This window comes from Lacerta agilis, chromosome 7 (genome assembly GCF_009819535.1).
Source record: "Lacerta agilis isolate rLacAgi1 chromosome 7, rLacAgi1.pri, whole genome shotgun sequence".
NCBI lineage: Eukaryota > Metazoa > Chordata > Lepidosauria > Squamata > Lacertidae > Lacerta > Lacerta agilis.
This window is the reverse complement of record NC_046318.1, coordinates 79683125-79736348: the sequence shown is the minus strand read 5'-3', so window position 1 is coordinate 79736348 and position 53224 is coordinate 79683125. Positions and strand designations below refer to the sequence as shown.

Sequence of the window (53224 nt, the reverse complement as noted above, 5' to 3'; positions counted from 1 at the left end):
TTCACCTCGGCTCGGCTCAACGCTTTTCAGAGGAGGAGCTACCATTACACACGCTCAACTGCCTTCTGCTGAAGTGCACTTCTGAAATAAACCTCAAGGCGTCTGTATTTTTTTTTGGGGGGGGGGGGTTCATTCCATTTGAAGACCTCACAACAACAACCCTCTGAGGTAGGCTAGGCTGAGAAGAAGAGAGAGGGTGGGTTTTTGAACTGGCAGGGTCAGCTGCAATCCATATCCAACGCTTGAGCAACAGCACCATCGTTACTCTTTTGAAGCTCAGAATCACAGAATTGGAAGGGACCGTCGCAAGACATAACCCAAAAGTTTCTTCTTAAAATAATAATAATAATAATAATAATAATAATAATAATAACCATGCAATTATATAAAGAAAGAAAGAGAATCCACTATTGCCCAGCAAAAGCAAAGCTCCACTTAATGATGCCAGGTGTATGAGTTTTTAGTCTATTCTATTCTGGTTTTAACTTTCTATGTTTTAATTTACCGGGGGGGGGGTGTTGTTGGTTTTTTGTGATACTTTTATTGATTTATATTTTGGTAAAACCACTCTGAGGTGCTTATTTTTCCCCACCTACAATTTTCATATTTTTATTTTATTTCATAAAATTTATACACTGCTTTTTTAATAAAAGGGGGGGTGTTACTAAAAGGTAAAGCAGCAATAACTGAGTGTGGGGTGGGGGAAATCACAACCCTACTTTTAAATATGCAAAAGCTAAAGCACTGAAACAGATTAAGGTCACCTCCGCTTCCTAAGAACCTGGGTAAGCAAGGCTTGTCTGAAGAGGGATATTTTTAGCTGGCGCTGAAAACTTGAGTACAGTATAGTAAAAGTGCGCCTGCTTGGACCTCAATAGGCATGGAGTTCCAAAGTTGAGATTTATGAAACCAATAAATATATAATGACATATGTAATACATAATAAATAGAGGGGGAAGGAGAAGGGGGGGAAACAATCCGTAAAAATCAAGGGTGCTCCATATTAACATAAATTAGAATATGTAAAAATATGCAATTTTGCCAAGAGGGTCCTACCCCTTGCCCCGTGGTGCATCATGGGGATGAGAGGAGGGGATGGGCACGGAGAGGGGCAGGGCCGCCATGTACAAGGCCGCCACCCCCGCGCCGGCCCCACTCAGCGGCCCCATGGATCGGAGCCGTGCATGCCCGCGCCCAGCCTGTCTCGCCACCCGCTCGCCAGCAAAGGTAATAGATAGATATATAGATGGTAGAAAAATATATAGATGGTAGATAGATGGTAGATAGATGATAGATAGATAGATAGATAGAGATAGGATCTAGCTATTATTTTAGTGGTTTATTATTTTAGTGATTAGGGGATTCAAACTGAGTTGCTGGAAATCAGTGGAGTGGTGATTGCTTATGCTTATGCACAAGCAACTGTTTGGCCCTTGTGAGAACAGGATGCTGGACTAGATGGGCCTCTGACCTGATCCAGCAGGCTATTCTTATGATCTTATACAGTTGGAATATTTTTCAGCCACATCATTACAACGGAAGAGCATGAGAAGAAAACCAGAACAATTTGTTGGTCCCACCTGCCTAACATCTTTGGCCATAGGCAGCTCCATCAGGTCCTGTGGTTACAAGCCAGCACTGCTTATACCATTCCAGATCAATGGTCCATGTAGCTCTGTATAGTCTACACTGACTGGCTGTAGCTGCTCTTCATTTCAGGCATGGGGGTCTTTCCCAAACCTACCTGGAGAGCATAGGGAATGTACCTGGGAGCTTCTTTGTAAAAAGCAGATGAAGTACTACTAACCTATAACTCTTTCCCCTTTTTCATCATTAACAACATGGAGTAATGAGCATGGAATAGGGAATATGAGGTGGTCTGTTCTCTCCCCTATAGCCCCTCAAATGACTATAGCTAACTCGTTTAATTTATTAGCCATTTGCTATGTACGTTGACTGTGTATGCAGAGGCATGTACTGAAATGTTTCCTGCTTGGCAGGGGGTTGGACTGGATGGCCCTTGTGGTCTCTTCCAACTCTATGATTCTATGATTCTATGATTCTATGTTCAACGTGGCAAACTCAAGGGGTAGACTTTCTATGAAATTTCACCTCAACGGAAAATTTGAAGAAAATGTTTGGGTAATCTTACCTTTGCAAAACATCTGAGGAATTGTGTGAGTTTTATACATCATGTTTGAAGCATCTAACCCCACCCATCTGACTGGGTTGCCCCAGCAACTCTGGGCAGCTTTCAACGTATATGAAAACATGACAACACATTACACCTTTAAAAGCTTCCCTTTACAAGACTACCTTCAGATGTCTTCTAAAGCTTATATAGTTACTCATCTCCTTTGCATCTGATGAGATGGCATTCCACAGGGTGGGTACCACTACCAAGAAGGCCGTCTATCTGGTTCCTTGTACCTTCACTACTCACAGTGAGGGAACTGCTAGAGGGCCCTCGGTGCCAGATCTTCACTCTGGGCTGAATGGTTGGGATGGAGATGTCATAGAATCATAGAGTTGGAAGAGACCACAAGGGCCATCCAGTCCAACCCCCTGCCAAGCAGGAAACACCATCAAAGCATTCCTGTCAGATGGCTGTCAAGCCTCTGCTTAAAGACCTCCAAAGAAGGAGACTCCACTACACTCCTTGGTAGCAAATTCCACTGCTGAACAGCTCTCACTGTCAGGAAGTTCTTCCTAATGTTTAGGTGGAATCTTCTTTCTTGTAGTTTGAAGTGTGATCCTGTCCTCTGGGGTATTAGCCACCCCTCCTAATTTGGTGTCATCTGCAAACTTGATCAGGATGCCCTCAAGCCCTCTCTCCTTTTTCTTTTCTTAAAGTTCGGTTTCCGCGAAAAGGTTTGTGTTCCTCGAGATATGAATTTTGTGACATGTGCTCTGTTATCAGCTTTCAACCATAGGAAATACCTCACCAGTGCCTCTTCTCATTTCTGAGCATAGTTGCTCTTATCAAATCTTATCAATTCCTAGCACTGTGCTGCCCAGAACATTTGACTTTGGTCTGCATGCATTTTAGGGTGTGTATCACAGTGCAGAATCTAAAGTATGATCTACTCACGCTCCCTAATACAGTAGTAGATGGAAATCATTGTTGACACTCAACAGTGATCACTTTGATATGCTTGCAGTCCAATTCCAATCCAAAGTCTTTTTGGGATGAGCAGGTTTGGACTAGGCTGAAACTAGGCTCCCTCAACCTGGCTGAGCTCTTGAGCTCCTGGGTCTACCAGAGGTCCTCTGCAGCCTAAGCTACTCAGCCTGGCAAATCTTGCCATAGGATCAGCCACTATATGTACCAGTAACTGTCAGAAACATGGGGGGGGGCTAAAAACAGCTTGCTCTACTGAGCAAGTGGGTGCAAAGTAGAATAAAATTGAATGTTTATTTAAATTGCAACAGAGAAATCATGAAGACATACAAACTCGGAGTTATAAGAAAGAAAATAAGGTAGAAACGAAATACAAGTGAGAAATTGCAAAATGAGAAAAAGAACAATATAAGATACATGTATTGAACATATGAGATAAACTATACAGAAATACAGAAACAACTGAAGATTTAGTTTAGAGGGTAAGGCAATACAATGGCCATATAAAGATGCGAAAGGAAATCGCGCGCTGGAGGCGCGCGTGCAGTGGGAGGCCCCGTTAGTGAAAGTGCGCCTCAGATAAGAATGGTTTCAGCTTAAGAACGGACCTCCAGAACAAGTTAAGTTCGTAACCAGAGATACCACTGTAATACAGAAGTTGGCAATTCTTGTCTTAAGCCTCCAAGGGAGCCATTGTAACTGAGTTTTCAGTTCCAGACTTTGACTCTTCCAAAACTGAGTTTTCAGTTCTGGACTCTGACTCTTGCACGCAGTCCTCTTCATCCTTGAAAATCCTCTGGAGTGCAGCTTTCATGGAGACCCGGGACTGGCCCTTCTTCTGTCTCCTCCCAATTAAAAAATAGATCAGCGGGTTGACACTACTATTCAGAGAGGCACACACAAAGCCAACTTCCATTAGAATCATATTGTTCTCATTAAAATAGATAGCAGTGTAAATGGCATTTAGTGGGAAAGCAAAGATGAGGAAGAAAAGAAGTGCAAGCAAAATGGTGGTGAGCAGCTTCCCACGCTGCTTCTGCTGTGATTTGCAGCAGACTTTGAGGGCCAGTATCAGAGTGGAGGTGACCATCAGAGGAGTGCAAATGAGGGCATTTACAATAAGCTGGTACACTAGGCTAGAGTTTGGAAAGCTCTGAGTCAGAAGGAGAGTAAGGTGAATGCCTGAGAGCAGGAAAGAGAGGGTCCAAATCAGGGCACAGATAATGGTGGATAAACGTGGTGGTCGGTGGCATCGATGCCAAAGTGGGAAGAGGACAGCCACAGACCTGTCGATGCTGATGGCTGTCAGTAGAAACTGGCCCGCAGAATACGTGAAGAAAAATAGTTCATATAATACTTTTCTAATCAAAACAGCAATATGAGATTTCTCATAGAGAGTTACAACAGGTAAAATAATAGTCAGGAGAGCCGCAAGGACACCAAAGTCAGCGATGGAGAGGTTCAGGATGTAGGTGGTGAAAGGATTCCTCTTAATGTGGAAGCCCAGAAGCCGGATGACCATTCCATTCCCCAGGAAGCCAAAGATGCAGATGATGATATAGGCACTGTTGGCAATGCTTTGGGTTAACTTCAATGAAACAGTTGAGCCATCATCTGAATCTCCAGAATATCGATTTGGATACTCTATCCTGGAAGAGATAAGAGGAAATCTTTTCTGGATATGCACTAACTATGGCATTAACTATCATCAAAAGTCATTATTCAAAACTGCACAAACAATTCATTTTTAAAAAGGAAGTCACACTAACATTTTTTTTTTAAATATAACATGAAGTTATTTCTTTTTAATCCAAATTGCTGCAGAAATGTAGAGAACTCAAAATGTGAGAAACTGTGAGAACCCAAAATGGAACTCTCTGTGAGAAACTGTGAGAATCCAAAATGGAACCTATCCCTATGGAGACTATAAGATGAAGTTATGATCCTGTATTAATCACATATGCTCTGCCACATCTTCATTCTTAGGTGTGTTGAAGTTAATGTATACAGTGCTAATACTGAACATGAAATTATTTTTTTAAATGCACTTACCATAGTCGTACAGAAACATTCTTCATTTTTTTTTTGAAAAAGAGGATTTATGTAAGAGAAAATAAAATTACAATTACAATCCAGTTACAGAGGCTACTTTTGGTTTAACAGATTATTTGTTTATAGCAACTGAGCAAAGAGGTCAAGGAACAGAAAGAAAGCAAAAATAAGGTAGTTTAATTTTAATAAAATGCATTGCAAATTCACAAACTAAATATACGTACTGAATCAAGGGAGATAACATTGGTGAACATTATATAATAGCATGGTGCATGAGATACTCTTATGGTGCATTCAATATGACCTTAACAGATTGAAGAACTGGACCCAAACAAAATGAATTTCAATAGGGACCAGTTTCAGGTTCTACACTTAGGTAGGAAAAGCCAGTTGCACATATATAAGATGAGGGAAACCTGTCTTGCCACTAGTACATTTGAAAAGGATCTAGGGGTCTTAGTAGACCAAACGCTTCACACATCAGTCATGTGGTGTAGTAGGGAAAAGCGACTGCTTTCTAGGTTGCATCAACAGACATATAGTTCCTAATCAATGGAAGTAATAGTTCCATTCTGTAGTGGTTAAGAATGGTGGACTCGTAATCTGGTGAACCGGGTTCGATTCCCCGCTCCTCCACATGCAGCTGCTGGGTGACCTTGGGCTAGTCACACTTCTCTGAAGTCTCTCAGCCTCACTCACCTCACAGAGTGTTTGTTGTGGGGGAGGAAGGGAAAGGAGATTGTGAGGTGCTTTGAGACACCGTAGGGTAGGATAAATTAAGATATCAAATCCAAGCTCTTCTCTTCTTCTATTCTGCCTTGGTCAAACTGCACCTGGAATACTGTGTCCAGTTCTGGCTGCCACAATTTAAGAATTAGGTTGAAACGTACAGGGTGTGTGTGGGTGTGACCAAGATTATCAGGGGGTCTGGAAACCAAGCCTTATGAGGAACAGGTGAGGGAGTTGGGTGTGTTTAACCGGGGCAGAGGAGACTGAGAGGAGATAGACAGAAGAACAAAATTGTACAGAATATAACTATAGAGTTGGATGAGACCCCAAGGGTCATCTAGTGCAGTGCCCTTATTATGTTAAAGGGCTGTTAAATGGAAGATGGATCCAACTTTTTTTTCTCCTGCTCCAGAGACAGGACATGACCCAATGGATTCAAGTTGCAAGAAAGGAGATTTCAACTAACTATCAGGAAGAACTTTTTGACAAGAAGAGCTGTTTAACCTTGGAGGTTTTTAAGCAGAGGTTGGATGAAAATCTACACTGCAGGTGGTTGGACCAGAAGGCCCCCGGGGTCCTTCCAACTCTACAATTCTATGATTCTATGTATCTAGAATATATATATATATATAATTTCTTTACACATTATCCTCGAATACTTCCCTGCTTAACATTATTTGGTTTTAGAATGTTTGGGAGTGTAAATGGCTGAATTGGACAGACAACTTCTCCGTTTTCTCTTCTACAAGTTGCTATAAGTGTCAAGCCCCACCCTAACTCATGAAAACACGCAGAGAGAAATTGCCACGATATTAGAAAGCAAGCACCTATATCATCATCATATAAAAGCAAATGGGGAAGCAATTGAACAAGCAGATCTACAAAGAGAGCTTTTGTACAAGAGTGCTTACCTCGCTATCATTCATTATGGGAATATCCGAAAAAATGAACTGGTCCCCCAGGAAACCCAAGCTACAGTTGTAGCTAGAACAGCCTCCAATGCATAATAAGCTGGTCAGCAAAATAATTGAGCGGAAAACGAAAGAGGAAACTGAATCACCAGCTAATTTCGAAATGTATCCTGGTATTGTTCCAGCACCAACACAGGAAGTAGGTCACCCATTCCCACCACCCTTCTGAGTAATACCCCTCCCCACTCCCTCACTATATTTAAGGATCTGGTGACTTCTGTTTCAGTGTATCTGAAGAGGTGTGCATGCACACGAAAGCTCATACCAAGAACAAACTCAGTTGGTCTCTAAGGTGCTACTGGAAAGAATTTTCTATTTTGTTTTGACTATGGCAGACCAACATGGCTACCCACCTGTAACAGGAAGTAGGTGTTAGAGAAAGAAGAATGGAGCTTTTAATGTTTACTGTGCTTGATGCCAGGCTGTGCTGCTGTGGGTCGCCCCTTTCCCCCCTCACTCGGCCTCCACACCAACAAGCCAAGTGAGAAGAGCCCCGGCAGCAAGCAGGGAAGGACAGGAAGCTGGGGACAGGGCCTTCCAGAACATGCCTGGGTGGAACAGGAATTCCCATGGAAGATGGCACCTGTGTTGGGGCACCTGGTTCACACCCTCTCAAAATTGTGTTCCTGGGGCCATGCCACCTCCCCATATGGCTATAACCCTTTCCTTCCTCATGGATAACAAAGTGGCGTAAGTAACCCATGGGATAGGAGGTGGTCCATCATCTCTAATCCCCCTGGCCCCTAACATGACTATGGCTAGTTTGTTTGCTTGATTAGTCACTTGTTATGTATGATTTCTATATGTCCAGAGGCATGTAGAGGAGTGTTCATAGTGGGAAGTCCAGATGTAGGAATTTCATCAAATTTCATCTAAAATGAACATTTGAAGAAAATGTTGGGGTAGTCCTTTCATGCAAAACAGCTAAGCAATATTTTGAGTTTTAAGTCTTAAACATGGTGTGATGTTGTTGATTTTTCTTTTGCAAAGGTTCTTCCTTATTTTGCTGACAGATTTTCCCTCGAGGAAGCCCTCCTCTCCTTTTTTTTTTTTTTACTGAAGATTCAGTTTCTGCAAGAGCTTGTGTTTTTCAAGAAGTTTCCTTTATATGAAGTTTGTTACATATGCTCCGTTATCAGCTTTCAACCACAGGAAATATCTCACCAGTTAATCTGCTGATTTCTGTGCATAGTTGCCATGACCGAATCTCTTCAAAAACTAGCATTGTGTTGTCAAGAGCATTTGTCTTGTAACTGCATGCATTTTGAGGTTTGTATCAGAGTGCAGAATCAACAGTATGGTTTATTCCCCTCACCCCCAAATAGTAGATACAGTGGTACCTCTGGTTCAGAACTTAATTCATTCCGGAGGTCTGTTCTTAACCTGAAACTGTTCTTAACCTGAGGTACCACTTTAGCTAATGGGGCCTCCTGCTGCCACCGTGCTGCTGCCGCACAATTTCTGTTCTCATCCTCAGGTAAAGTTCTTAACCCGAGGTACTACTTCCAGGTTAGTGGGGTCTGTAACCAGAAGTGTTTGTAACCTGAGGTGTTTGTAAACAGAGGTACCACTGTACTGTTGTGTTCAGTCGTTCAGTCGTGTCCGACTCCTCGTGACCCCATGGACCAGAGCACGCCAAGCACGCCTATCCTTCACTGCCTCTTGCAGTTTGGCCAAACTCATGTTAGTAGCTTCGAGAACACTGTCCAACCATCTCATCCTCTGTCGTCCCCTTCTCCTTGTGCCCTCCATCTTTCCCAACATCAGGGTCTTTTCTAGGGAGTCTTCTCTTCTCATGAGGTGGCCACTGTACTACAATCTGAAATCTCTGGCTGGGTCTTTTATCTGGATAATGGCACTTGTGGTTTTTTGTGTGATGATGGTGGCCCAACCACTTGAAATTCTGCTGCACCTTGCACTGATGTCACTTAGATATAAGCTAAAAACAGATTTTTCCATAGACTTTTGGAGACAGTGGTTAACACTCAGCAACTCTGGGTTTGATATACTTACAGCATCATTCTAATCCAAGGCCTGTTGGAATTAGCAAATTTGGAATAGGTGGACTTTAGGCTACACCAACATAGCTCAACCTGACTCTGCTCCTGGTTCAGCTAGAGGTCCACTGCACTGTAAGATCTGACAAATCTTGCCATATAGGCTGTTAGTGTTAGGGAGTCATTCATCCACAAACAGGGAGAAGATTCCAGAACAGTCGTATATAAGTGGGAGAGGCACTTTGAGCATGCACAGATTCAGCTGGAAGTGCCAATAAAAGGAGAACTAGACAACTGGCACGGGTGGAGCTGTGGGTTAAACCACAGAGCCTAGGGTTTGCCGATCAGAAGGTTGGCAGTTCGAATCCCCATGACGGTGTGAGCTCCCATTGCTCGGTCCCTGCTCCTGCCAACCTAGCAGTTCAAATGCACGTCAAAGTGCAAGTAGATAAATAGGTATCACTCCAGTGGGAAGGTAAATGGTGTTTCTGTGCACTGCTTTGGTTCGCCAGAAGTGGCTATGTCATGCTGGCCACATGACCTGGAAGCTGTCTGCCGACAAATGGTGGCTCCCTCGACCAGTAATGCGAGATGAGCGCCGCAACCGCAGAGTCGTCCGTGACTGGACCTAATGGTCAGGGGTCCCTTTACCTTTACCTTTTAGACCACTGACCAAACTGCAGCTTCATGACTGCCCATAGACTGGGTCGGCCCCCATCATTGCTTGAAAGAAAGAAGGACTGAAACTTAAGTATGCTATTACAACTATTGCTATAATGATTGTAACTAGTGCTACCATGAAGTGTTTATGACCAGTCAAGCAATAAATCACTTGACTGAGTTTTACGGCGTCTGCGTTTCTTCTCAAAGTGTAGCTTCAGTTGCTGACTACTGCTTCCCAGAAACTCTGCTAAATGGAGGGAAGCTGCTAACAAGTTGCCTGCACACGAGTATACCCATGCAGCAAAAATGTGATGGACTGTGACCTTCAATAGTGAGTTGGTGTGTGCTATTCAGAAAGGACTGGAGTCAGATGCGAAGTGCAATAAAATTGAAAGATTTATTTAAATTGCAGCTGAGAAATGATTAAGATAAAACTCTTTGATATACGAATGGAAAGAATACATAAATGAAATGCAAGTGAGCAATAGAGAAATGAAAAAGAACAACAGAGAAACAAAAAAGAACAATATAAGATACATGTAATTATTATTATTATTCCATTAAATTAAATTATTCCATTAAATCTAAATTCCTTTAGATACAGGGCAGTTTACAGCCACTACAGTCAGCATGACTGTGGTCATGGAGGTGTCCATGCCAATCCATCATGTCCCACTGCTGTCTAGCTTGGAGTTGTGTGTTTTGTCCAGTCTACATGTGTACTTTCTGAAAGGCTGAAATGCCAAACAACATTATGGCATGGAGAGGTGGTGGGGAGATAAGCTTTAGCCCAACCCTTCAAAAAATATAGGGGTGAAGAAGGCTACACTCAAGCAGACTTTCTGTCCAAGCCCATCCTCACAGTCTTGCTCTACCCAAAGCAAATGTTACAATACAAAACTCCTAGTTTGAATTTCCTGTGTTGGGCAATAGATAGAAAGACATTAAAAGAAGTCATTCACACCACAGACTACTCTCTGTACATTATTGTGCTTATGATAATAAAGAATTGGCCAGTCCTGCCTTAAGGCATTAAGTTGCTATCATAACCAAGTTTTCAGTTTTGGATGCTGATTCTTCCTCATCCTTGAAAATCCTCTGGAGTGCAACTTTCATGGAGACCCTAGACTGGCCCTTCTTCTGTCTCCTCCCAACTAAAAAATAGATCAGCGGGTTGACACTACTATTCAGACAGGCACACACAAAGCCAACTTCCAATAGAATCATATTGTTCTCATTGAAATAGATGGCAGTGTAAATGGCATTTAGTGGGAAAGCAAAGATGAGGAAGAAAAGAAGTGCAAGCAAAATGGTGGTGAGCAGCTTCCCACGCTGCTTATGCTCTGATTTGCAGCAGACTTTGAGGGCCAGTATCAGAGTGGAGGTGACCATCAGAGGAGTGCAAATGAGGGCATTTACAATAAGCTGGTACACTAGGTAAGGGTTTGTATAGCTCTGAGTCAGAAGGAGAGTAAAGTGAATGCCTGAGAGCAGGAAAGAGAGGGTCCAAATCAGGGTACAGACAATGGTGGATAAACGTGGTGGTCGGTGGCATCGATGCCAAAGTGGGAAGAGGACAGCCACAGACCTGTCGATGCTGATGGCTGTCAGTAGAAACTGGCCCACAGAATATGTGAAGAAAAATAGTTCAAATAATACTTTTCTTATTAAAACAGCGACATGGGATTTCTCATAGAGAGTTACAACAGGCAAATTAATAGTCAGGAGAGTTGCAAGGACACCAAAGTCAGCGATGGAGAGGTTCAGGATGTAGGTGGTGAAAGGATTCCTCTTAATGTGGAAGCCCAGAAGCCGGATGACCATTCCATTCCCCAGGAAGCCAAACATACAAATGATGATAATTATGCTGTTGGCAATGCTTTGGATTACACCTGAATCACCTATTTTCTCAGAATATATTTCCCTGGAAGATATAAAAGGATCTCAGTACTTGATATTTATTAATATTGATGATGTCTAGGTTCACTTTCATTAACTCTAAAGTCAGCATGGCCCAATCAGTGATCAATCTCATCAGCAAAGAGATAATAATAATAATAATAATAATAATAATAATAATAATAATAATAATAATAAATTTTTATTTATATCCCGCCCTTCCCAGCCAAAAACCGGGCTCAGGGCGGCTAACACTAATTAAAATCACAGCAAAACATAAAAACAATCAATTTAAAATACAGATTAAAATACAAATTTAAAAATTCAAAATTAAAACTGCAGTCTCGTTTTCAAATAGATAAGGCTTTCTTTTCCATTTTTACAACTATTGAGTAAATATTGACACAAAGTAGGTGAAATAGCAAGTTTGGAAATAACTAATGCTATTCTAGGCTGCATCAACGGAAGTATAGTAACCAGATTGAGGGAAGTAATAGTCTATTCTGTCTTGGTCGGACCACACCTGGAATACTGTGTTCAATTCTGGGCACCCCAATTTGAGAAGGATTTTGAGAGGCTGGAACGTGTGCAGAGGAGGACATCCAAGATGATCAAGGGTTGGGAAACCAATGAGGAGCAGTTGAAGGTATGTTTAGCCCGGAAAAGAGGACACTGAGAGGAGATAGGATAGCCATCTTTATATATCTTAAGGGCTGTGACAAGGAAGAGAGTAGGACTCAAACCGATGGCTTCAGGTTGAAGGAGTCTGACTAAACATTAAAAAAAAAAAACTTTCTGACAGTTAGAGCTGTTCGACAGTGGAACAGACTTCTTCAGGAGATTATGGACTCCCCTTCATTGGAGGTTTTTAAGCAGAGGTTGGATGTCCATCTGTCATGGCTGCTTTAGCTGAGATTCCTGCATTGCTGGGGGTTGGACTAGATGACCCTTGGGGCCTCCCAACTCTAAAATTCTATGATTCTATGATTCTGAGTTAGGAAATGATTCTCAGAAAAGGGGAAGTATTTTCTCCCTGCAGTTTTCTCCTCCATTTTTAGTAACAAAGCCCCCAAACATTTTCTTTAATCCCTTTAAATAAAGGGAAGGGGGAGCTAGTCTATCAGTTGCATTTATTCCCCACCACTTTTTGTGACAAAGGGCTAAACCTTTTTCTTTAACGCAGGATTGTTGGATTAAGTTGAGATTGTTGCTATGGTGTTTTTGCTAATTGCAGAACTGGAGATGGGGGATAAATTTGAATTCCTTTGCATTTTAATTAGAAACTAATTTGAACCTTAAACCCATATGCAAAACAACAACATGTTTTTCCTTTGAAATTCACACTTATCTGCATTTTGTGATACAGTTCTCCAACCAAGAAATTCCTACAAAAATGCATGTATTGTGGGAAAGTGCTTGAAAAAGTGAACTCGTTATTAAAAAATTGCACACAAAATATATTTCTTTTAGCAAATGTAACTTTCTTCTATGTTACATCACAATATTTTAAAAATACACGAGGAAATGATTTTTTTTTTTATAAAAAAATTCTAAATTCTGCAGAAATGTGAAGAACTGGAAACATGAGAAATTGAGAGAATCCAAAATGGAAATCTCTGGCTATTGTTATGAAAATTCTATAAAATATGGTTCCGCATTAATCACTTATGCTTTGTCACACCTACATTCTCAGGTTTACAGTGAAGTGAATGGATACAGTGCTTATATTGAACATGAAATTATTTTAAAAATGCACTTACCCCATGTACGGGTGCCCACCCATGTTTCCGTTGTAACAGTGAATGATTGAAAAATTTTGTGATATCTAAATAAAATCACAATTACAACCCAGTTACAGAGGGTACATTGGGTTTAAGAGAATAGATGTTAACAACTGACCAAATGAGCAAAGAGGTCGGGAGGGGGGGGGGTTAATGCAAAAACAATGTAGTTTAATTAAAAAAAAATACTTTGCAATTTCACAAATCAAATAACATTTTTCAACAAATAACATTGTTGAACATTGCATAACAGCATGGTGTATGTATGATGCATTTAAGATGATCTTCACAGATTGGAGAACCAACAAATGAATTGGAATAGGTACCAATGTCAGGCAGAAACAACCAACTGCATAAATATAAGATGGAGAACACCTGGCTTGCCAGTAGTACATGTGAAAAGGATCTAGGGGTCTTAGTAGACCAGGCTTCCTCAACCTCGGCCCTCCAGATGTTTTTGGCCTACAACTTCCATGATCCCTAGCTAGCAGGACCAGTGGTCAGGGATGATGGGAATTGTAGTCTCAAAACATCTGGTGGGCCGAGGTTGAGGAAGCCTGGAGTAGACCAAAAGCTTCATGAGTCAACCGTGTGATTTAGCAGCAAGAAAAGAGCTACTGCTATTCTAGACTACAGAACTATAGTTTCCCAAACAAGGGAAGTAACAGAACCACAATATTCTGCCTTGGTCAGACCACACCTGGAGTCCTGTGTCCAGTTCTGGGAACCACAATTTAAGAAGGATATAGGCAAACTGGAATGTTTGTGGAGGAGGACATCCAAGATGATCAAGAGTCTGGGGGGGGGAACTTTATGAGGAACAGTTGAGGGAGTTGTGTATGTTTAGCCTGCAGCAGATAAGACTGAAAGGAGAGAAAGAGGAGAACAGATACCGGTAACCCTCAGGGTCCCTTCCAACTTTAAAACTCTTTAGTTCTATGTCTCTAGAAATCTATATTTCTATTACACATTACCTTTGTGTGCTTACCTCCTTAACCTCATTTGGTTAATGGCTAAGACAAGGTTTTCTTTTTCCTTTTTACAATGTTTGGGAGTGGAAATAGCTGGAGTGAACTGCCAATCTATCCGTTTTCTCTTTTGCAAATTGCTCTACATCTTCAATTCAATCTCAAACCTCACCCTAACTCATGAAAGCATGCAGAGAGAAATTGCCACAGTATCAGCAAGCAGGCACCTAAATCACCACCATGTAAATGCAAATGGAGAAGCAATTAAAAGGGAGCTTTTGTTTAAGAGTGCTTACCTTGTAATCATCCACCGTGGGATATTCCATATAATCATCCATCATGGGATAGTACCCCAAGAAACCCAAGCTAGAGTTGTAGCTGGAACAGCTGCTAATGAGCTAGTCAGCAACAAAATTAAGCAGAAGTCAAAAGAGGAAACTGAAGCACCAGAAGAGTTTGAAATAGATCCGGATAACAAACATCATAGGAAATAGGCGTTAGAAAAGGAAGAAAAGAGCAGACAGAATTCAAATTTATGGAATTGGTAGGTAGATTATTTTAGTGGCTAATTTGATTAGATAATTCAAATTGAGTAAGCCTATTTTTTAATTCACAAATGAATTTGAGGGATGTACAAGATGGTGCTTAGTAAACAGTATGAATGCCCATTTGAAACAGATCAATTACTTATTATTATTATTTATTAAATTTATTTACCACCTTCCATCGATGAGTGGTAATTGTAAACCTGGTCTTCTATGCGCTACTCCATTTGATATTCTGTCACACTTTCTGGAAACAAAATGTACAAGTAAATAAGTTGGGGTGAGGGGTAATATTTTTCCTGAGGGCTGAAACTTTAATGGAGACCTTGTTAACTATTCTGTGTGGCACCTTTCAAACTAACGAATTCAGGCCCCAGTCCTATCTGGGAGACATGCCCATGAAATTTAGTGGGGCTTACTACTGAGTAGTATGGTTATACTGACATCAAGCTACACTAGAAATTGCACAACAGGGACCCCTCCTAAACCAAGGTTAGATATTGGGAAGAAGAAGAAGAAGAAGAAGAAGAAGAAGAAGAAGAAGAAGAAGAAGAAGAAGAAGAATTTGTTGGCTCCCAACAAAATATTTAAAACACAATAAAACATCAAACATCAAAAACTTCCCTATACAGGGCTGTCTTCTGATGTCTTCTAAAAGTTGTGTAGTTCTTTATCTCCTTGACATCTGATGGGAGGGCATTCCACAGGGTGGGCGCCACTACCGAGAAGGCCCTCTGCTTGGTTTCCTTTAACTTCACTTCTCAAAGTGATGGATCCATCAGAAGGCCCTCGGAGCTGGATTTCAGTGTCTGGGCTGAGCTATGGGGATGGAGACGCTCCTTCAGGTATACAAGTCAGAGGCCATTTCGGGCTTTAAAAGTCAGCATCATAACTTTGAATTGTGCTTGGAGATATACTGGGAACCAATGTCGATCCTTTAGGACCAGTGTTATATGGTTTTGGAGGCCACTCTCAGTCACTAATCAATTTGCTTCATTGTGGATTGGTTGTAGTTTCCGAGTCACCTTCAAAGGTAGCCCCACATAGAGCGCATTGCAGTAGTCCAAGTGGGAGATAACCAAAGCATGCACCACTCTGACAAGACAGTCTGTGGCAGGCAGGGTCTCAGCCAGATAGGTTGCCCTGGACACAGAATTGACCTGCGACTCCATGAACAGGAGGGTGAGCAGGGGGTCCCCTGTACCCGGTGCTATTTTTTCTAGAAAAAGAGGTGCTGGAACACACCATAAACACCTCCCTCATTCTCTTATGATAGCAGTGGTGACCATTTGAAAGGATCGTGTCCTGATGTTGGTTTTCCTTAGACAAAGGTATTTCCACAGGTGACATTTTTTCCTGACATATTTCCCCTTGGGGAAGCCCCCCCCCTTTACTGCAAATAATAATAATAATAATTTATTTGTTATTTGTTTATTATTTATACCCCACCCATCTGGCTAGGTTTCCCCAGCCACTCTGGGCGGCTATTACTATACTCAGTTTCTGCAAGAGCTTGTGTTTTTCAACAACTTTCCTTGATATGACAGTTGTTGCACATGTTTCATTATCAGCTTTCAACCACAGGAAATATCTCACCAGTTACTGTGCTCATTTCTTCTCACGCAGTTGTTGTGATCAAATCTCTTCATTTTGCTGTGAAGGGCATTTTTTTTGTATCTGCATGCATTTTGGGTATGCATATCAGAGCACAGAATCAACAATATGGTTTATCCCCTCACCCACAAATAGCAGATACTACAATCTGAAACATCACTCTGGATCTTTAAATTGGATAATGACACTTATTTTTTGTGATGGTGGCAGCCACAGCTTTGTAATTTCCTGCCACTTGAAATTCTGCTGGCGCTTGACACTCAGCCGCCATAGGTTTGATATACTTACAGCATAAATCCAATCAGAGGTCTGTTGGAATTAACAAGTTTGTAATAGGTGGACTCCATATTTTCTTCTCTCCCTCTTTCTTAAAAAAAAAGTCAGTGTGCATGCATGCAGCTTTAATGGCACATGCCTATGGGAAGAGATTATAGCTCGTGTATTACAATGCATGTGTCACAGGCAGAAGGGCATAATTAAGCTGTGACATCTCTAGTTAAAAGGATAAAGGTGTGTGTGTGGACGATTTCCTCTCCACGAGATCTTGGAAGATCCTCAGGAGTTCCTCTGTCACTCTGAGGAGGCAGTGCTGAAGTAAGGGAACAGAAAATCTGACTTGGCATAACACATCTTGATCTGTTTCTAATTCCTTACATATTTTTAACAGACAAACCAACTGTTGATTAGCTGTAGAGTCTTAGCGAGGCAGACCATTAGAATTTCTAGCGCAGCATTTCCTTCTCTGGCTTGTAGTGGCTCCCAAGATGTCATGCAGAACTTTCCCCAGCTGGTGACCCAGAATCCTTCCAGCAGAACTACCCATGTACCCCTCTGCCACTCAGCTGTGGTCCTCCGCTTTCTTTTGCAAATGAACAACATCAGCTTGAGACATTCACATCCCTGTGAGAAACTGCTGATCAGCCATCTTTAGACATACAGTATGTGGGGGAGACAGCAAGAAGACACCTGCAAGAAGTTTAGGGCTGCATCCATTCCTCTTCATTTGTGTTAAACAGTTTCCCAACATTATGTGAGAGGAAGGATTTTTTTCATTGGTACTCAAGATAGCTAATTTAGGGTGAGATTCTTGACAAAGGCATTATTGAGAACCATGAGTCATCAAGTCTCAGAGGAGGAACCAGACAACTACTCTGCAATGTTAACTAGGAGAAATCTATTTATTGATTACAGTTATGCTTTGTTTAAATGTTGACATGCTTAGGCTGGTCAATGGGGTCAGAGATACACAAGAAACCTAAAGATATACATGCAATATTACATAAATTGTAAGAAGCAACATAAAGGAAAAATGTCTCAATGCAAGCCAGTAAGTTGGATGGAGGTCCCTTCTTTCCTAAAGTGTTCAAGGTGAGGTCCTAAGGCAGCAACACCAGTGGGTACTAGAGGAAAGGAGGATGGGCTCTGTCTTTGTTTTGGATTCTTCTCTGCCCTTTGATATTGATATTTAGTCAGTCATATTCCTTTTCCTTGCACAGTAAGGCAAAAAACATTCCATTCTTTTTCAGTTACAATTCCGTTTACAATCTCTCTGCTCATTGCCTACAGGGTATATGGTGATCTTCTACTTTATGAATTTCCTTGGTGCGCCAGTCTATTCATTCTGTTATTCCTTGATGCGCCAGCTGTCATTCACATATATGGATCCCCGACTCCCTCAATTCTATTCACAGGATTTCCATGCTTTGCCATCAACCAGCAGAAATGTCTCATGCTTAACTGTAAGGTCCCCCCATCCTCACTCACTCACTCCTTGTTTCTCGGTATGTTCCTGGAAATTACCCTTTCCCTTCCATCTCTAAAAACCTCAGCTGACCACAGTTCTCCTGCTTCAAAAAACAACTCTGCTCATTCTCCCTTGATACCCGCTAAATGTGGCACACACTATCTCAGTATCTTTTGTGGTGGAAAGCTTTTGGAAGCTGCATTCCAGTAGCAGGCATCCACATCCACGCACACACATATACAAAAACAAAACAACAACAAAAAACACACCAGATCTCTATCACTTACTTTAAGTAAATTGGGCAATCACAAAAAGTAGATTGAAAGCACATTATCCTCCCGCACCCCTGATAATTCTGGGAACTATAGTTTATTAAGGGCACTGGAAACTGTAGCTCTGTGAGTGGTAAATTAAGTTTCCAGAATACTTGGAGGGGTATAATGTGCTTTCAATGTGCTTTCAGTGTATGGTGTGTACCGAGCCACACAGACATCGCTATTGGACCTAGAAATGGAGATCTAAATATCCCTGGGTTCATAGACTCATAGAACTGTAAAGTTGGAAGGGACCCCAAGGGTCATCTAGTCGAGCCCCCTGCAATGCAGGAATCTCAACTAAAGCATCCATGACAGATGACCTTCCAACCTCTGCTTAAAAGCCTCCAATGAAGCGGAATCCATAATCCCTTGAGAGAGTCTGTTCCACTATCGTACAGTTCTTAGTGTCAGAAAGTTATTTCTGATGTTGAGTCATAATCTCTTTTCTTCCAACTTGGTTTTTCCAGATGTGGAATTGAAAAGTAGATTAATGACTCTCTTAGACCTAGTTTTGGGAGGAGTCAAATTAATTTTGACAAAACTGGTGAATTCTTTTTAGAATTCTTTTTGGGATGGTTTTCGCATTCATTGAGTATGCCTCTGAATAGCTGTTTCTGGGAACCTCAAGTGAGGAGAGTGCTATTAATCTCTTTAATCACAGAGAGCCAAAACTTTTGTACTTTTCCACAATCCCACCAGAGATGTCTGTAAGTACCCATGAGTTGCTATCCACTCCATGACGGTTGATACTGCTGTTTATAGAGAAACCCTTGAAACCAAGGAGCATTAGATTGGGAAAGTGGGAATAATATTAATTGATTATATAAACTTCATGCACTGGAGAAGCAAAGGTACAGAGAAGAGGAGTGCAAGTAAGATGGCTATGCTGGTTCACAACGAGAAGCTTTTTTTTTTTTTACCATCCCCAGGGATAGAAGTGAGGCCTGCCTATAAAAATCCACCGGGAAATCTAAGATTTCACACAGTAGGAATCCTGCTAAGACGCCACTCGTAGGCAGTCAAATCATAACTTTGCTCTCTGTTCTGGATTTCTTGTCTTCTGTACAGTCTCCCACATCCTTAAACACCCTTGAGATTGCAGCTCTCATGGATACCCTGGAAGGACCCTTCTGCCCTCTCCTCCCAACTAAAAAATAAATGATTGGGTTGATGCTGCTGTTTACAGAAGAACACCCAAAGCCGATGAGCATGAGACTGTGAAGGTGGGGGAAATAATAGCAATAGATTACATAGACTGCATTCAGTGGGAAAGCAAAGATGAGAAAGAAGAGGAGGGCAAGCAAGATAGCCATGATGAGTTTTCCTTGCTGGCATTGTTGTGCTTTACAGCAGACTTTGATGAGCAGGATCAGAGAAGAGATGAACATCAGAGGCGTACAAAGCAGAGCATTTACAAGCAGCTGGTAGTGTAAAAGGGATGCCCCAAATCTGCCAGTCATGCGGAGAGCGAAATGGATTGCAGAAAGCAGGAAGGAGAGGATCCATATTACAGCACATATGATGGCGGATGAGTTTGGTCCCCGGTCGAGTCGATGCCAAAGTGGGAAGAGGACAACTACACACCTGTCAATGCTGATAGCTGCCAGTAGATACTGACTGGTAGAATATGTGAAGCAAAAGAGTTCAAAAAAGAATAGAAAAACGCTGTTGAGAATGTGAGATTCACTCGTCACATGAAGGGCAGAAGCAAATGCAGCAGTACTGATTAGAGATAAAAGGACAGCAAAGTCAGCAATGGAAAGGTTCAGAACATAGGTGGTGAAAAGATTCCTCTTAAATTGGAATCCAAGAAGCCAGATGACATACCCATTGCCCAAAAGCCCCAAAATGCAAATAATGGCAACGAAGCTGTTGATTAAATACTTTGCTAATTTGGAGAAGACCAGATCCTTCGATGCTACAAACTCGGCAAAAACAATGCTGGAGGCAGCAGTTGTGCTATTATTGAAATTTCTAAACAGGATACTCTCGTTTGAGTTAAGATAATCAGGTATGTCTCCAGAACCACTGTAAGCTTCTGTTATTGCTTGGCCATCTGGTTGGTTGATATCATTTATGTAACTTTCAACTTGGATAATCCTTTCATGCCAATACCTGCAAAAAGAAAGCGAACAAGAGTAATCGTTATTCTGCAATCAATCAAATGATCTACACAATGGGTACACAAGCCATACTACCTACAACCCTGACCCCTCATTTGTCAAAAGTCATATTGATTGGGGTGCGACTGGGACTGGGAGCAACTTCCACTGAGTGCGTCTCTCACCTGATTCCCAACATTTCTTTCAAAAACTCCCAAGCCAATGGTGGCCATATCCACACCATGCCTTTACATTATTATGATAAACATTGATGGCCGCCCAAAGAATCCTGGGAGTTGTAGTTTGTTAAAGGCACTGAGAGTGCTTGGGAGATCCCTATTCCCACGACAGAGCTGCAATTCTGAGAGTTGCATGTGCAAAGAGATTGACCGTTAATGCACCCTAAGATTAAAGGAGGACTGGGAGAACCATGCATGGCACCATGAGCTAAATAACAACAACAACAAACAAACAAACAAACAAACAAACAAACAAACAACAACAACAACAACAACAACAACAACAACAACAACAACAACAACAACAACCCTCTCCCATCTTTGGATGAACTATAGCTCCCGTTGTCTTAAAAAAAAGCAAACAATATTTTACAGGATTCATCTTATCTTGGATATAGTCTTGTTTGCACAGTTGCCTTCGGGCAAGAGATACAGAACAATTAAATCAAGAGCAAATAAACTAAAAAACAGTTTTTATCCAGGAGCTTTAACTATTTTAAATGCTATAACCAAATGATTTGATCTTTTTGGGGGGTTGCGATGGATGGAGTGTATGTGTATGTGTGGTTGTATCTATCTATCTATCTATCTATCTATCTATCTATCTATCTATCTATCTATCTATCTATCTATCTATCTATCTATTTATCTATCTATTAATAATAATTTATTGAATTTATGTACCGCCCTATACCCGGGGGTCTCAGGGCAGTTCACAGAATAAAATCAAGATATAAAACCACAAAATACACAATAAAAATAAAAACAACAACCCAATAGCCCCCCCCCCAAAAAAAACACATTTTAAAAGGGCATAGGATGTAAATCGGATCAAACAAAGGCCTGGTTAAAAAGGAACGTCTTTGCCTGGCGCCTAAAGGTGTATAGTGAAGGCGCCAGGCAAACTTCCCTGGGGAGAGCATTGCACAGATGGGGAGCCACTGCAGAGAAGGCCCCGTTCTTGTGTTGCCTATTCTCTTTAGAGAAAAAGGTGTGAGATAAATGTGATAAATAAACAAAAACTATAAAATATATCTGGAGGGTGGAAATCTGAAGGTCACACCCTCTTTTTAGTAACCTGACAGAGGCCGCATTCTCTGCCTTATTATTACTATTATTATTGTAAATACTTACCAGATGTCCGTCACATACTCTACCGATATGTTGTTCAAAAGAGGTATAGCATTTCCTTCCATGGTGTGATACCTAAATAAAATAACTGCTATAAACTATGAGAATTATTTCAAGTGCTATAAATCAAAGTTATGACTTTATTAAAAAGTAGAAGAGATTGGAAGACGTTCACTAGAGCTGTGCGCAACCATCCACCCCATGACATTGATCCAGGGGTTCCTGAATCAGGGCAGACCATGCTGGTTCAACCTGAAGATCAACTGCCCCACCCTGGACCCAGATTCTGAAGTTTGGAGAAGGAGTTGGACACCACACTGGATGCAGAGAGGGATACCAGAAAAGCCAAGCTGGATCAGGCAAGTGGCCCATCTAGTGCAGCCTCTGGAATACCCAGAAGGAGAAGCTGAGCCCAACAGCACCTTCTCAAATTTTGACTGCACCACACAAGACACAAAGGATTGGGATTAAAATGACAACAGCCTTATTAAAGTCTATTTGAAGGGTCTGCAAAGGACTAGAATTATGAAAACTTCAAAGCAGTGCAGGCTCCTATAAATTGGAAACGGTATAATCTATAGCTTAATCCTTGGATTTGTGGGTGAGCTCCCTTGGTTCATGGCCTCAGAGTAGTTAACTCTCTAGCCAGGTTGTTGCTGTCTAGGGAGAAATCTACTATCTAACATTTAGCAGGTAGAAAATTTGTCCTCTCAACTTTATTTATTACATTTTTATCTGGTGATTATATATTTTGTTAACTTTGGGGGGAAATTACCTCATTTGTGCTATTATTTTGATTTCCAATGACAAAACTATTGTTTAAATCTGGATAACCATATAAGTCTCTAGAACCATCATAACAGTGCTGGTTATAAGAGCCAGTGTGGTGTTTTTCAGACCACACTGAGAGCCAGTGTGGTGTAGTGGTTAAGAGCGGTAGAGTCGTAATCTGGGGAACTGGGTTCGTTTCTCTGCTCCTCCACATGCAGCTGCTGGGTGACCTTGGGCTAGTCACACTTCTCTGAAGTCTCTCAGCCTCACTCACCTCACAGAGTGTTTGTTGTGGGGGAGGAAGGGAAAGGAGAATGTTAGCCGCTTTGAGACTCCTTCGGGTAGTGAAAAGCAGGATATCAAATCCAAACTCTTCTTCTTCTTCTTCTAACAGCTGATGTTCTGAAACAATTTTGTGGGTCTAAATGAAGTCAAAGAGATTAATCTTCAGAGTAGTGTTTCCATAGAGAAAGAGAGCAAGAAGAATGGCTTCCATTTATGGTGCCTGGAATCTCATGCATCAAAATATTCATAATGCTTCTTATGAAACTTCTACAGCCAAACCTAAGTAGTCGTCTCTCTCTTTCTCCCTCTCTCCTTCTCTCTCTTTGCACCCCTTTTCTCTTTTTCTTGATATATCATCACACCCCTTTTTTCTCCTCGTTAGGGCAACAAGAAGTCCTTCCAAAGTCTTCAATCTAGGCGTATTTAGGGCCATTCAAGTGTTCGGGTTGTATTCAGCTAATGTTCACCCAGACTAAGCCTACTGAAATCAATGGCCATTATTAATTTAGATCCATTAATTTCAATGGGTTTCAATAGAATTTCATTTTAGGAAACTTAGAGAACATTTTTTTATTTCATTTATTACAAAATAATTTGAGGGGTTTTTTTTGTTTTTGTTTTTACAACAAAGCAGTACATATATTTTATGAAATAAGTATATAATTTTAGGAGACTTTAAGATTTTGATACAGAATAAAACTTCCCTGTCACCAGTCCTTAGAGCTTATTATTGCAAGTAATATGTGGTTTTCATCTAAGCAAGTTTTACTGTTATTTAAAGATACATGCACACAGCTGTACACATGTATTACAAGAATAAAATTAAAACAAAATAAAAAAACAAGAAATTCCTTCAAGTAGCACCTTAGAGACCTTAGAGACTTCTTCAGATACTGAAGAAGTGTGCATGCACACGAAAGCTCATACCAAGGACAAACTTAGTTGGTCTCTAAGGTGCTACTTGAAGGAATTTCTTATTTTTATTTTTATTTTTGACTATGGCAGACCAATATGGCTATCTGCCTGTAACAAGAATAAAATTATATCAGCATACACTAAACAATCAGGAGGCATTTCTCGCTTAGTAGAGGTTACAGTGGTGCCCTCTCGACCCAGGATCCCATATGCTCCAGCTCTTTGCCCTGGTACACCAGGTCTAAAAGAATCTTCTTTGGTGATCACCCGTAGCCGAGTAAGATTGTCTTCCATAAACACAGCCTAAAAGGGTCACCCCAGCCTTTGACCTGTTATACTTCTAACAGAAGACTCTGTGGATTCAAGCTGGGTGTTTCTATCTGAAAAACACATACCCCTCTGCCACCCAGCTATGGTTCCTCTCCTGCTATTGCGAACCAGCTACATCAACTTGAGACATTCACATACCTGGGAGAAACTGCTGATCAGCAACCTTTGGACATATACGTGGGAGGCAGCAAGAGGTATGGTGTCCTGTGCTGGAAGATGTGCAGAAATAAATGCTACTGCAAAGGAAAAGGAAAGAAAAAACCCTGACGTGCCACCAAAGTTTCCTGCAAAATGTTTAGAGCTCCACCCCTTCTTCTTAATTTGTGCTCAGTTTGCAAACATCATATGACGAGAAGAATTTTGCTCGTTGGTTATCAAGATAGCTAGTTTAGGAGGAAATTCAGGTCCTAGAAAGACATTACTGAGAAATGTGGGTCAGAAAGTCACAGAGAAGGAAGAACCAGGGGAGGCGGGTGATTGGTTTGTTTTTGCTTTGGCTCTATTGCGTATTTTTATTTTGTGAACCAGCCTGAGATCTTTGGATGAAGGGCAGTATACAAATTTAATAAATAATAAATATTAATAATAACAGCTCTGTGGTGTAATTGGGAGAAATATCTGTATTTATTACTGAGTGTTACGCCTTGCCCTTATTTGACCGTGCTCAAACCAGTTAACAGGGTCGCACAAAAACTTACGTCAGATTTAGAAAGCCTCATAATTCTGGGGACTGTAGATTGTTAGGATTCAGAGATCTGCAACTCAGAGAAAACGCCCTATACTTCTTGGGGTTCTTGCAGGGGCGGATGATGTAATTTCAGAGTATGGTGTATACAGAATCTCACAGACATAGCAGCTCAATCTATGGGAGGATTGATTGAAAGGTGTCAGATCTCACAGATGATGGCCGCTGATGGAACCTCAGCTGCCCCAAAATGGAAAAAGCTTGCAGGGTTTGTGATTTTCGCTTTAGTATGAAAATATGTGCAGTTTAGAATTAGCCAAAGAAACACTTTACATTATTTTAAATATCTCTTGAAAGCCTGAGCTCATTCTGAGCTTTGATCTACCTGACCTTCTCCCTGCAGCTGTTGGCTACACGTGTACAGCATACTCTTCCTTTCTGGTTTTCTTTTTCTTCCATTTCGTATACATTCCCTTCTTACACCTCAGCTTATCTGTAGCGATACTTTCCACCTTCCTTTCTGAGTGCATGCCGACTGCACGCAGCTTTCTCATGCTTTTGTATTGTTGAACCAAACATGTTATGATCATTTACTTCTAAGCTTCCCAGTGCTTCCACTTCATCACTCAGTTCCTCTCTGTTGATGAGGACCAGATCCCCTATGTTGCTTCTTACACCTTCTGGGCATTCATATTGTCAGTGAGGCAATGGAGGGATTTGTTGGACCTTACATTATGGGCAGAGTTTGAGTTCTGACAGATATCTGGGTAGTTGAAGTCTCCCATCACTAGTATATCTTTCCTGGAGTCAGCGATCTTCACTGAGAAACCACACCTGCATCACTGTTCCAGAACATGCAAATCTTCATCTTGCCTAGTGCATGAAAGTGGGGGTAGGCAGGCATCAAGTTCAAATGCCATGAAGCTCACTGTATGACGCTGTGGTGAATATCAAGGAGGGGGTCATTTTCCTGAGTCCTCCCTCCAAGCTTCTAATAACTCGCACCTAGGCACCAAAGTGAGAGCTGGACCATAAAGAGGACTGATTGCCAAAGAATTGATGCTTTTGAATTATGGTGCTGGAGGAGACTCTTGAGAGTCCCATGGACTGCAAAAAGATCAAACTTATCCATCCTTAAAGAAATCAGCCCTGAGTGCTCAGATCCTGAAGTTGAGGCTCCAGTACTTTGGCCACCTCATGAGAAGAGAAGACTCCCTAGAAAAGACCCTGATGTTGGGAAAGATGGAGGGCACAAGTAGAAGGGGACGACAGAGGATGAGATGGTTGGACAGTGTTCTCGAAGCGACTGGCATGAGTTTGGCCAAACTGCGGGAGGCAGTGGAGGATAGGGGTGCCTGGTGTGCTCTGGTCCATGGGGTCACGAAGAGTCGGACACGACTGAATGACTGAACAACAACAACAACAACAACAACAACAGGCACCAAATGGGTTATCAGGCTTTATTGACGTCTTCTCTGGCACCAGCTACACACATCAAATTGCAGCCTAATCTACTTCATGTTCTCTCCCCCTTCTCGGCAGGTTAACTCAAAGATTTATAGGGGCTGAGGAATGCTGACAGTCCCGTCACCTGCTCCCACTTCAGGGACTAATTGTTAACACCTGCCCGAGGGACCCCACCCAGCAATCCTTGCTTACAGAATCACTCCTTCATGACAGTAATCACTATAATTTTAACTGGGCAACCAGTCCATGCTGTCTGAAATCATCTGGCTGTTTACTTGAGGGTAAGCTGCAACAAGCTTCTCCCTGAATTGAACAAGGAAACAAACCACAGACTTAATATTACCACTAATCACTCAGTAGTTGGTGGTCTTCCTTTATGTTCTTTCACAGGCTTGAGAAAGTACCGCTGGACAAAAATCTAAGTTTGTGAACACCAGTGATGATGATGATGATGATGATTTTATTTATACCCCACCCTCCCTGGCCAGGACCGGTCTCAGGGCGGCTAACACCAATAAAATTACAATAAAACATAAAAGAAAAAAGAAAAAAAACACCAGTTAATTAAAATACGGGTTAAAATACAATTTAAAATGCAGCCCCATTTTTGTAGTAGCCAATAAATCAAAACCATAAGGGGAGGGAAACATAAGGGTCAGACTGAGTCCAAACCAAAGACCAGGCAGAACAGCTCCATCTTGCAGGCCCTGTGGAAAGATGTCAAATCCCACAGGGCCCTAGTCTCTTATGACAGAGCATTCTACCAAGTTGGGGCCAGTACTGAAAAGGCCCTAGCCCTAGTTGAGACCATGAGATATGACCGAGATGTGGTTATTAACACAGTTCTATGCATTTAACTGAGAAGTGAGCACAGGACTGAAATCTCCTAGGTGACCCCTCCCCCCCCCACACACATTTTGGGTTTCTGTAAACTATTTAGATGTTGCTACAGGCTTTTATGTTTTTATGTTTTGTTAAGTCACTGGAAAATAAACACCAAGAAATAAAAGCCGTTCTCATCAGTAGTTGAAGAAAAGGAAATGGGGGAGGGCCATCTCTGTGTCTCTCTAGGCATATACGGTAGAATCAATAATAGACCTACAGCAGGTGAAATACATTTATATGAATAAAAAGTCAAAAGGAAACAACAGCAATATAACAAGAGGTAGAAAAGTGGAGCTTTGAGATTCATTCTAGCTCATCTCTGCAATCTTCCTCCTCTTTGAAAAGCGTTTCGAGTATGACCTTCATGCTCCCTAGACTGACCCCAATTCTTTCTCCCAACCAGGAAATATATAAGTGGGTTAATACTGCTCTTTATGCAGCTGCATAAAATCCCTATGTTTGCTGTATACACAAATGTCACTATTTCAAATAAAAGAAAGAAAGTAAATGGGAAAGCGAAGATGAGGAAAAAGATGAACTCAAGAAAGAAGACTCTTAAAACCTTTCCCTGCTTCCTCTGTTGTGATCCAGAAAAAAGTTTTATCAATAGGGTCAGAGAGGAGCTGGTCATGAGTGGGAGGCAAATAACGGCAGTAATCTGAAGCAGGTAAAAAGCGAAAAGATTTTCAGCAAATGCAGTGTCAACAGTAGAGGATCAATGTAGTTGGTGGAACAAAGATTTGTTGAGCAACCAGGAAGAGTTTAAGTCATCTGCTCTTCTTTGAAATCCTGAGTAACAAACCCTAAGCAGTTGAGGGTGCAAAAGGGAAATTGGGAAGGAGGGGGGAAACTGCCAGTGGCAGGTGATTTTAGAATTTAAACCACACAGAGATAGCAAGAACAGAGGAGTAGCACCACATAGCGGTAAGAGGGGAAATGAAGCAGAAGAGGAACCCCTGGAGAGGAACGTGACACAAAAAAGCAGGGCTGTCAGGAGCTTTGCTGTGTCTCTGGAGCTATAAAATTGATTGCATGCCTTCACCTCAGACATCAATACACGGTCAGAGGAGAAAGCACAGTGGTTGCAAACACTGAGGTGACACTGGAAGGTGCAGTGTGCAGAAAGATACAGCCATACCTTGGAAGTTGAGTGGAATCCGTTCCGGAAGTCTGTTTGACTTCCAAAACATCCGGAAACCAAAGCGTGACTTCTGATTGGCTGCAGGAAGCTCCTGCAGCCAGTTGGAAGCTGTGGAAGCCCCGTTGGACGTTTGGCTTTCAAAAATAGTTCGCAAACTGGAACAGTCACTTCTGGGTTTGCAGCGTTTGGGAGCCAAAATGTTTGAGAACTAAGCTGTTTGAAAACCAAGGTATGACTGTACAGTAGAACCTCTACTCACGTCCACGATCCATTCCGGAGGCCCATCCTTATGGCGAAATGGGTCGCTGGTAGAAGCACCATTGTGCGCAGGCAAACCTGGTGTTTACTTCTGGGTTTGCCACTGCCGCGACTTGGAACAGGCCTAAGTAGAGTGGGATGTAAGTAGAGGTTCTATTGTACTTGCCATTCTCCAGAGAAGAATGGTTGTGGCAGGTAACTCTCTATGGAGGGGGGAAGAGGAAGGAATGTGTGCAGGAAGCTGTTGTCTCTACAGAGTATGGCAAAGAAACAAGAACTTAAACTCTTAATACAGGACGGCATATATGACCTAACAGGCAATACTGAAACATGGTTGGATGACAAATGACTGGAATGTAGAAATTGAGGGCTACAACCAACTCAAATGAAATACATCAATCAGGAAGGGTGGAGGAGTAGCATTATATGTAAAGGATGTGTGCACTTGTGAAGAGATCCATGAGCTGGAGTGTGGAAGGCAGATTGAGAGTATATGGGTAAAAATTGTAGGAGAAGGAAACAACAGTGACCTTACTGTGGGAGGAACTGATCGATGAAGTGAAAGTACAAGAAAACTTGGGAGGAAGTGATCGTATCCTCTTGGGTTCCATTAGATAAAGGCAACAGATAATTAAGCAGTCAGTCTGTGAGCACTTAGAAAAGGATGCTGTGATTACTAAGATCCAGCATGGGTTTCTCAAAAATACATCCTTCCAAATGAATCTCTTTTCTTTTCTTTTCTTTTCTTTTTTTTTTTGAGTTACAAGCTTGTTGGATCCAGGGGATGCTGTGGATATAGTTCATCTTGATTTCAGTAAGGCTATTGACAAAGTCCCCCATGATATTATTGTGCAGAAGCTGGTAAAATGTGGTCTGGATAAAATAACATCTGGAAGCAGCCCTTGGACCCACCAAGAGTGGCTGGGGAAACCCAGTGAGATGGGCAGGGTGTTGTTGTTATTATTGTTGTTAATAATAATAATAATAATAATAATACTGTAGGTGCTTGTCTGACTGAACCCAATGAGTACTCACTATTGGTTCCTCTTAATCCTGGGAAAAAGTGACAAGTGGAGTTCAGCACTTCTTGCTTCTTTGTTGTGATTTCGCATCATTCTGTCTCATGAGACAATTGGGGGAGTGTGCCTTTGGAGGTGAGGTTGAGCAGTAGGACAGTTGCAGCTCCTGCTGTGGCTGTAGCTTCTTTGTATGTTCCTGACAATTATCTCTTCCCCTTCACCTCTATCAGCTTCAGCTGACCCAAGTTCTCCTGGTGCGAAAATTAATCTGAATATATACTGTGGTCGAAAACTTTTGTGGGGTTCATTTCGAGAGCAGGCACACACACACACAATCAGGCAATCAAATCAGGTAATCCTTTAGCATGCCTCTGGTTGTCAGTCGCTGGGAATCTAAAGTAGGGAAACTGCTGTTGCCCAGGTTCTGCTTGCAGGCTATTCATAAGCATCTGATTGGCTATACCGTAATTAGAACAGGATGCTTCACCACATGGGGTAATGGATTGAAAGAAAACTGGGGCAGATATTCTAGAACAATCTAAAGAGTAACTACATATTTTCTGAGATTCAGGAGGCAGTGACTGCATTATTTACAACCTCTTTTAGGAGGTGGTCTGAAGGCTGGCCACTTGGCTTCACAGGTCCTGCAAACATAGCCAGAAACCTAGTCTTCTAGTAAATAAATATTTTTGGCCTATTTACTTTTTTTAAAGGAATCAAAGAACCGGGGAAGAAGGATTAGATGGTCCTGGAAGTTAAGAGTCAATCCAAGGACGACATTATTGGCAGCTTTTGTTGGATACATGTAAAGAATGTTTTATAGGCATTTAATTTTAGAAGACTTTAATTAGGTACCAAACTTTGACCCAGAAGTGCCTAAATAAATAAATAAATAAATACCTATCATGTTTTTATTGGTCCTTGGAGCTTGTTCAATATCAAGCAATGAGGTTATCATACAAACAAGTTTGACAAAGAAGCTCCTACAAAGTGCCCCAAACTATTCACTTCTGCTTGTTTCATTGTCTACTAGTTCCTCTTTGCCCATTCTCACTGCAGCCCTGTTGCACCACTCCCTATTCTGTTACAGTCAGCACTTCATTGTTAATTGTGAAACAGAAAAGTGTGAAACAGGAAAGCAGGACATCACAGAGCCATTCAAGAGAAATGAATGGTGATGTTAAGATGACTCATGTGGACAATTTGGTTGTGCATTTTTCATTATTGATTGTTTCTGACTACTTTTGTTATATCTGTAACTACATTTTTTTCCCTTCAGGTGGTAAGCTGCCTTGAGCTTGATTTCAACTATGGAAAGCCAGCATTTAAATAGCATTAGGTATGTAAACTCGAAAAATTAGAATATTGTGGAAAAGTCCATTTATGTAAGCAATTGTTTTCATTAGCTACTGGAGTTTAATATATGAGATAGACTCATGACATGCAAAGCGAGATATGTCTTTATTATTATTATTATTATTATTATTATTATTATTATTAAATGAACTATTTATTCAGAAGATATAAATACCTCTTAACAAAAATCTGCAGCTGATTTACAGAAAAAAGAATCATCGTACAATAAGATATGCACAAAGTTCAGAATACAATTAATACATTTCGAATGCGTCATTTAAAACAGCCACTAAACAAGGTAGCACTCTCAAGCATCTCCAATAGACATTTTCCCCCCCTCCCCCTCCCCTCCCACCCTCCCCTCTGGACAGACCTTCGTTCTTCAGATCTTTATCCATGTACACAGTCTGTTCATTCGAGCTTGTATGTTTGGGTTGGCTTCACCCCTTTCTATCCACAAAGCGAGATATGTCAAGCCTTTGCTTGTTGTAATTGTGATGATTATGGCGTACAGCTGATGAAAACCCCAAAGTTGAAATTGTTAATTTGGGGTTCTCATCAGCTGTACGCCATAATCATCACAAATATAACAAATAAAGGCTTGACATATCTCACTTTGCATGTCATGAGTCTATCTCATATATTAGTTTCACCTTTTAAGTTGAATTACTGAAAGAAATTAACCTTTCCATGATATTCTAATTTTTCGAGTTCCACCTGTATTTTAAAGAGTTTGGGATGTTAAGCTATGTTCCAGATCCCTCTGACCCATGGGTCTAGCAAGTGTTAGAAGTTAATAAAGGCAGTGGGCAAATTTTGTGGGCAATGATGTTACCTAGAAGTAAAGCAGCAAGCTGGAGAGTCAGAGTAATGTTTGAGAGCAATATTTGATTTCAGTTTGAATCCAAGGTTGTGGCTGTGGGAGAAACAAGACCCCTTTTTTTGGGGGGGGGGTAATGCTGTGATTCCCTCGGTCATAGGCACATACTCTATATGTGCATAAGTAAACAATTTATCATAAAGACACCACAGTCTCTGCTCTGCCTCATTCCAAAAGGAAACATGGACCCTGAGTAAGTTCCTGGAACCGCTGGAATTCCACATTGCTCAGAGACTGTTGTGGCATGCAACAACAACAGCAGCAACAATTGTGCAGTTGGTATTTATGGTAAGTAAACTGCTTTGAATTGATAAGTTTTCAAATTCATACTTAATTATAAAAATTTAATTGTATATATATAAGACTGTTCAAATTCTTTTCCAATACCTATTTGGTTTTTCACATGCTCCATTATCTTTCTTTTATTTTTTATTTATTTAAGGAATATCAATGGTTTCCATTTAGATTTCATTTTTAGAAACATATAACATGTTTTTTTATGCTGCCATTCCACCCAGGTGTCTCTTGATTATACCAGTAAAAATGTATTATTCTAAAATAGTGAGAACAGTGTAAAACAAGCACCAAAACAATACAAGCAGGGCACAGTGTTTTTTCTCCCCATCAACCAATCATTTATTTTGTTTATGCTGCCATTCCAAAGTTAAGGCCATGTTCAAGGCAGCTTACAGCGTATAAAAATTAGGAAGCTACAAGCATAGCTAAATAAACAATAAACAAAGCATCGAAAAGTAGTAGTAGTAGCAATAATAATAATAATAATTTTATTATTTATACCCCGTCCATCTGGCTGGGTCCCCCCAGCCACTCTGGGCAGCTTCCAACAAATATTCAAAGTACACAGCCAAATTAAACAATTTCCACATGAATTATAAGATATAAAATAAAGATATAAAATATTAACAGCAACCACCCCCAACCAAACTCCCTAAACAATTCCTCAGCTTCCAACATCTGGAGGGCACCATGTTGATGGCCTCTGGGTGTAGCACCGCTGGTTTTCTGTGGTGGCAGAAAACCAGCTCTTTAGCTTCTAAAGAAGTGGGCTGCTGCATAGCTTGTTTAGCTTGCTTTCCCATGTTTCCTGAGATCTCTCAGCAGAGGACTGGATTTTGGGAACATGTATGCCTGTGGAACATAGAACAAGATGTATGCCAAATGGTGAATGGGTCATTGGAAAGTGCTTGTCTGTCATTCATCTGTCTGGGACCACCATATTGTTGCATGCTTAGTGAGCATGAAAAATGCATAATCATCCCCATTTTCACATGCATGTGTGTTTATTTTCAGAGGGTAAACATGATTAAAATAATCCCATATTGGCCTTTTGTTGAACTAGAAAAAATCACTGAAACAACCATTTTTGGGCTAATGCTGATAGTAGAGCAAGGGTGGTACTTGCAGTCCTGTAAAGGAAAATATAAGGAAACATCCAGGTGTCTCTTGATCATACCAGTAAATATATAGCACCAATACCAAACATGGTAAATGAATTTAGAATTCTAAAATAGTGAGAAGAACAGTGGCAAAACTAACAGCAGCCATAAGATCCCAAACAAATCAAAATTTAAAACTACAGTAGAATGGAATTGCTTTGAATATATGGAAAAATACTGTTCTAAAAAGAATAGAAGAAGAAGAAGAGTTTGGATTTGATATTCCGCTTTATCACTACCCGAAGGAGTCTCAAAGCAGCTAACATTCTCCTTTTCCTTCCTCCCCCACAACAAACACTCTGTGAGGTGAGTGGGGCTGAGAGACTTCAAAGAAGTGTGACTAGCCCAAGGTCACCCAGCAGCTGCATGTGGAGGAGCGGAGATGTGAACCCGGTTCCCCAGATTACGAGTCTACCGCTCTTAACCACTACACCACATATGTTAATATGCATAGATTAAATATGTAAAGTAGATGTGAGAATTTGAATATATGCCTAGTAGGTATAGATTAAGTAAGTAAGTAAGTAAGTAGGGTCTAGAAAAGACCCTGATGTTGGGAAAGATTGAGGGCACAAGGAGAAGGGGACGACAGAGGATGAGATGGTTGGACAGTGTTCTCGAAGCGACTGGCATGAGTTTGGCCAAACTGCGAGAGGCAGTGGGGGATAGGCGTGCCTGGCGTGCTCTGGTCCATGGGGTCACGAAGAGTCGGACACGACTGAACGACTGAACAACAACAAAGTAAGTAGGTAAAGCAAAGATGAAATTGAAATCAGGAATGGTTGTAAGAGATGAAGTTTCTTAAAAATGCAATGAAACAATCAAATTAAATTTTAAGGAAGTTGAGCTATGGTGGAGGGAAGTCATGAGGGTGGGTAAGGTGTTTTGTTTGAGTTTGTAAGGACTATATGTATTATATGTATATTTGTGTTATTTGTTTTGATGTGTATTTGTGTTTTTTGTGTGTATATAATAAATTTTATAATAAAATTATAAAAAAGAGAAGGGGGAAATAGTGAGAAGGGTGCCATTTTGCATTAAGATGGCAAATGAAAGCATTACTTTGACACGGTTTTGCCCAATTTTTGACATGCTGGCTCCAAATTGTGCAAATTCCTGACTCAGAAAGTTCTGCCACCGCTGTGCTGATTTGGGTGCTTCTAGAGATGTTGCCCAAGTTGGTATGAGGGTTCCTGGAGGCTGCGGTCTTGGACTATGTTTGGAGACACCCTTTGTAACTGTTTTGTTTATTTATGTATTAAATTTGTATAGTGCCCTTCATCTGAAGACTACGGGGCACTTCACAACATGAAAATGCTAACACAAAATACACGATAAAACAAAAACAAGCGAGTAACTCCCCTCCAACAAACAAATTTAAAAGGCCACAGATTGTTAATCAGCTGGAGGCCTGAGAATAGAGAAATGTTTCTGACTGGTGCCTCAATATATGTAATGAAAGTGTCAGGCAAGCATCCCTGGGAAGAGCATTCCGCAAATGGAGAACCACCAAATATGGTGGAGCAGATCATGACTTTGGCATGACTTCACCCAGTTTGGGACAACTGTAAGAAATGAGGTTTCCTGGGGCTAATGAGGCAGTTTCGTGAATGTTATTGGATGCAGTGAGCGTTAGTGGATGCGTTAGTGACTGTGTGTGGCCAGTAACTCACAGATTCCACTATCCACGAAATAATCATAATTTCCTTCGGTTTCTTTGAATTTCTGAACAGCCCCAGGACCTTGCCAAAAGTATCAGAATAGCAAAAGGGAAAAGGTGAATCTAATTCTGATTCTTTTGAAGCATCATATCTGGGGGCTGACCCGGAGTTCTACCTCCTCTCTTCCATGTTCCTCCTCCTTGAAAAGCCTCTGGAGTACAACCTTCATGCTCTCTCTAGATTGACTTTGTTTCTTTCTTCCAACCAAAAATAAATCAGTGGGTTAACACTGCTGTTTAGGCAGCTGGATAAGTAACCAACATTTATTAAAAATGAAGATGTGAATTGAAACCTATTAATTATAGTCAAGAATGTTAATGTAAAAGCGAAAAAGAGGAAGAAGAGGAGAGCAAGCAGGACGGCTCTTAAGACCCTTCTCTGGTTCCTCTGTTGTGGTCTCAAGAAAACCTTTATAAGCAGGATCAGAGAGGAGACAGTTGTGAGTGGGAGGCAAAGCAAAGGAGGAATCAGAAACAGGTAGAAAAGTACATCGCTATCAAAGGTCTTAAAGATAACATAAATGGCAATTCCAACAAGCACAAAAGTAAGGATCCATATTAGGGCACACACAATGGTGGACAAGTGCTGTGGGCGGTGGCATCGATGCCAGATTGGGAAGAGGACTGAAACACACCTGTCAATGCTGATGGCCGTCAACAGAAATTGACCAGTGATGTACATGTAGAAAAGAAACACAACACCAAAAAATAGTAATGGCCAACATAATGTGCTTGAAAATAAAAGCAGAGTTGGCAGTGTTACAAAAGGAACTAAGCAGATGAGGACCCCGAGGTCTGCAATAGCCAAATTCAGGATGAAGGTGGTGAAGGGATTCCTTTTCATGTGAAAGCCAAGAAACCAGATGACAGTTCCATTCCCCATAAGGCCAAAAATGCTAATAACAAAAAGAAAGGCAGAAGTACTAACAACAATCTTTTGTCTTAATTCTAACCACTCTTTAAAATAATCAAAATGATTGTTTGTGAGCCCAGTTCCACTGTGTGTTAGATTTTCTTTCTTTGCTATTTCCAAAAGGGACAGAGATCCGATGCTTTCATTTCTCAACATGCTCAACTTCTGCTTCTCAGCTACCTCTTGTATGGCTCGGTCCTAGGCACAAAAGAAAAAAAAATGTCAAAGAATCATTCAAGAGAACTGAAAAGGACTAAATCTGCAGGTTCAAACTTATCCTTCAGTTCTTTAGTTTACAGTTCGGTACCTGGAGTCCAGTTTGATATTTACGGTACAGTAATTCATATAATAAGAAGGAAGCTGATATATTGGGGAAATAATAATAATAACTATTAATGGAATGAAATAACCATGTAGCTTTTGTTTCTGTTTGCCAGATTTCCATCATGTTCACAGACTTCTGTATTTTATTCTCTTTAAGGAAAATCACTTTCCATGTAGATAGAATAAGAGGTGGCTTTGGAGAGAGAGAATGGACTCAGGACATTTACTTTTCCTCTGCTTTTTCCAAGCTCAGTTCATGCTTTAAACTATGTGAAAAGCATCTGAATCAGAGCAAGCAGTGATCCATAGAAAACCGAATTGACATTTGCTCCAATTGGGTGCTAAAGAGTAGATTTTTGCAGGGAAAGCTTAGAGAAAAAACAATACAAAAACACTCAGACATGGACTTCCGGTTGGGCGCCGAGCTGCACAGTCGGGAAAAGCCTCGGTTCCTTCACTGAGGGGGGAGGGGGAGTCGTAACTGCGCTACGACCCCCCAAAGAAACTCCAGGAAGAGAGTCCTGGAGGTATGGATCCTGCGAATACCCTCAGAGCCTCTCCTACTCTTCGGTAAGCCCTAGTAAGGGCAACCGGAGCGAGTGGGATTGAAGGCTGGGTATTGTGGATCAACTCTACCCCCCTTGGTGTGAAGTAACGGCTGCTGGCAGAATGAGCGCCCAATTCCTTCACAATTAGGATCTAATTGGACTTTGTAAGTACCATTTAACATAAGAAAAACCCTTTGAAATTCGGCACGGCAGGGAACTAAAAACGGAGGTCATTCCCTGACGACTGACGCAGATAGAGACAGTGTAACAGTATATCCGAGGCTGCGACTAAAGCTTGAAGAAAAAAAAGACTTTTGCATCTCTTTTTCCCATGGAAGGGAATTGGTGAGACTGATTTGATTGATTGGTTTGGGAAATATATACCCCCTTTTCCTGGGGTTTCAGAAAATTTGGCAAAAACTGACTAAAATGGCGCTGAATGGTAGAAAGGAAATAAGTTTGTTTTGACTGGAAGCTGTTGATCGACCTTGAGCATGGATAAGCGAAAATGGACACCGGAGTTTCAGAAAAAAACCTTGGAACTTTTGCAGCAGTTGAATGAAAGAGTGCAGCACTGGAGGCTGAACATTGGAGAAGCGGTCTCACAAAATAAAGAATTTGAGACTAAAGATACTATGGAGGACTTAATGATAACCCAAAAGGAAGAAGAAAAAAGCAACAAAGAGACAACAAAGGAATTGTTTGTGCCAAAGGAGGATAATGCAGTGGTTCAGGAGGAAGAAGCAGCAGAACAGGAAGAAGAAGAATTAATGCAACACCCCAGTGCTGTGAAAAGTTATTGGGAAAGAGTGGAGAGGCTGCAAGATGATGGACAAGATGAAAAATTAGCAATTTCTGACTATTGGGCAGGGACTTTCGAAAGGGTTGGAGTAGGTTGAGAGACCGGTCTTAGGATATGCAATTTTAGCTTCACATGGATTCGATTAATGGATATGGATATTGGACAATGGAAAACATTATGTAATAAAAATTAGCCAATTTTTTTGGAGGCCAAAGGGAAGGAGGTTAAAAAAATGGGTTGAGGAATTAGAAAGGTGTAAAAGTACAATGAAGCCGAGGAAGAAAAGAAAGTTTAGTAAATAATTACTGAATATATATGTTAGTAAAGGTCTTAAGGAGGAAAGAAATGTGGTTTAAATTAGGTCTGAAAGATGTAAGGAAAACTGGAAATTAAGAAGTGTGCATGCACACGAAAGCTCATACCAGGAACAAACTCAGTTGGTCTCTAAGGTGCTACTAGAAAGAATTTTCGATTTTGGAAATTATATGTTACATTTGAAGTCAGTGGGGGGGGGGGAGTCAATGTAAGAGGCAATTTTGTTGAAATGTATGAATACCTGGCCCAGGAAAGGGGCTGGGATTAAGCAACGATTAGTGCAATATGAGGTTAAACGTGGAATAATTATATGTGCTCCTGTGAGAGAGGGGCTTTGATATTTTGCTCCCCTCAGTGGGAGAGGGGGGAGCATGAAAAGTTTAACCATGTTATGATCTGTGCTTGTAATTGGAAAATCTTTTAAATTTTTAATAAAACAAAAAACAAAAGCACTCAGACATGGACCTTTAAAGTCCAGATCTGTGCCTGGAAAGACCAAGTCAAAAGATACAGTAATTGTGGATAAACCCTATAGCTCAGTGATTAAAACACATACCTTGTTTGCAGAACAGCTTAAATTTGAGTTGTGGCACTTTCCACTTAAAAGGTTGAAGGGCGGAGAAAGAATTCCCTCTCCACCAGCTTCTGGAATATTCTGGAGAGTCCTTTGGTCACTCAGAGCAGACAGTGCTGAGCTAGGGGAACAGAAAGGCAGACTTGGCATAGCACATCTGCATCTGTTTTAAGGCCATACATAAAAAGTACAAACAAACCAGCCAACTACTGACTGAGACCTGAAACAGCACTGTTTTCAATGTACAGTGGTACCTCAGGTTACATACGCTTCAGGTTACAGACTCGGCTAACACAGAAATAACGCTTCAGGTCAAGAACGTCGCTTCAGGATAAGAACAGAAATTGTGCTCTGGTGGCGCAGCGGCAGCGGGAGATCCCATTAGCTAAAGTGGTGCTTCAGGTTAAGAACAGTTTCAGGTTAAGAACAGACCTCCAGAACGAATTAAGTACGTAACCAGAGGTACCACTGGTAGTTTATGAAAGAAAGAAGTCAAAAAATATTTTACCCCATTTACTCCCACCCACATTCTCTTATCACAGATCACATCCAATAGGTTATAATACTCGAGTCATTTATAGAAAGAAAGAAAGAAAGAAAGAAAGAAAGAAAGAAAGAAAGAAAGAAAGAAAATCCCTGGTTTGACTGTTTTAGCAATCTGTTTTTCTATTTTGTACAACTTGCCTACGATAATACGATATGCAAGTGCAGATTTGTAGTTGCTTATTAAACTTTGCGAACATTAAACAGGGTGAGAAAAATCAATTAAGTGTCAAAGTGAGAATCAAGGAATAGAATGAGAATTACAAGAAAGCTGTACTAATTAGTCAGATAATAATAATAATAATAATAATAATAATAATAATAATAATAATAATAATAATAATAATAATGCTGCACCCCTAGTTCAGATGTACACCTCTGTGGTTCTCCTCCTGCTTTTGCAAACTGGCTGACTGACCGAACCCAAAGGGTTCCAACTCTATGATTCTATGATTCTAAATTAATTAAATTAACTTGAAACATTCACTTACCGGCGAGAAACTGTGGATCAATAAACATTAGACATGGTGAACAGGACTTAGCAAGAAGAACAATGTCATTGTAGGCTGTCAGATTTGCAGAAATATATGCAACAGGAAAGAAAAACAACAACAGACGTGTCATCAAGCTCCCTTGAAGAAGTTGAGGGCTCCACCCATTCCTCTTCATCTGTTTTAAAGAAGTTGGCCAATGGTTTTTTGTTCATTGGTTAACATGATAGCAAATTTAGGAGAAGAGTCCTAAATCTTGATTTCATAGAAAGGCTTCACTGAGAGAAGGTTGTAAGCAAGTGGCTGGGGAGGAGGAACCAGACAACTACCTTGTGTTTTTAATCATGTGAAAAATCTGTCATGATTATAACCATGAATTGCCTTTACTTTCCCATGCTCAAGTTGGTTGAAAAGATCAGACACACAAGAAATGGACAGATATACATTTAATATTTCATAAAGCATGTAGGAAGCATCATAAGAAAAATAAAAATAAACTGAAGCTGGATAGTTGTGTAGTTCTGTTTTTAGTGACCATTCAAGGTGTTGTCCTATAGCATCACCATAGTGGTAACTGGGGGAAATGGTGGTGGGCTCTGTCTTTATTTTGGATTCTTCGCTGTCCTTTGCTCTTGGTATATTTAGTCAGTCATCTTTCTTCTCCTTGCACAGGAAGGCAAAAATCATTCTGTTCCTCTCCAGCTCCTCAGTTACAACTCAGGTTACAGTCCTTTTAAAGCACCTTGTCTCCTCAAATCCTGGATAAGGCTTTAAAAGGACTGTAACCTGAGTTGTAACTGAGGAGCCTCTTCACTACAATTTTCACCAGACTTGTGAAGAGAGAGAGAGAGAGAGAAAAAGCTAGTGGTGGATATTCTAGAACCTTATGAAGAGGGAGAATATATCCTCTGAGATTTGGGAGACAGTGACTGCAATATTTAGAACCTCTTTTAGGAGGTGGTTTAAAACAAATACAAATGGATAACCCCCCTCCACCAACACATTTAATGTTAATCAGCCGAAGACCTGGGTATAGAGGAACATTTCTGCTTGGTGCCTAAACCTATGTAATGAAGGTGCCAGGCAAGTCTTCCTGGGGGGAGCATTCCATCTTATATGGTGTTGCAAACCAATACTTTAGCATGACTTCACCCAATTTGGCACAACTGTAAGAAATGAGGTTTCCTGAGGCTAATGATGCAGTTTTTGCCTACATTTGAATGTTGTTGTATGCAATGAGATATATGTCTCTGTTTGTGCGTACGTAGCCCAATAATTCACAGACTGTACTATCCATTAAATAATCACAATTTGTTTTGGTTTCTTTGACTTCCTGAGCAGAAAAGTAAATCATTCTGATTCTTCTGAAGCATCATATCTGGTTTCTGACCTGGAGTTCTAGCTCCGCTCTTCCATGTTCCTCCTCCTTGAAAAGCCTCTGCAATGCAACCTTCATGCTCTCCTTTGACCGACTGTGTTTCTTCCTTCCAACCAGGAAATAAATCAGTGGGTTAACACTGCTGTTTAGGCAGCTGCATAAGTGTCCAACAATTAGTGAAGGCTCTGATATATCAAACCCCAGAAGAAGAAGTAAAATCATGAAACTGAATGTAAAAGCAAAGAAGAGGAAGAAGAGGAGAGCAAGAAGGATGGCTCTTAAGACCCTTCCCTTCTTCCTCTGTTGTGATCGGAAGCAAACTTTTATAAGCAGGATCACTGTGGAGATAATCATGAGTGGAAAGCAAAGCACAGGAGGAATCAGGAAGACGAAGAGGAAGAAAAATTGTTTCTCAAAAAGGTACGCCAAAGAAGCATAACTGCATAATCCGATGGATAGGAAAGTAAGGATCCATATTAGGGCGCACACAATGGTAGACAAGTGCTGTGGCCGGTGACATCGATGCCAAATTGGAAAGAGGACAGAAACACACCTGTCAACGCTGATGGCTGTCAACAGAAATTGACCAGTGATGTAGAAAAAGAAAGTACTGATACATAAAAGTGTTAACCAGGCGATACTTTCCAATGTGGGTGAAAATTCAAACACAGTTAGCACTATCATCAAAGAAATTGTGCATATGAGGACCCCAAGGTCTGCAATAGCCAAATTCAGGATGAAGGTGGTGAAAGGATTCCTATTCATGCGAAAGCCAAGAAACCAGACGACTGTTCCATTCCCAGTAAGTCCAAAAATGCTAATAACAAAAATAAAGACGGGAATAATAATCAATGCCATTTCTTGAGCATCTAATTCAAAATAGGGATTGTTATTTTGGGGGAGCTCAGTGCCATTGTTTGTTTGGTTTCCCTTCTCGGCAGTATCCAAAAAGGACAGGGATTCCATGCTATCGTTTCTCATCATGCTCAATCTATGCTTTTCAGCTATGTTTTGTATGGCTTCTCCTAGGAAAAAAGAAAGAAAGATTGAATCAGTTCTGTCTGTAAAGCTGAACCTTATTGCACGGATGCATCTCTAGATTGCAAAATACCATGGGGCAGCAGAACAATGTGATATGCGGTGCAAAAGTCATCCTCCTCACAGGTTTAGTTTTTATTTTATAAAAATAGAAGAGTCCTTATGAGTGCTAGAAATTGCTTGAAAGTTTACAGGCAATCCCTTTTGAAATCTAGAAGACTTATTAAGCACATTTTCTAGTGATTAGAAGACTACCAAGTCATATATAAGTTTTTTGTCCTATCATGAAGTGGACTCTGTTCAGGCATTCTTAAAACTCTGCTTGCATAGGAAGGGGGAATAGTTAATTGCAAAGCTCATCTCAGTATATATATATTTAAAAAGCAGCAGCAGCAGCAACAGCCGCAACTACACAGAAGGACAAGAAGCCGCCATCAAAGTTTTTGGTAAAGTTTTATGCCAGACGCTCTAAAACCATTTATATACAAGGTATCTATAGCTCTATATTCATTCAAAGGGATTTGAACTAGTGATGAATGACCATGAATTGTGGAAGTGGTGGATAGTTTGATGAAAATGCTGGCAAACTGTGCAGCAGCTTTGAGAAATGGAGAATTCAGTGTTAGGGATTGTTAGCAAAAGGATTAAAAATGAAACTTCCAATAAAATGATGCAGTTATAAAAATCTATGGTCATTCTACACTTGGAATACTGTGGTAAAAATCCTAGTCATTTTAGAAAGGATAGTATAGAATGAATGGCTTCCAAAAAGGGCAGCCAAAATGGTGAATGATAAGGGAACCGGCGTTTGTCTGCAGACAGTTTTTCCGGGTCATGTGGCCAGCATGACTAAGCCACTTCTGGCGCAATGGAACACTGAAACCAGAGCAGTGCATGGAAACGCCATTTACCTTCCTACCACAGTGTTACCTATTTATCTACTCGCACTGGCATGCTTTCGAACTGCTAGGTTGGCAGGAGCTGGGACTGAGCAACGGGAGCTCACCCCGTCGCAGGGATTCGAACCGCCAACCTTCTGATCAGCAAGCCCAAGAGACTCAGTGGTTTAGACCACAGTGCCACCAGCATCCCTTGATAAGGGAGTAAGCATGGTCAAAATTCCTCTAATTGTTCTGTTCATGCATTGTCCACTAGCTCCTCTTTTCCCATCTCACTGCAGCCTATGGAGAGGGACCATGGAATTATCCATACTTACCTTTCCCCTGCACTTTCAATGTAGGGTTGTGCTTTAAAGCTCAATTCCCACACTTTAAGGCTATGGCATGGAGCTTTAAAGTGCAGACTCATTTCTGGAAAAAGGAAGTCCTAACATAGCCCCCTTTTAATGTTTAGTTTATGAATTAAACAAACCAATAAATCTTTCCAACAGAAGACCCCAGGAATTCAACCTGTGTCTTCCTGCCTTAGAAGCATGTACTTCTCTGCCACTCACCTCTGGGTCTCCTCCTGCTTTTGCAAATGAATTAAATGAACTTGAGGCATTCACATACCTGTAAGAAACTGTTGATCACCAATCTTTAGACATGATGAGTGGACAACAATAAGACATGCAACACCCTGTGCTGGAATAACTACGTAGGGCAGAAGATTTGCAGAAATGACTGCAACCCCAAGGAAAAAACAGATGTTTTCTCAAGCTGACAGCAACAAGTTTAGGACTACCCCCCCCCCACTCATTTCCATTTTCTCTGTGGCTGAACCAGAAAGCTACTCTGTGATGCAATGAGGAGAAATATCTATTCTGATGACAGTCAGAACTTCTCTTTATTTTTTCATGCTTAACCAGCATCACTGATACACAATAAACTCAGAGATATTTGTATAATAGATACAATATTTAAAGCTCCTAATAGCTTAGGCCCCAAAACATTCTTCTCTATAAGGTTCCACTCCCAAGGTATTAAGATCAACAGAGCAGGCCCTTTTAGTAGCTCTGCTGGTGGCAGCCCCAGGAGAGGGCATTATTTTTGATAGCCTGGTGAAGTTTAAGAATTCATGTGGCTGGGATTGGACATGTGTACTCATGATCATGTCTCACAATAACATACTCTCCTACTGACCCAAATCTGCTGGACCACCACAGAAACTATTAAGCCACCACAGCTCCTTTCTTTTGCCAGGAGAAATCCTGATTTAAGCTACTCTTGAAGTGATAGTGGAGTTGCAGCTAGCGTGTAGTTTTAGCAAAGCTGCAATCTTGCCCATGGACCTTTAAGAGTAGCTTGGCTCCCTGTCTTCCACCCCCATCCAAAGATACTTTATGCTGTTGCTCTCCCAGCTTTTCTCTCCCCTTATCTTCATATTCTTCATTCTCTCTCTCTCTCTCTCCTTCTCTCCCATTTTCCCCCATTCTGCTTGATTTACAATTTTCTTGCGATTTACAAGATTATGAGACTGATCAAGTTTACCCCTGGTTTGACAAAAAATTGCCACTCAATCATTTCCAGCCCAGCATTGCAAGCATCACTAGATCCACCAGTGAATCCAGTTTTTCTTCTCAGTAGGATGTTGGAGAGATCAACACATCTCTTTACGCCCTCTCCCACACTGTCAGGGCACCATACGTGACGGAGGGGATTTTCAAATGGGCAGATGGCCTCAGTCAAGGAGGAAATTCTAATTATTAAACTGAAAACTGAAAATTTTATTCGCATAGTCAGCAGCCCTTGCAACAAAAGATACACAATGTGCAATTAAAAACAATAGTAGGTAAAAAGATTGACCAAATGGTTATGATTGTCGTTCAAATAGTGGCCCTTAATCTCATTGTGCCCTCAATAAATCTAGCAACGTTTGTTGTTGTCAGCTCATTTTGATCCGATAAGAGAAAGAACAACGTATTCGCAGATGGACGGCCTGGGATAGTGAGTAAGAGTGGAGTAATAAATTCAAGCCTCAGATCTTTACAGAGGGAGCATGACAGGAGGACATGATCCACTGCTTCCAAGTTGCTGTTGCTGCAAGGGCAGTCTTTTTTCAATTGGGATCTTTTGAAATCTGCCCTCGAGTACCGCTGAGGGCAGCACATCCAATCTAGCTAGCGTGAAGGCGCGTCTGAATTTTGGAATGGTTAATTTGTGCAAATAAGATGGCAAAGAATCAAACTGGGAAGGGGAAAGAAGGCGTACCAAGGACAGCGTTTCTTTATAATCGCCAGATTATTTTGTTGCTCAAGGTCCTTTAGATGCTGACCACTTAGGCATAGGGTTTGGCCTGTTTGTCCAATATAGAGAGCTGAAGGGCACTGTTGGCATTTGATGGCATACACCATGTTAGAAGATGAGCAATTAAATAGTCCTGAGATGGTATGTTTGGTGTTGTTGGGGCCAGTAATGGTGTTGTCTGGGTGTATGTGGCAGCAAAGTTGGCATCTGGGTTTATTGCAGGCTCTGGTACCAGTGTACATATTAAGTCCTGTTTTTGTATTATTGTGGGTGAGTTGTTGTTTAAGATTGGGTGGCTGTCTGTCGGCGATGAAAGGTCTTCCTCCCAGAGCTTGAGAAAGAGAACTGTCATTGTCTAGGAGAGGTTGTAGATCTCTGATGATGCGTTGTACTGTTTTAACTTGGGAGCTGTATGTGATTACTAGTTGTGTTCTGTTATTTTCTTTTTTGGGTCTGTCTTGCAGCAAGTTCTCTCTGGGTATCAGTCTGGCTCTGTTGATCTGTTGTTTAACTTCATCAGGTGGATATTTTAGTTCTAAAAAAGGTTTGTTGTAGATCTCTTAGGTGAGAGTCTCTGTCTGTAGAGTTGACACAGATGCGGCTGTAACGTAGGGCCTGGCTATATACAATGGATTGTTTGGTATGTTTGGGAGGGTAGCTAGAAGCATGTAGATATGTTTTTCGGTTAGTTGGTTTATGGTATAAGGTGGTGTCTATGTGTCCATCCTGTAATTTTATAGCAGTGTCCAAAAATGTATTGCTTGTATAGATTGGTTCATTGTTAGGTTGATGATGGGGTGAAAGTCAGATTTTGTGTAGTTTGAATTGGGCCAGATATGGCTATTATCAATTTTCGCCATATTAAACTGAGACACTCGTACAATAAGAAAAATGAAGGGCTATATTGGGAATTAATGATCATCCTCATCCTCATCATACTTTAGGAATATTGTCCACTGGAAAGTTTGTCAAAACATGTTAGTTTCAAAGCCATAGGGGGAAATGAAGTTTGCTGCTAGATTACGGATTTTTCTTCTGAGTAAAAAACCTGAAAACACAGCATCTGTAAGCATATAATTTGCAAATTCAAAGTCTCCGCTTCTGCTCTCTGACTCAGCCTTAAGATCTGAAACTAACCTCTTGTATCGTAGACATTGAGAGTGGGGTGGCTGGGTAGAGGAGAAGAGGAGTGGGAGAAGGAGTTGAACAGCTCTTGTGATTAGGGAAAGAAAAGCCAGAAAGAATTGGGAAGGCATGTGTAATTTTATTGTTATTAAAATGTGATTTTTAACAAAAGTGCATAAAATAAAACTCAAGTCAAATTGAGATTGATAAGAAATATTAAAAATAGAAAACACACACTTACCTGAGTAGCCAGAAAGGAAGATTTTTACAATGTGAATGTATCTGAAGAAGTGGGCAGGCACACAAAAGCTCCTACCAAGAAAAAACTTAGTTGGTCTCTAAGGTGCTACTGGAAGGAAATTTTTATTTTGTTTTGACAACGTGAAGAGCATTAGACAAAACTTTAGTCTATCTTGCGTGCTACTTTCTGCTCTGCCTGGATGTGGGAACTGAAAATTTCTTCCATCTACACCAGCCATCCATCTGGTATCCTTCTAACTCAAGACTCCAGGGAGTTAGCTTGGCTCACCTATCAGCCAATAGTGCACAGCATTGCCATTCAGCTACAGATACCCTCTTACCTTAGCTAATAAATGACATCAAAATTAGATATTTACATACCTGTCAAAAACTTTGGCTCAGCATCCCCCAGGCATGGTGAGTGGGAGCAGCAATTGGTGCTGGAATAAGTATGCAATCAGAAGATTTGCAGAAATTGTTAAGATGCCTCATCTGGTTCTTAGCAAGATGTGTAGGGTCTTTCCCATGTGTCTTGAGTTCTGTGTAATCCATTTGCCAGCATCATGTGATAAGATGGGTTTTTTTGTGCATTGGGTCTCAGGATAGCATTTGACAAACTCAAGAGGAGATTCTTGCCTCCCAAAGCTCAGTTTGCCCGGCAGGCACTCTTCAGCAGAGTGAATTTGCAAGTGGTAAGCAAGTCCAAATTCTCTTTGTCCCTATCTGGAGAAATATCTTCATTGATTAGAGTGTCACCTGACCCATTAACAGAAATAGTAACCAATGTATTAAGAGAGCAATCAGCTTGCTGTTGGTTCTGCTACGGAAGAACTTAGGCTGGGGAGCAGAACTATATCTGAAGAACAAAAAAGTGAGTCCTGCTAGATCAGATCAGTGGCCCATGCAGCTAACTGTCCTTGTCTCACAGCGGAGAACAGATGCTTCAAGGAAGCCCACAAACAGCTTCTAAACACAACAGTACTCTCCTCCCCCGTGATGTTCCACTGGCAGGCCTTAATCTCCTTAATTTTCCTACCCCCTTGGGACAACTTTGACATGTGTGGGAGGACAATCTGCATTTTTGGGTGCAAATTGGGCACACTTCTGCCAAATTCCAGATGCATTAATTCTTTAAAGCTCTATTATTATTATTATTATTATTATTATTATTATTATTATTATTATTATTATTATTATTTGATATGGAGTACTCTTTATTCTATCCTGGTGGCAAGGAAAAATAATTTTTCAATCTGAATAAGGCTCCAATCTAGCCAGACCTAGAGATGGTATTTCTATGTCTGTCTGTCTGTCTGCCTGTCTGTCTGCCTGCCTGCCTGTCTGCCTGCCTGTCTGAGAGAGAGAGAGAGACTGAGACTGCATGCCCCATTCCACCTAGTTTTCAGTTCCCCCCCCCACTCACTCATTCCATATCCCATGCCACGGAATTTTCTTCCTCTCAGAGCTACATAAATCTACTGAAGCAAGCCTCTTATACAATGGTGGCAAAGTTTTGGATACAGGAACCCAAACATGGAAAGTATCAACTTGATATTACTGCATATGAGACTGAAATATGTGATACAGAAGACTCTGTGTGAGAATAGTATGCTGGGAACATGTTCATGACCGTTAAATGCCAGGACATTGTTATCTGCCACCAGAGCTATCTTGCTTGGACATATGCAGAAGATAGTTGGGTGTTTCCTGTGAGAGGAGACAGTTACAAAAGCATCAAACCCAAAAATGATATTTTGGGGAGAATAACTATATATGCAATAATTATATATGCAAAAGCATTTCAGAACACTATGGGGATGATTAAAGATCTGGACCTCAGACCACATCCAGTTCTCAATCCTTGGGCTCAATCCTTCTGTGGCAGTCCAACAGCAAGTTAATTCCTCTCTTTTGAAGCATCAGATTTACTTTCATTAATTGCAGAGAGAGAGAGAGAGAAAGAGAGAGAGACTGCAGGAGCCATGTTTGAAGACAGTAATTTCTCCCTGCCACCCATTGGGTGTTTTGTGCCATTCTGATGATGAGTGTTACTTGCTCAGGCTGTTTTTTGGTTAGCCTTTTATGTGAGCAGTTTGCTGCCTCTCTATTGCATTAGAGCCTTTGCACATTGTGGTGGGTCGTTTAAGTTGTGCCAGTGGAAAGCTAAGAGGAGCCCAGTCATCTTCTCCCCTGCTCAGAGGTTACTCTTTGCTCTGCAAATGAAGAGTGGACTGTACTGTTACACCTGACTGCTTTATTCTCATGCCCCATCCCAATCCTTCTTAATAAGTGTTGACTAGAATGATGTGTCAAGGTGAGTCTTTATCCATGGTGATTTTGGTTCTTCACCATGTAAAGGAGTCTAGCGTAGCTTTGGATAGAGGCTTGATGGCACAGAAAAAATAGCACAGATATTTTTCACACAGGGAGTGAAAGTTCCATCATGCACTTTTCAAAAAAAAATCTGGGGAATATTGCTTTGGATATAGGCTTGTTGGCTAGCATTGAGTGGAAAGTGCATTGTGGCATGATATGGAATCATCCCCCCCCCCCCCGTATCCTCTGGTGTTTTTTCCCAAAAACTTTATTGGAATGATAAAGAAACATTGATATATGAATCATTTCTGCTAATTGTCACATTGCCCTATAAAGGTGTAGATGGCAGAATTTTGTGGATTTCTATATGCACATAGTTATAATTTCTATATCACTACATCCATATAATAAGCAGGGCTTTTTTCCAGCCAGAACTTGCCAGAACTCAGTTCCGGCAACTTTCAGGTGGGTGACATGGCTATTATAGGAGAACAAAGGATGCCTTTATGGTGAGTTTCTGCACCTCTTTTCTAGAAAAATAGCACAGAAAATAGGGATTGTACTGGTGGAATGTTCCATCATGCACTTTAAAAAAATAAATAAATCTGGGGAAAATATTTTCTTCTGTTTTCTTCAAACATTGGAGCACTAAATGTGAATATTTCTTTACTTCATTCCCTTTAGCAATGTTCTCAATGCCATTTAGCAGTTTTCAGTCCTTGGGCTCAATCCTTCTGCTGCAGTCCAACAGCTAGTTCATTCCTCCTTTTTGAAATATTATATATTCTTACATTAATTGGTCAGGTGACAATGCTTTGCTGCACAATTGAACAGCATCTAAAATAACATGAAGATAATGCACTTTGGTGCCTTATGTTTGATATATATTTGTTGTACTATAGCTTCAGGGTCAGTGGGAAGTGGAGGAGAGGTGGGAAGCCTTAAGACAAATACCTTTCTACTCAGCTCTGCTTCCTCATTTCACAGTCTCTCTGTCCATCTCTCACATGGCGAAGGATGAAATGCTGAGCTCTGAATTTGCTTGGCTGTAAAATCTATCCAACACTCAGGTGTCAGTATCATTCCCTTCCCTCACTGTTCAGACCTCCTGACATCAATCCCCAATTCTATTCATGAGATTTCTAGGATGCTTCCCAGCGCAAATATCTCATTATGGCCCACTGGCCATTTCTTGTCTTTTGTTCCAACAACCCCACCACCATCACTGCATAACCTGGTATAGTAGATTTTTTAATAATAATAATAATAATAATAATAATAATAATAATAATAATAATAATAATGAAATAGTTAAGAAGAAATTAAAAGAACCACAAAGAACTGCAGACTTCACTCATCTGAGACTTCCAGGTATAGGGTGGTATATAAATTCAATGAATAATAATCAGCCTTTGAAAAAATGGAAATGAGGGTTTAGCTCTATGTCTCCTCAGAGATGTACAATCTGTGGATATTAACATATATATTCATAATAATATGACACTGGGTTCAGAGTTGAACAAATACCAAGAAATATAAGAAGAGATAGAAAATGAAGCCTTCTGGGGGAAAACATAATCATTTTATTATTATTATTATTATTATTATTATTATTATTATTATTATTATTATTATTGGCTTTGTGTTACAAAGCAAACATAAACTGGGAAAGGTACATCTGTCATCTCCACTTTCAGTTCATAGTCTTTTTTTATTAATCTTTATTGAAAATTATGTCATATCATACAATCAAAACAAAACAAAACAAACTAAACAACAACAAAGAATAACTAATAATAAGTATCAACATAACAAAATACGCCAAATAAATCTTAAATAAAATATAACAAAACAAATCTCACATATTCATTCATTCTAACAAAAATAAATCAAAACTCATTAATCCAACAAAATAGATAATAATGCCTGCATTCAACACTGAATCTTATCAACTTCTTAAGTCTTCCACTTGCCGTCCTCTCGGGTTCTTTGACTAAATCATTCACTACTGCTTCCCTTTACCACTAATCTACATGCCTTGCAAATTAAATGACTCCCTGTCCTTTCCCCCCTTTAACAATACGGAAGATTAGAAATGGATCCAAGTTTTTATGGTAGGGCACTGTTTTTTCATATACTCCCCAAATTTCTCCCAATTTTGATGAAATTTTTGATTACTTTCTCCTCTTACTAATTCTGTTAGCTTGGCCAAATCCAGATAACTATATCATTTCTCTTGCCATTCTTGGATATTAGGAACTTCTTGTATCTTCCAATATGTCGCAATTAATATCCTTGCTGCCGCTACCGCATAGAGAAATAATTTTCCATCCTCTTTTTTTATTCCTTCATCTAATGTGCCTAATAAAAATGCTTCTGGATGTTTTAAAATATTATACTTCAATATTTTCTTAATTTCTTCAAAGATTTGAATCCAATTTTTTTTTAACTTTCCCACAGTGCCACCACATATGTATAAATGTCCCTGTTTCTTTACCACATCTCCAACATAGATTATCTTTCGTTTTGTACATTTTGTGTAATTTAACCAGGGTAATATACCATTTATAAAACATTTTGATCATATTTTCCTTAATCCCCTCCGAGGCTGTAAATTTCCACCATTCTTTCGATAATTTCTCCCATTGTTCTAATTGTATAGCCTTCCCCAGATCCATTGCCCAGTTAATCATTGTCTCCTTTACCATTTCATCTTTGACTTCCTATTCAAGCAGAAGGTTATACATTTTAGAAATTATTTTACTATTATTTTGTAACAGATGTGTTTCCAATGGAGAAAGTTCTTTTAGGAAGCCTTTTTGCATCATATCTCTGTTAAACTTACTATTTACTTGGTGATACTGTATCCATCCTGTTAAATACTGTTTAATATCTTCATATTTCTTCAACTTGAGCTTCCTTTCTCTTTCTTCCAACAAATCTTTATATTTTCCCCAAGTTCCTTCCATATTTACCTTTTTTACAATAATGATTTCAATAGGTAATAGCCATTTGGGTGTTTTTGGCTCTAAAAGATTCCTATGCTTCTCCGAGTTCATAGTCTTTTTACAAGTGGATTCTATTTTTTGCAGTCATTAGATCCGGGTTTGGACCTGAGCGTCTTCCTTCTTTCTGCAATCTTCCTCCTCCTTGAAAACCCTCTGGAATATGACCTTCAAGCTCTCCCTTGACCGACTGTGTTTCTTTCTTCCAACCAGGAAATAAATCAGTGGGTTAACACTGCTGTTTAGGCAGCTGCATAAGAGCCCAAGAAATAATGCACTAAAGTTTACAAGCTTATTGGAAAGAAAGATTAATAAAATGCAGGTATATGGGAAAGCAAAGAAGAGGAAGAAGAGGAGGGCAAGTAGGATGGCTGTTAAAGCTTTTGCCTTCTTCCTCTGTTGTGATCTAAAGTAAACTTTTATAAACAGGACAAGAGTAGAAACAGTCATGAGTGGGAGGCAAAGTATAGCATTCATTAGAAGCTGGTAGAAAATGGAATCCTCGATAAGCAGAAAATTAGGAAGAATCCAGCAGATGACAGTGAGCAGGAAACAAATGATCCATATTGTGGCACACACAAGGGTGGAAAAGTGTGGTGGTCGGTGGCATTGATGCCAAAGGGGAAAGACGACAGAAACACACCTGTCCATGCTAATGGCTGTCAGCAGATATTGACCAGTGTTGTACATGAACATAAAAAAATACCTGAACAACAAATGAAACAAAAACATATAGGGATTTAAGATAGTAAAAGGTGACTGCAGAAGACCCATAATTGAAACAGAGCATAAGCATATGAGAGCCCCCAGATCAGCAACAGCCAGATGTAGTATGAAAGTGGTGAAAGGATTCCTCTTCATGCAGAAACCAAGAAACCAAATTACAGTTCCATTCCCCATTAATCCAAAAATGCTAATAACTAGAATTAAGAAATCTAGAATAATGGCTGCTATATTATATGGTGATGATTCATGATCAAAACCATCCTGGGGGGTTAGGAAGTCAGTTCCATTTTCTGCTCCAATATCTTCCCATGAAGCATTCAAAGTGGACCAGGATTCCAGGCCATCATTGCTCATCTTGCCGGATCTCTACTTTTGAGCTACTCCTTGCATTGCTCTTCCTATCAGGAGAAACTAAAGAAATGTGAAGTCAGTATTGCTTATAAAGTTCAATCATATTTAACCAAGACACTCAAACGTTAATAAAAGAGAAGTGCTATTGTGGGAATTCATCACTGATAAACAAACAAACACTTTAGGAATATTGTTCATTGGAATGTTTGGCAAAACTTATCAGCTTCATAGGTTTATTGGGGAAATGCAGTTCACTGAGGATTTATGGATTTTTCCTCAAAATAAAAAATCTGCACGCACAGCATTAG

The 53224-nt window shown here is 40.6% G+C and overlaps 6 protein-coding genes across 6 annotated transcripts; all 6 read right to left on the bottom strand.

Moving 5' to 3' along the window:
- Positions 1–3771: 3771 nt before the first annotated feature.
- On the bottom strand, positions 3772–5199 carry LOC117050483 (mas-related G-protein coupled receptor member H-like). The gene is made up of 2 exons (XM_033156149.1): positions 5174–5199; positions 3772–4770 (listed from the first exon to the last, which is right to left on the bottom strand). The coding sequence occupies exons 1-2, from the start codon at positions 5197–5199 to the stop codon at positions 3795–3797; spliced, it is 1002 nt and encodes a 333-aa protein (XP_033012040.1). The 3' UTR covers positions 3772–3794.
- Positions 5200–10466: 5267 nt separating this feature from the next.
- LOC117050482 (proto-oncogene Mas-like) lies at positions 10467–14519 on the bottom strand. Its single transcript, XM_033156148.1, has 3 exons — positions 14478–14519; positions 13193–13257; positions 10467–11457 (listed from the first exon to the last, which is right to left on the bottom strand). The coding sequence occupies exons 1-3, from the start codon at positions 14517–14519 to the stop codon at positions 10566–10568; spliced, it is 999 nt and encodes a 332-aa protein (XP_033012039.1). The 3' UTR covers positions 10467–10565.
- Positions 14520–19385: 4866 nt separating this feature from the next.
- Positions 19386–21938, bottom strand: LOC117050481 (mas-related G-protein coupled receptor member H-like). Its single transcript, XM_033156147.1, has 2 exons — positions 21877–21938; positions 19386–20516 (listed from the first exon to the last, which is right to left on the bottom strand). The coding sequence occupies exons 1-2, from the start codon at positions 21936–21938 to the stop codon at positions 19421–19423; spliced, it is 1158 nt and encodes a 385-aa protein (XP_033012038.1). The 3' UTR covers positions 19386–19420.
- Positions 21939–35128: 13190 nt separating this feature from the next.
- On the bottom strand, positions 35129–36111 carry LOC117050480 (proto-oncogene Mas-like). The gene is given in 2 exon segments (XM_033156146.1): positions 35129–35250; positions 35253–36111. Coding segments are annotated over 2 exon segments (981 nt in total).
- Positions 36112–40924: 4813 nt separating this feature from the next.
- On the bottom strand, positions 40925–41896 carry LOC117050479 (mas-related G-protein coupled receptor member H-like). The gene has a single exon (XM_033156143.1). The coding sequence runs from the start codon at positions 41894–41896 to the stop codon at positions 40925–40927; it is 972 nt and encodes a 323-aa protein (XP_033012034.1).
- A 10033-nt stretch (positions 41897–51929) lies between these two features.
- Positions 51930–52919, bottom strand: LOC117050478 (proto-oncogene Mas-like). Its single transcript, XM_033156142.1, has one exon. The coding sequence runs from the start codon at positions 52917–52919 to the stop codon at positions 51930–51932; it is 990 nt and encodes a 329-aa protein (XP_033012033.1).
- Between the last annotated feature and the right edge of the window lie 305 nt (positions 52920–53224).

Excerpts from the sequence above, each read along its gene's own strand:
- LOC117050481 (XM_033156147.1), bottom strand. The coding sequence starts at position 21,938 with ATGGAAGGAAATGCTATACCTCTTTTGAACAACATATCGGTAGAGTAT. Across the intron at positions 20,517-21,876 it reads GAGTATGTGACGGACATCTG|GTATTGGCATGAAAGGATTA; the intron begins GTAAGTATTTAC and ends TTCTTTTTGCAG.
- LOC117050479 (XM_033156143.1), bottom strand. The coding sequence starts at position 41,896 with ATGGAATCCCTGTCCTTTTTGGATACTGCCGAGAAGGGAAACCAAACA.
- LOC117050483 (XM_033156149.1), bottom strand. The coding sequence starts at position 5,199 with ATGAAGAATGTTTCTGTACGACTATG. Across the intron at positions 4,771-5,173 it reads AATGTTTCTGTACGACTATG|GATAGAGTATCCAAATCGAT; the intron begins GTAAGTGCATTT and ends TATCTCTTCCAG.
- LOC117050478 (XM_033156142.1), bottom strand. The coding sequence starts at position 52,919 with ATGAGCAATGATGGCCTGGAATCCTGGTCCACTTTGAATGCTTCATGG.
- LOC117050482 (XM_033156148.1), bottom strand. The coding sequence starts at position 14,519 with ATGGATGATTATATGGAATATCCCACGGTGGATGATTACAAG. Across the intron at positions 13,258-14,477 it reads CCACGGTGGATGATTACAAG|ATATCACAAAATTTTTCAAT; the intron begins GTAAGCACTCTT and ends GATTTTATTTAG. Across the intron at positions 11,458-13,192 it reads GGTGGGCACCCGTACATGGG|GGAAATATATTCTGAGAAAA; the intron begins GTAAGTGCATTT and ends TATATCTTCCAG.